At 38.2% G+C, this 72,089-nt stretch overlaps 1 long non-coding RNA gene across 1 annotated transcript; it reads left to right on the forward strand.

Annotated features, from left to right (window-relative positions):
* Positions 1-28,537: 28,537 nt before the first annotated feature.
* On the forward strand, positions 28,538-56,035 carry LOC109267451 (uncharacterized). Its single transcript, XR_002080105.2, has 2 exons — positions 28,538-28,956; positions 54,636-56,035. It is a non-coding gene; the product is annotated as an uncharacterized LOC109267451 (long non-coding RNA).
* The last annotated feature ends 16,054 nt before the right edge of the window (positions 56,036-72,089 follow it).

The raw sequence follows: 72,089 nt of genomic DNA on the forward strand, positions 1-72,089 counted from the left end.
GGAATTTGACAACCTCAACTTAAAATCATTTTAATAGCGTACATTATTTATCTCAATATTTAAATATGTGATAACTTCCACTTTTAAAGCCGTGCATTCTTTCTAGTCAAAACACTTCTAACAAAGAGGTTAGACCAGTCCTTGGAACTGAAATCTGCAAATGCCATGATCATTTATGCAGGTTTCAGATGGGCCATGTCACCTGAGAAAGACACTCATTCTAGATCTGAGCTTTAGATCAAATTGCTTTCTCCTAAAAGAGGACCTCATGGAGAATTTGTAAATCATAGATTTAGCGTTTTTGTGTTTTTAGGAGCCCATTCTAATGTTTCACAGACCATTAGCCAAATTCCAGGCTCCTGAGCCTACATACACGCACTGACAAACCAATTTGGGGAGGGAGAGCCATGGCTGAAAGGGCCACCAGGGTTACTGGTTTTGACTGCTGCCTTTCTAGCCACTGCAGTTATCAGAGGGAATGCACCACCTGAAGATTTAAAGCCAATAGCAGTCTTTGCCTCTCCTGATATTTTCCACCTTAGATTGGATCAAGCATTGCCTGACACTGGTGGTTGTTTTCCCTGACTTGCTTTGCTGTTATATGATGACCTTTTCTTTGTTTATTGTTTTATTTGAACTTGCTGGGAGTTTATATAATTGATGGGCTTGTATGCTGTAGTGTGTCTGGGAATCTGCTGCTGATATACTACAATGTCTGAATGTGTAATTTTTTCTTTCATTCTCCCCACCCCCACTCTTACCTCTGATGTCAGATAGTCAACATCCCAACTGGTTGAGCTGATATGGTAATAGAGATTCTTCCTTATCTTGTAAGCAAAAGGTTTCAGTTAATCAGAGTCACCTAAGGGTCAGTGTATATTGGAAATTTCAACATTTTGTTGACAATCTCTCAAGCTCTGGTATACTACCTGAGTTTTAGGTTTTGATGTATTTCTGAACCGAGATCAGTCTCTGCCTATATTACCTCAGCTTTACTGGGGTATTGAAATGTACAAATCATGCAGTTGTTCATTACTTATGAAAAATAAGTGGTATGTAGTTGTCAGTATATGTTTGCTAGCTAATCACTTAACATTTTAATCTGATTTTAAAAACTATAGGCATTAGAAAAATTGGGGCATCTGGATGGCTCAGTCAGTTAAGAATTTAACTCTTGATTTTGGCTCAGGTCATAATCTCTTGATTGTGGCATCAAGTCCCATTTCAGGCTCCATGCTAGGTGTGGATCCTACTTGAGATTCTCTCTCTCTTTCCCTCTGCCCCTCTCCCCCATTCATGCTCTCTTTCTAAAACAACAACAGCAACAACAATAACAACAACAACAAAAGTGTAGGCATTAAAGACAACAAAAATGAAAAAAAAATTAAAAACAGTACAGTATATAGGTTCCCATTTTTGAACTAAGGTATACATGATCTTGAATGAAAAAGATATGGAAGAAAAAATATCAGAGAGCAGTAGGCATAATCTGGGTCATGAGGACTTTCTGTGTCATTTCTCCCTGTGCTAGTACATGTGTAATTTTTCTTTTGTATTTAAAAAAGCTTAAAAGCCCAGGAATTATTTATAATACTGGCATAACTCAAAAGCTTATAATATGCAAGAGGATTGAGTGACTAGAAAATAATTCAAACATGTTGTATGTTTCAAAAAAAAAGTTAATTGTTGACATGTTAAGTGTTAAGTTTCTTTGTTGTCTTTTCAAATGTGCTTGGGTTTTGCAGCAATGATTGAGATTCTTACATCTTGGCACTAAGGAATCAGGCTTGGTAAGTCACTACTTTCATATTCTTAGAGTCTTATTCGAGTTAAACATTAAAAACACTTCCACTAGTTTTGGGAATTGATATGCAAACAGATATACTTGTGATACCTCTTGCTCACCTGTGATGTTAGCCTTAGTCTTATCTCAGTACCTTCTCTGTCAGTCAGTCGTGTCCAACATCTGTTGGAAGCCAGTGGTGTGCCAAAACTCGTGACAGGTGTTCAGGATAAAAAATGCATAGTTCCTCAAGAAGCTCACAGTTGCTTTGAAAAAGAATCCAGGGTAAATATTGAATTTCATTGCTTACATGTGTTTTCCTATAGAGAAGAAGGTAGTTTCTAAAATGGGTTATGCTTTGCCATCCCTTCTGAGAGGTGCTCTAAAACAAGGCATAACTGCCAGGTGAGGCTGTGATTGGATATTTTATCAAGAGCATCTAGTTAATCATTAGACATCTAGTTTGGTGCTAATTTAGCAACAATTCTCCATGAATATTCAGAGGTGAGATTTTCTTTTTGTTCTTTGAGAGTGAATCTGGATTCTGCAGGCAAGAGCTAATGTGTCTGATTTGGTTGAAGGGCTCTGTATGGAGGGACTTTTTGTTTTAGGAGTTTCTGTGGGATCCTGTAAAGTTGGTTCTTCATCCCTCTTCATGGAATAATACCCTAAATGAGGAGCTTGCAAGAGATAAAAACCAACATATAGGCAGTGAAATGGGCAAGAGAAATGTCAAACTCCGAGGGCATTTGTCAAAGGTTTATCAGTGTTTTAGTTCATTTGGGCTGTTTTAGCGAGGTAACAGAGATTGGGTAGCTTATAAACAACAGAAATTTATTTTTCAGAGTTCTGGATGCTGGGAAGTTCAGGATCAAGTCACCAGCATTGTCCTATTCCGGTGAGAGCCCTCTTCCTGGTTTATAGTCAGTGCCTTCTTGCTGTGTTATCATATGGTAGAAGGGGTCAGGGATCTCTCTGGAGCCTATTTTATAAGGCACTAATCCTATTCATGGGTTCTCCACCCTTCATGGTTTAAATACCTCCAAAATCCTGACCTCCTAATACCATCTTTGGGGGTTAAGACTTCAACATATGAATTTGGGGGCGGGGGGCACAAACATTTATACCATAGCCATCAGGTACTCACCGGTCCAGAGTGGTCCCGAGTTATCAGGAAGGGTTGGATCTTTGTGATCAGAAAACCCAGCAGGGGGTGGGTTGCATGTTGTCATAGTACTCAAGGTTGCTCCTTGAGTTCCATATCTCCTACAGCAAATATGTTTGTTGTGCTTATGTCTTGATATGCAAGATATCACAACACCAAACTTAAAAAAATAATAGAAAAACCTGTGCCAGAAACGTTTCAAAGGTAGAGAAGTATGCTAGCCTTTAATGCCACCGTTTTGAGAGAAAGTATTCAGATTTTTGAAGGAAGTTAACATTTTCCTATAATATCTGCATTCATATATAGATTTATCTTTCTATCATTGACCTCTCCATCTATCTGGATTTGATCTACATGCATATATGAATTTGATGCAGCTGTTTGGTTTTAGCATAGTTATTTGCTGCACTCTCATGTGTTGAAGAGTAAAAGGTAGGGGATGATTTTAATTTAGCATTTTAATTTGCAGGATACAATTAATAAGTATTAAATAATTTAGAAGGGGAATGAGTCTTTCTGGGCCAGACTTTCTTCTGAGAAATGACTGTATTCTAGATTTTACTTACATCTGCTCAGGGTCAGAACTGTGTCATACTGTGGTTTATTTACAATGTATGGTTTATGTTATGGGAATTTATTGGGCAGATGACACCAATAAATTTACTGGGGAGCTGACACTTTGACCTCTCTCATTCTTTCTTGTGTTCTCTGAGTCCAGGCTCCAGGAGAATATGTACATTGGATTCATATTTTGTATTTTTTGAAATCATATTACAAAATACAATAAAAAAGAAAGAGCCTTCACCATTTTCATCTTAATTTTCTTTTCTATTGTTTTTTATCTAAATTTTCTGAATTGAATTTCTTCTTTTATAAGATGGGGATGTTGATGTCCCTCTCTTCTGGTTTGAGGATGTGGCCTGGCACATTACAGGCACTCAGATCAGTTTGTGGAACTAAGTTTTAAGTGCTTAGCAAACAATAAGGTGTTCAACAAATGTTATGCACCTTCCACATCTTTTTGGGATCTGAAGGTGAATGAGACACAGTTTCTGCTTTCAAGGAGCTTGATACCTAGTGGGACAGAAAACCAGGTCAACGGAGCCAATAAAACCTCTTATTCAAAGTGCTTTTTGGGACTAAGGAGGCAGTGTACTAAGGATCTTTGTGTTCTCAGCCAGCCAGAATTGTCCAAGTCAGCCATATTATTTATAGTATACAACTGAGTGTTTGCCCAAAAGACCTAAAGTCATTGACAACCTATAAAAAAGGTTGTAGTGGTGAAAGCTGTTAATGTGTACACTGAGTGGAAAACAACTTTAACCATGGGTCCGTACTAGTTTACTAGGGTTGTTGTGACAAGGTACAACCAACTGGGCAGCTTAAATGACAAAAACTCATTATCTCACAGTTCTGGAGGCTAGAAGTTGGAGATCAAAGTGTCAGCAGGGTTGATTCCTCCAGAGGATTATGAGGAAGGCTCTGTTCCATGCCCTTCTCGTAGCTTCTGGTGGTTTGCTGGCAATCTTTGGTATTCCTTGGCTTCTGCTGCATCACTGAGATCACTGCTGCATCACTTCATCTTCACATGATGGTCTCCTTGGGGCCTTCCTGTCTCTTTAAATGATGTTCTCTTTCAGATGTATTGAGTAGGGGCCTACCATACTCTAGTATGACCTTATATTAACTAATTACATTGACAATGACTCTACTTCCAAGTAAGGTCACATCGTGAGGTACTGGAGTGGTGAATTTAACATACACATTTTATGGGGAACACAACTCAACCCATAACAGGGCCCTTTCTGATATTAAAAAAGTGCTTCTTTTTTGTATTTTCCAAGTGACAGCTGACTAGCATTTCTCCCAAATGCTACAGACACTGGAAAGGTATATATATTATCCTGATGAGAAAAATGGAAGAGCAGGTATTGGGAGAGAAGGGATGGAGCCATGCTTCATTGGACACTTTTTATAGCTTAGCCACTATTAGGTTCTTAGTCTATGTAATTTCACTTGACATAATTTAATTCTGATTAAAACATGTTTATAAGATCATCTTCATGTTGCAGGTACAGAAACTGAGGCTCAGAAACATGGGATAACAACTCAGAGTTGGGAGGCACAAAATGGGGTAGAACTGAGATTTAAAAGCTAATACATTGAATGCCAGGAAACATGTTCTTTCTCTTCTAGTCTGGTGTCCTCCCAAGAAAAGCTGTGATGATAATATAGGATTGTGGAAGCTAAAGATCCTAGAACACCTTTCACATAAAAAGTGTTTATCCCCAGGTGAAGTAACTTTACCAGTTACATTCTTGGTCATATTTTAAAACTATATAATGGGAGCAGATATCTCAATATTTTTTAATTCTTGCCAAGATTGTTTGATAGGCGGATATTAGAAGCTCTTCAATCTAAACTTCAATTAAAAAATTTACAATTGTCTACATTTTCCTATCCCACTCATCAGGTTGTTGACCATGATGGGAAAGAGCTGAATTCACAATGGAATCGCAAGGAGAGACTCTTGGGATAGTTCACATGGAAACTTTAGGCACTTAAAATTTGACTTTCTTCTGTTTGGCATTCAACATGTTCTATTTCTCCCCCATTCCCCTTTCTTCTCTATTCTTGTCCTACCACATCCGTGTCATGAAAATGGCTACTGAAATAAATTAGTTTAATTTGCGAAATTACATTATGGTTCTCTCTGCTCATGCCAGTTTACCCAGATTAGCCCGGGCAGATGGCTGCGGAGTTTCATTGCTGGTGAGAAAAGGGGCCCTTTCCAGAGATGAAGTACAAATGTGGGAGAAATGTCGTGGATGCCAAAAAGCTGTATGCTTGAGTTTTTGGGCGAGCAAAAGCAGTGCCGTGCATCAGGGCGACTCTGCCTTCTCAACAGAGGGCTTACTGAGAGCTAGAAGCAGCTGGTTCTGGAGAAAAGATGGCTTGAAAAGAATCAGAGGCATTATGAGTCTTAAATTATTTAAGTTCCTCCTGTGGCAGCGAACTGTAATTGCTTCCTATTTCTGTAAATATTAGCAGCTGTGAGCCTTTCAAGTAAGAAGCTAAAACAGCGCTCAGTGTATCATACTTAAACTCTGGAATATTGTTAAATATCTGACCTTGGGCTGTCAAAGCACACTCATTACCCACACTAGTCCTTCTGCTGGGGAGCTGTTGACACACTCTGAACTGGTACATTATTTTCAGCCTGGTCTGTAATAGCCTCAATAGATGCAGAATCGGCAAAGGGAATTTCGAGTTACCAAGTAGCAATGTCATGATCCATTTCCTCGGGGGAGGTCGCCTTTGTGCTTGCTGCCTTTTAGTTGTTTTTACACCTGTGATTCCACCTATGACTGTCATGGCGAATCCTTTATCAAACTGGCAAAAAGTTGAAACAGGACTAATTCGAATACCAGCTCTTACCTCTTTAGTCTCAGTTGATCCCTCTGCCTTATGTTCAGTGGTTTAGTCATACAGAATTTTTTTCCCCAGCCTTCAGATTCATCATATTCTCACTTGTCTCTTGCACTTGGCTTATGCTGAAAACTTCTATCTGGAACACACTCTGCTTGTCCCATAACATCTCCATACTAGCTTCTACTTATTCTGTTGATGACACCTGCTCTTGGAAGCCTTCCCTGACCATCCGTATGTGGGCTAGTTATGTCTTCATTATCCCATTTGTGTGGGCACTTTACCCATAAGAGCACACATCGTATTGGATTATAATAACATATTTAGTGGTCTTTATCTGCCTTTGTATAGTGGGCTCCCTGAGGGTAAGAAAAGTATCAGTTCTATCTGTTGTTTAAGTTGCAGGGTCTGTGGGGAGACTGGTAAATAGAAAGTGATTGACAAATGTTTGTTAAGTTGAATTCATACTCCTGTATCTAACATTTCTGGGATATAATACCTTTGGGCTTAGTCTTGAGTAGAGCTGCCAGAGCAATCTGTGTATGTGCCAGAATCTCATAGATGTCTTCAGATAGCCACTTAGTCTTCTTCCTTACGAATATATTTGTTTGGGATAGAATGTGCCCAGCTCGCATAGGTGAATCAGGATTGGCCTAAGCCAGTTACCACAATCTCATTTCTTTTTGTCAGTGGTTGGTGAAATATGCCAGAAATTGTTTCATTTCTGGTAGTGAAACATAAAGAGAAGTATGTTGAAGGTTTTGGGAATTATTTTTCTTTTTATTAATAGAGTGATGTGAGAAGGAAGCCATTTTTACTCTCATCCCTCCTTTTTTAAAAAAAGATTTTATTTTTAAGTAGTCTCTATACCCAATGTGGTGCTCAAACTCACGACTCTGAGATCCCGTGCTCTACCGACTGAGCCAGCCAGATGCCCCTTGTCCCTTTTATTTTACTTGGAAGCTTTCATAGAAGATAAAAAGAAATGCTACAACTATTTGGCAACCATGAAAAAATAGAACCCCAAATGAAAGCAACACATGAGCATGGGAAATTGGAAGGATGGACAGTTCTTAGGTTCTCAATGATGTTGACCCATCAAAATCAACCCTGAGACAATTCATTTCTGGATTTCTATAAAGTAAAATATTCTTCTAACTGAAGCTACTTTTGCTAGGTTTTCTGTTACCTATAGCTAAAATCATCCTAACTGATACAGACACCAGGAAAAGGAAAGTGTGTGCATGAAATTTGGGGCTCATTTAAAAAATGGAGACTATGCTATGTAGAAATGAGAGAAAGTAGTGTAGAAAATGTCTTGAGCTTGGGATTGACACATCTTAGCTCACCTGGGTATTTCTTGTGTAATTCATCTTGGATGAATCACTTATCTCTCTTAATTTCTAGTCAGGCAATCATTTATTCAACAACTACAAAAATTATATTTAATTGCCAACTGAGTATTATATACTATGTTGAGTGTTTAGGAAAATGGAGTTGAACTAGGTGATCTCTAAGCTCCTCTATTTGTAAAACTCTGATTCACCTTTTACTTTTACATCCTTCCTTTCTTTATTTTTTTTAAGTTTATTTATTTATTTTGAGGTGGGGGGAGTTGCAGAGAAAGAGAGAGGGAGAGAGAGACTCCCTAACAGGCTCCACACTGTCCACACAGAGCCCCATGTGAGGCTTGAACTCATGAACTGTGAGAACACGACCTGAGCTGAGCTCAGATGCTCAACCAACTGAGCCACGCAGGTGCCCGCATTTTTATGTCCTTGAACATAGTTTTAGGAACTGTGAGTCTGTAAAAATCCTGTATATCTTACCCCCCCAAATCTGCCTTGATTCAAATCATGTTTATCATTGGCCTTTCTCCTCACCCAAATTTCTTATGGATCCCTGTATGAGAGAATTTAAAAAACAAAAACCAAAAAACAACAAAACCCACAAGCATCTGTCTCTAGCAAGCATGCTCATGAGTCACATCTCCTCCTCTGCAAAGCAAAGTCTCATGAAACCAGCTGATTAAAAGGAGCCCTTAAAGAGGAGGCAATCTGTTAAATTTATTTTAGGTCTGGCCCCCTAATTTCCATTCCACATGCACTCATTTATTTAGCCACCAAGTCTTGGCAGATGCAATCTATTCAGGTGACCCTGCTCAGGCTCACCTCTAAAATTTCCCAGCTGGAGAAAAAAAGCTATTGAGCTGTCATCAGAGGTTTTAAAGCCACTGCTGACTAGATTCTGTGGATGATTTGCAACTGGTTCATCATGGCCTTGCCTTGATTAGGACAGGGCTCTGGATTCAAACTACCATGACCCTACAAGTCATCTGTATGTGGTAACCTCACACTCTTGGTAGTAATGATGGGGTGAGATTACCCTTATGTCAGGCTGTTAAGTGGAGGATCATCCATGCTTAACGGGAGCCTGGGTAATCTCCAGAGCAGAAATAATCATCACTCCAATGGGACTGAGGATTATGAAGAACCGACCAACAGCAATTGGTGGTTGTGAATTTTAGGATATTGGTTTTGGCTGCTGAGTGTAAGCCATCTAGGACTTATATAGTGGATCCATGATGTGGGGACCCAGCAGCCTCTGAACACCTTCTGCCGCTCTTCGTGCTTGGCATGTGCTTTCACTATGTCTGAATTCCAGCAAGTGGGAAGAAAGCCAGAAAGAATAATAGAATTTCACATGTCTTATTTTTTTATGGATGTGACCAGAAAGTTGCACAAGTAACTTCTACTCATATTTCCCATTGGCTAGTACCTGGTCACATGCCACATCTAATTTTAGGGAAAGCTGGGAAGTGTAGTCTTTAACCTGGCAGCCATGTACAGAGAAAAGACTTGTATTATTATAGAAAAATGGATATGGGGTGGGAGACTAGAAATCTCAGGCACAGTAGTCCTCAAAGGATGGCCACATGAGTAGCATCTTGGTGAGCCTCAGCATCTATGCAGCCATAAATTCTTTATGGAATGATTCTGGATGCAGTAACAGCTCTAGTTCCCCTCTTCTTCTTCTTCTTCTTCCTTGTTTGTGTTCTTGTCTCTTCTCCCAACTTGTTTCCACCTTGTAGGAGTGGAAAAAGCCTATTTTATCACTGGACCTTTCTATACCGGGCTTAGGTCAGTGGCGTTTTTCATGAGTTAAATAGTATTTGCACAATAGCTTATGTTTTTACAATTTGGAGAAGCAGACTGACACCTTAACAAATGCCTTGAAAATATAATTCTGCCCCATCCTTTCCCTAGATATGTAGCAGAGCCCTTTGCCTTTAAAGGAGAGAACAAAACCCTGGTCCCAGCTGGGAAGGCATGAAAAGACATTTAGAGGCAGTTTTTTTGCCTGGTGAGGATGTGTTCTCTGGAGATGCATGTGCCTTATTAAGAAAAACCAACCAAACTGTTTTTGGTCTCTGTTTAAGATTTGTAAAAGACAGCAGCAGGTAACCTGCTCATTGCATACTCTACAGACACTTCTACTCTCCCTGAGAGCTAAGGAGAAATGACATGTTATCTGTTTCCTGACAACATGATCCGGGAATATTTCTCCAAGAACAATTCTTGATTTGTACTTTATTCTGTCCTTTTAAGAGATTCATTACTAGAGAATTTAAAAGTTCACTACTAGTGAATTTAAAAGTTGTAATATTTCATACATGAGGGATGAAGATTTTTTCCCTGCCCATTATTTTGGTTGTGAATTAGTGACATTTGCTCATTCCCCAATGAATTGCCAATATTTCCTTACAGAGATTCATGAGCAGAGAGATCTATGCTCTGGTTTCTTTAGTGAGGGAAGAGAAATTCTGAGCAGTCCTCCTATAGTGTTCTATATATAATTAATAGTTTAAAAAGTGAAAAGTTTATTTGGTTGACTTATGGTTGTTTAGGAAAAGGCAGACATTGGTGGAATTTTATTTTCTTATTGTGTGGATTTTTCTTGTGGAGACATGAGGAGAATCAGGACTAAGTTGGTGTTATGTGGGGATTAAGCACTGGGAGAATACCTGGCTCCCATTCCCTTACAATGTTCTCTTGATTTTTGGTTCTGAGTTTGCCAGAAAATGCCATCTTGGTACCAAATGTCAGCATCCTCTTTTCTAGAGATGCACTAGGCTTTGGATTTCTACCATCCTCTTCCATGTGCACAAACCTTGTGTCGTATGTCTTATGTCTTCAGAGGCCAGTTCTCTGTGAGGTGAAGGGCTGATCAATGAAAGAAGATGCTCTAATGATGGGAACATTGGGTACTTAGGTAGTTGCGCTGAGGACATATTTTTGGGTAGATTTTTTTTTTTTTTTACACTCCTGTGAGGCTCAGTCCTGTGTGATTTCAGAGCCATGGACTCTCTTGGGATAAGACAACTCAAAGATTAAATATTTACATGTGAATGAGGAGCTGAAAGAAACTTGAGGGATGGGTTTTTGACAGTGAGACAGTTCCCTATCTCTCCTTTTTATCTAGCTTTATTTTATTTTAGAGAATATCTATCACTATATATGTATCTATCTACCTATCTAGAGGGAGGATTCTCTATGTAGGTATGCTGCCCCCAGACTTGCTTTTTACTATTTAAGTAAAGATTGAAGATTTACTATTTAAGTAAAGATTTGACTGCCAAAATGAGGTTGATATCAGTATAGATTTATTGATCCAGTTTGTCCTTGTGAGACTAATGATCTTTTGTAGAATCAAAGCATTTTTGCAATCTGCAGAAATCTGAAGACTATCTTGTCCAACTGCTTATTTTACACATGATGGAAACTTCGAGGTTCAGAGATAAGTGACTTGCCTAAGGCCACACAAATAAATTGCTCTGTTGCTTTACTTTTCGAAAATAAACTTTTTATTAAAGGATACATACATTAAGAAAAGTGCAAAGTTTTTCCCAAAGGGACTAGATTTTTGTAACTAGCTTGTAGATCAAGGATAGAAAGCTACTCCAAAATTCTCCCATCACTACCCTTTTCCCCTCTCCAAAAGGTAACTATTATTCTACTTAAAACATAGCTTAATGTTGCCTGTTTTTGAATTTTGTGTAAATTTAATCATACAGAATCTGCTATTTTTTTCGTTTCTTTCTTTCTTTTCTTTTTTTTTCTTGGTCTGGCTTTCTCATTCAACATGATGTCTACAAAATTATCCATTTTCTATGTTGCTATATAGTCTGTCCATTTGCATTGCAATACTTTATTCCAGTATGTGAATATAATGCAATTTATTTTTTCTTCCCCATTGCTTTGTGTTTAAATGACTAGAGATTCCTAGTGCCGATTTTCATGTCTATTTTAATTATTTTGCTTCTGGATAGTAGTATTTCCTCAAAATCACCCTATAAGGCTGATTAAGTATGAATCAATCTATACATCGAATCCTTAATTACAGCAACCAGGAAGCAAAAACATATCACTACTGATTATTTGCTACAGCAATTCCTGTTTTTCTTTGGCCCGTCTTTCTCTGACTACTGAAAAGTTAGTTGAACAAGAGTCAGATGACATTTTTCCCTTCTTTTTTATTCTTTATTATGGCCATTTGCTATTAAGAATTGATTTACACTTGGGGTTTTGAACAACTCATGTGAAAGTGGTTTGTTTAGAGGAGTGACTTTCCTTGTTCATTTTCTCCAGATCCTCTGGGAGAATCCAGATGGTTCTTGCATTTTTAGTGAATGAACACTTGCCATCTTGCATAATCTAATTGTTTAAAACTGCCCACATGCTTACCATCTGAAGGAGTGCTGTCTGCCAAAGGTGTCAGGTTATCTTTCATATGGCTTTAAGAAGGAAGGCATTGTAGCCTGAAAGCGTGGCCTCAAAAATCATCTCTCCTGGGTGGCCAAAATTGACAGTTCTTCAACTCCTTTATTAAAAATACAATTCACCAGTCTGAAAAAGAAAATCTAATTATTTAACTGCTAGCAGTTTTCCCTATGGTAAAATAAACCTTAAGTGTTTACAATCAAGTTAGCTAGATTTCAACCAATTTACTTATTTAACCAAGTATTAAAAAAAAATCCATACCATACCTTGTAAGTTCTCCTAAACCTTTTTTTTTCTCATTGATTTTGATTAAATAGGTAATTGGCAGTTGATCAATTGGCGCGATCCTGATGGGCTGTTTTGGTCCAACCTTCTGTGTGACAGAGCTCCAGGAAGAGGGAACCTAGAGGTTTGCTGACACTCCAATCTATCTTCAATGAATACAAGCTGGCTAATAAATATTTAATGGGCAGTTGTTTGCAGTTTAATAGAATTAGATAATTCTATTAGAATCCTGTTTGCAGGCCTACAGGTATCATATATCACATTTGAAGACATGGTTAATAATTTAAGCTAAGTGACTAGTAATTAGACAGTCAGATTAAGAAGGAACTTTTGGTTTTAAGCCATTTGGGAATTGTGTGTGTGTGTGTGTGTGTGTGTGTGTGTGTGTGTGTGTGTATGTGTGTGTGTGTGCGCGCGTGTGCGCATATGAGAGAGAGGAAGAGAGAGAGAAAGAAAGAAATTATGTAGGATTTTAGATTGTAAACCATTACAAGGATTAGCTAATGCAGCAAGTCTGGGCCAAGCCTTAAACGTGATAACAAAGTATGAGGCCCCTGGGGTTTATTTAATATCTCATCCTCTTAGTTAATGAGATGGAAAATAGTTCACTGTTTATCTACAGTAGATTGAGCAGATGTTGCCAATTCTGTTTTATGGAATGTAATCTTGGTAAGATTGTCTTCTGCCCATTACCTTTTCATGGCCTCGATCTCTCTTGTACTCTTCTTATTTGGGGGGATGCAGATCCCCTCCTGGCCATGGACTAGATGAAAAAAATCTCTGAGTTAGGACTTAGTGGCCTTTTCACATTCTGAACACTCAGTCACCTTTATTATGGCAAAGTTGGTTGGTTGACATAGAAAGGTTTGCTAACAACACAGGACTTATAAACTGTGCAAAAATTTACAAAACTTTATAAAATGTGAAGACTGTTAACTTTCCTAATTACTGTTTATGAAATTCCTCAGGTTTGTGACTTTATTTCATTTGCCTCTTTTGCATGTCCCTATTTTACAAATGTATAATATATTAATTGGACATTGAGTCTAAGAAGCCTAGTATGATCCTTTTTTTTTTTCCTGGTAAGCAATTTTAATTTTTCAGAACCATGGAGTAATTAGTATTTTCCTAAATTGTGATATCAAGATAAAGTGGCTAATATTGGAACATAAGGTAGTAGAGATTTAGTTAAAGGCATTAAAGTTACTTTAGGATGTGGCCTACAGATTTGTTAGGACTTGCCTTTGTCTGTAGCAGAAAGCTGAACTTGTAATAGGCATAAAACATATGAAGTTTTCTTCTTTCTCATATAAATATGTCTGGAGGTGTATGATGTCTGGTATTAGATGAATGGTGCAAGGATATGTGCTTCAAAGGCCCTGGGATTCTCTTACTTTTTTTCCTTATGTTCCAAGATGTCTGCTTCAACTCAAACCATTGTTTGCATTCCAGACAGGAACTAGCAGATAGGCGGTTCCAAGAAATTCCCAGGAGACATTCACTTATTTCTCATTGGTCATAAATGTGTCACATGCATGCCCTTAGTTGCAGGGACATCTGGAAAGGTGGGTTTGTATCTCTCTAGTTCTTATAGGAGCAGAAGGAAAGGAAAGGGAATTTGAATAAGTATTGCATGAGCCAACCTACAATATTTGCCAGATTCTTTAAGGAAATTTCCTTATTTTGTAGTAAATACTGACATAAATCTCTTCTACGAGAGAACAAAGCCTTCAGGATTTCTTTAGACCCAGTGTTCTAAATGCTATTTACGAAGTCTTGCATATGGTATATTGGAAATTCTTAATAAGTTATGCTATATTCTTGGGGGAAGGAAGTAGAAAAGGGAAGAATTAGGGTAAGAGGTGGAAGGGAGGGAACAAAGGTGATGTTCATTTATGTGTAACTAAAAACCAAAAAAATATTATACTGAATCATTAGAATGTTCCAATCCTTAACTATCCCAATAATTCTGGTTAGTTAAAATTTTAAGTTCAACTTTTTTTTTAAAAGTTTATTTATTTATTTTTGAGAGAGAAAAAGAGAGACAGACATAAAGCACAAACAGGTAGGGGAAGAGACAAGGTGAGAGACAGAATCCCAAGCAGGCTCCACACTGTCAGCGCAGAATGTGACTCGAGACTCAATTTTATGAATCATGAAATTGTGACCTGAGCTGAAATCAAGAGTCAGATGCCCAAATGACTGAGCCACTCAGGAGCCCCTAGGTTCTATTTTATTTATATTTACTAAGAAGTTGTTATTATTGAGATGTTATCAAGTAATATTTCCACTTGAGTTTTTATTAACCTTTTTTTGTCTTACTGTATTAAAAATATTGGGGCGCCTGGGTGGCTCAGTCGGTTAGGCGGCTGACTTCGGCCCAGGTCATGATCTCGCAGTCTGTGAGTTCGAGCCCCACTTCGGGCTCTGTGCTGACAGCTCAGAGCCTGGAGCCTGTTTCAGATTCTGTGTCTCCCTCTCTCTGACCCTCCCCCGTTCGTGCTTTGTCTCTCTCTGTCTCACAAATAAATAAACGCTCAAAAAAAAAATTTACTTTTACCTCAAAGTAATGTATAGCTGTTGCAAAATTTTTGAAAACATATAGATAAAAAGAGGAAATATTCAAAACCTCACTAACTGGAAATATTTTATTGTAGAATAAGACCTTCTATGGTGCAAACTGAAGCAAGTGGTGAAATGATATGGTGCAAATATCAATGATAAATTTCATGTATGGATTTGAAGTAAGAATTCTCAGGGTGCTTGGGTGGCTCAGTAGGTTAAGCGTCCGTCTTCGGCTCAGGTCATGATCTCACGGTTTGTGATTTGAGCCCCACGTCAGGCTCTGTGCTAACAGCTCATAGCCTGGATCCTGCTTCAGATTCTGTGTCTACTCCTCTCTCTGCCCCTCCCATGCTCATGTTCTGTCTCTCTCTGTATCTCAATAATAAACAAACGTTAAAAAAATTCAAAGTAAGAATTTCTCAAATTAAAAATTAGAGCATACAAGGGTATACTTTCAAAGCTAGGGTCCAATAGGAATTACAATGGGGTATTTAGGGCTGAGGGTTGAAGTCATTATGGTTGGTAATCCAAAATCTCCAGTCAGAATTAGGCTTTGGTGGCTCATTTGCACTGAAGTGACCACCCTAGATATCTTCTTTTGCGTGAGTTGTGTTTACCTAGATAAAAATATAAGATTGTGTTCTACGTGCTCTTTTTGCTCTTTTTTTTTTTTTTTTTTTGGAAATCTCTTATTTTAAATATTTGCCTAGGTTGTTATCTTATCTTGTCCTGAACAGATTTGCATAGGCCAGTGAAAGAAATGTTCAGAAATGCTTGTTATCATTAACAGTAATGATAAAGGACCTGCCATACAATTTATTCTCCTTAGTTTTTTTTTTTAAAGTAATACAAACAAGGTTTAGATTTAACTAATGTTTATTGATCTCCAGTTATGTTTCATGCATCATGCTAGGCAGAATTATAAGCATTCATTCAGGAAGTGCTCAGAAATAATCCTGTGTGGTCATGTTATCTACTTAGCATTATCCTCAACTTCATTTTCTTTTTCTTTCTTTCTTGCTTGCTTTCTTTCTTTCTTTCTTTCTTTCTTTCTTTCTTTCTTTCTTTCTTTCAGATTTTATTTTTAAGTAATCTCTCCATCTAGCATGGGACTCAAACTCACAACCCAGAGATCAAGAGTCACATGCTCCACTGACTGAGTTTTCCAGATATCCCTCCACTTCATTTTCTTATCTCTCATATCTAAGTGGCAAATCGTACTGGTTCTACTATCAAAATAAGTCTGACTCTGATCATGTACTATCTCTACCACTATTACCTTAGTCTAAATCACTGCCATCCTTTGCATAGGTGGCTTCAAGAGCCTCCAAGCTGCTCTTTCTGCTTCCACTCCGCACCTCTCCTCCCCTCCTCCTGGTCCGTAATCATTTTCCTGCAGGGAAGATGCAGTGGGAAAGTGTGCCCTGGTTAGTACAGGAACTACTGTACTGCTGCTAGCACCCAGTGTATGTGGGGAGAAAAGGAGAAGACAGATTTGAAAGAACTTTGTACATTTATTGTTATTTTTAGAAGAGTTTTGTACATTTAAATAATCAGAAATATAAAGTTATTGAGGTTAGAATGGGAGAGAGCCAAAGCATGAGAGACTCTTAAAATCTGAGAACAAACTGAGGGTTGATGGGGGGTGGGAGCAAGGGGGGGTGGGTGATGGGTATTGAGGAGGGCACCTTTTGGGATGAGCACTGGGTGTTGTATGGAAACCAGTTTGACAATAAATTTCATATATTGAAAAAAAAATAAAGTTATAGAGGGAGGATTCAGTTTTTACTGACGTCTAGTCAAAATGGAAGTGTGGAGGAATATGTTTGATTATGTAATTCAGGCAGCTTAAATGCATCATGTTTTTTCTTTTGTGAATCATGAAAACTGATTTGTCAGAGTTTCTGTCTTAAAAGAGGACAGATCTCAGTACTACAAACAGGGAGTACACCTGTGTGTGATGTTGCACGTCATCCCACCTTCCGTGATGAATTTTGATCACTATGCTAGAAGAAAGACTTGAACTACCTTATTATTCCCTTGAAAATTAGAGTAAAAACCTATTGTCATATGGACAGGTGATCAAAGAGCAAGCAGATAAAAGGAATAGAACAAAGTTATTACAGAAGCATTATCAGTCAGTTAATTAACAAGAACATTAGGATATTTTTCTGGGTTTTGTGGTATTTGTGACACTTGTCAACATTTAAAGATTTGTAGTTTGCTGTGATTTCTCTTTTTTGATACTCACTTTCATACTTAATTTTGCATTTGAAATTAAAGAGATACCCTCACTTTATTGTTTAAGCTTTGGGCCCTACAAAACCTGGATCTTGCTTTATTTTTGTGAGCTATCCAGAGGCTCCTCAGTTTGAAGTGAGTTTCTGTTTCCTACAACACAGAGCTTTGGCTAACATAAATACCTTTAAAGAATTAGTGGCAGAGTGGGACCCAGGAGAAAGAAGAGGACATGTGTGGCAGGTGGGCAAAGAAAAGTCCCAATTATAGGACAGTTCTCAGGGAGAACATGGCTATAGAGGGATGGGTGGTGATGGCGATAGGGTTGATGGTATTCCTAAAGATCCCAAAGCAACCTCGTAGTCACAGGACAAAGAAAATTCCCTAGCTCCCAGCCCCACAGAGAAAAAAAGCATGGAGGGAGACTGGAGCAGACTGGAGAATTCAGCCGGCAGCCAGTCTGCTCCTTTGCAAGTTGTACACACTCCTCAATACAGTGTGTTGACTTTGTACAAGGAGGCTGAGGTGCTGCTAGCCATTCAGACAACGCTGGTGCGTAATGAAAGCAGAACAGCAGGAGCTGTACATTGGAGAGGGCGCTTTTGATTTGTGGCTCCTTTTGTTGCTTTCCTTTTGAGTTTCCTTGGTTCTGTGGTTTGGACCTCCACAGACCTAGAGGAGTTCAGAAACTTGAAAGGGATAAAGCCCTTCCTCCCCAGGGCCGGCTCCTCCACTTTCATCCTGTGTCAGGTGTTCACGCCTCACAAAGATGGTGCTAAATGGAACTCTCTACAACCTCTGGGTAGCTGGGAGTCCCTTTGAGATGTTATGTTCCTGCAATAATGGAGTCTTGTTACTACAGGCTGTTAACATACACCCTTCCATTGTTGAAGAAAGACATCCAGGCAGCCACAAAGCACATGGCTCCCAGTAGCATCTCAGGCTCGAGGATCTCTCAGGGAGTTTGCTTCTTGAAAGGAACATAGAAATCTCAGGCCGTTACTTCTCACAGCTCTTTCCCTCTCTTTCTCTGAGTAAGCTGTTTAATTTTATTTCTACGTTTTTAAACACAAGGTGTTTATAGTAGATGGTTGTAGGAAACAACCAACAAGTATAAGCAATTTCGGGGAAGGTGCTTTGAAGTGTAGTTGTATTATCTTCCTTGAAAGATTCAGATTCTAAATATCTATATATTGATTCCTGTATCTATATATGTTACCTATATCTATATCTATATCTACACAGTAGGCTAGATACCTTGCTTTCTGGAAATTTTCTATGTATTCTTCTTCTTTAACTAAGAAGGACTATATTTTAATATGCCACCATACTCTGTCTTTGTAGACATTGCTATTTGATCATGGCATTTATTCCTATAAAGCTCTGATGTAGTTTCCCAACTATTTTCAAAGATGATTCTAGATAGTCACCTTCAATCGACAGAAATTTGCGCCTTATGAAAAAGCTTGTCTAGGGGATGAAATTCTCTTTATGTGATTCTAAGATCCTGTTACCAAAGGCATTTTTAAAGGCCAGACACTTATTTGCCTACTTCCAAGATAAAAAAGGAGAATGTGAAAGCTCATAGAAAGTTTAAAATAAACATGGGATAGTAAGGCTGGTGAAATGTGAAAGAGAGAGAGAGAGAGAGAGAGAGAGAGAGAGAGAGAGAGAGATGTGTTTAATTTATATTAGGTATTTTGTCTGCTAGGCTGTTTATAAAAAAAAAAAAGCTACCTTAGCAAATCAATTATAGTTAGAATGACAGGGTACAATAGTAATAGTTGAGACAAGCTTCATTAGGCATTTGTGAGTGTGTCTTTTTTTCTTCTCAAAGGTCTGCCTGGGTCACTGGAATAACTGTGAATTTGGGTCAAGGACCCGCGTAAGCAGGGGAAGGCTCATTTATCATCAAAGAAGGGTGAGACAACTGTCATCACTCCATTTGACTCCAGCTGTGAAGTGAACAGCTTATTTTTGTTTTAGTGATGATTTGAGAGACCCATCAATAAAATCACCAATACTCTTTGCAGTGCGGCCATCTATCTGCGTGTCAGTGTATGCACGCGTGTGTGGACGTGCACATGCGCTTGCTGAAAGCAGAAATGGAAAAAGCAGGGAAAAAAACTTTACCTTGGCACACGTATTTATGTAGGATTCCCTTCTTTGTGTTCACTCATGTTAGGGACTCATCTCAGAGTCTCCAGCTGGTTCATCATTGTCCCTGATGGTTAGCATATCAAGCTGGTTTCACAGCTTTATTTGCTCAGATGTGCTGTGGCTGCCTACTGTGTTGCTCCTAAAACCAAGCCCAGAGGATTCTTTGAGGAAGGAGTGATTAACTGAAAGAAATGGACTGACTAGACTGTCATCAATCACTTTCCTTTATTTTCAAGAGCTCATCTCTTGAAACTTAATCATTCTGAGGCCTCTAAAGTCCTTGTCATAATTTCCTGGGTACTTACTAAGCTAACACACACTCAGCACTTAAGATGTATGAGGCCCTGTGCTTTCTTTTTTCATGATTTCATTGACCCTCCACTACCACACAGTGGGGTAGGTACTATTATTTTCCCCAGCATTAACTAGTGTAGCCTAACTATTCTAACAAATAGGCCCAAAATGAATAATGGCTCAGACACTGTAGAAGTTCTTCCTTGCTCACAAAGGAGTACCGTGTAGGTGGAAAGTTAGAGAGGGTCACCTGCATATCCATACAGTCATTTGGGGACTGTATGAGAGAGAGAGGGAGAGAGAGAGATTGAGAGAGAGAGAGAGAGAGAGAGAGAGAGAGAGAGAGAAAGTAAGAGAGGAAGAGGGATAGAGTATCTTAAATAGGCTCCATGCCCAGTGCAGAACCCGACCCAGGGTTTGACCACACAACCATGAGATCATGGCTTGAGCCAAAATCATCAGTCAGATGCTTAACTGATTGAGCCACCCAAGCACCCCTAAACAAGTAGTTTTTAGGGTCACCCTGGGGGATCATGTCCATTCTAGCCAGCTGAAAAGTGACAATATGGATAGAGTACTGGGTGGGGGTCTTTATGTGTCAGGTCTGGAAGTCATGGTCATCAATTCTGTTTACATTTAATTGGCTAGAATGTAGTCACATGACTACCACTCAGGGTAAGAGGAACTAGGAAATGTAGTCCCTAGCTGACCAGCCACTTCTCTGAGACAACTCTACACTATGTGGGGCAGTGTAACACAGATTTTTGGTGATCTGTAGCCATCTTTACCCTACTTCGTTCCTCTGGCTTCTAAATATTTCAGAACACCTTTCTTCACATACTGTTCCCTAAGAAAGACAATCCAGAATCCCATTCACTTACCTCATCCAGGTCAAAGTCCAGGCTTTCAGGATAATGCACTGTCCTATGTCCAGTGTGGATGGATGTGATTCCTGGTGCCTTGAAATCTATGAATGAAAAGCTGAATTATCTTCCCAACCCCTACCATACACTCAATAAATAATGACAGTATAGCAACACACACATAAACTTCATCTTGGAGACTGAAAGCATGGGAAACTCACAGCCACTATGGATCTGCTGCAAAGATGAAATCATCTCTGGCCAAGTATATGATGGACTTTTGAAAAAAATGTTTTATAGGCATTTGAATGCAATGTGTCTTCTCTGTTTGGTACACACAGACACATGTATACATATATAAAATGTATATTATGGGGTGCCTGGGTGGCTCAGTTGGTTAAGTATCCGATTCTTGGTCATTATCTCATGGTTTGTGAAATCTCTCTCCCCTGCTCTCTCTTTCCCTCTCTCTCAAAATAAAGTTTAAAAAATGTATATTACATATTTAATTCATATGAATTTATAACTGTCTCTATGAATATATTATTCATACTTATATATGAAGAAAGAACATATATGTAATGGTGATGAACCTTGTTATTCAAATCCTCTGTATCTTTACTTCATTTTAAACCTTTTGGTTATGTGAAATAGAGCATGCATTAAAAGAAGTGCTTACACAAATGTACAATTTAACACAGTAATGACATGAGCATCAGTGTAATCATCATGTAGATCAAGAAATAACATTACCAGCATGCCAGAAGCCCCTCTCTTCCATCACTTCCTTATCACAGGGAAGTTCTATTTTATTATTGCCTAAGGTAATTACTCTCCTGACTTAATGAGACTCGCTTTCCTGTTTTCCTATGGCTTTACCACCTAAGCATGCATTCCGAATGTACACACTTTAAATCTGTTTGTTCTTGACTGTTATATGCATGGACTCATACTGTGCATTTTTGGTGTCTTATTCTTTTCACTAAACATTGTAATATTTGTTGAATATTGCTGTCATTGACTTATTTTTTATTCATGATTTAGTAGGCTTATCTCTGGGGTGCCTGGGTGGCTCAGGCAGTCAAGCATTGGACTCTTGATTTCAGCTCAGGTCATGATCCCAGGGTCATGGGATCTCACCCCTCCTTGGGCTTTGCACTGAATATGGAGTCTGTTTGGGATTATCCCTCTCTGTCAAACTCTCTCTTTTCTCTGCCCCTCTCCCCCGCCCATGAGTGCTCTCTCTCTCTCTAAAACAAAATAAAAAAAAATTCTCTAGAAACTGAATGCTTCAATTTATTTATTTTAAAATATTTTTGTGTTAGAAGTTGCTTTCTTACTAAGGAGCACATAGTCTTATCTCTTAAGCAAGTGAATAAGCTCTTATTCTAGCTGTTACCTTTTTCTTTTCTTTTTTTTTTTTTTGAGAAAGAGCACATGAGAGTGTGACATGAAGAGGGGAGGGGTAGAGGGAGAGGGAGGGAGATAATCTTAAGCATGAGATAGGGATCTGAGCCAAAATCAAGAGTAGGCTGCTTCACTGAATTAGCCACCCAGGTGCCCCTAGCCTGTTACATTTTTAAGTCCTACATTTTCAGGAAATATATTTAATCTGCTGCTTTGCACTGTTTCTTTGACAAAAATTAATCAACAGTAACTATCTTGTACATTGATTCTTTTTTGTTTGTTTACTTCAGCTTTTTTCTTTTTTTTTTTTTAATTCGTTTATAACATGTATACAATAAAGTACACAAACTTTAAGTGCCTAGCTTGCTGAATTTTTACAAATGTAGGTACATGTAACCACCACCAGGATCAGGTTCTAGAACTTTCTAGCACCCCGAAAGACTTCCTCATGCCCTTTCCAGTGAGTACACACCTTCCACAGACACTGACCATTCTGATTTCTATCCTCATAAACTAATTTTTCCTTTTATTGAACTTCATATACGTGAAATCATATAGTAAATTCTACTGGTATCTGTCCTGTGCTTATCAGCATATTTGGGGGTTTAATTTGTGTCATTAGGTGTAACAGTAATTTGTTCCTTTTTATTGCTGTGTAGCTTTTCACCGCATGAATATATCACAATTTGTTTATCCACTCTTGATTATAATGAATAAAACTGCTCTGAGCAGTCTTGAACATGTGTTTTGTGGATATATACTCACTTATCTTGGAAATATACATAGGTGTGAAATTGCTGTGTAACAAGACAGCTGTGGATTTAACTTTATTAACACTGTGTTCTAAACAGTATCGGAAAGTGCCTCTAATACTTTACACTCTCACTGGCAATGCTGCACATTCTGGTTGCTTCTTATCCTTACCAACACATATGTCGTCAATCTTTGAAATTTTAACCAGGAGTTGGAAAATTTTTTCTGCAACTGGACAGATAGTATTTTATTTTGTTTATTATTTATTATTATTTTTATTTTTAGTGTTTATTTATTTTTGAGAGAGAGTGCAAGCAGGGGAGGGGCAGAGAGAAAGGGAGAGACAGAATCCAAAGCAAGCTCTAGGCTCAGAGCCAACAGCATAGAGCCCCATGCAGGGCTTGAACCCATGAACCATGAGACCATGTCCTGAGCCAAAGTCAGACACTTAACTGACTGAGCCACCCAGGTCCCCTGATAGTATTTTAGACTTTATTGTCCATAAGGCCTCTATTACACCTATTCAACTCTACCATTGTACTGCAAAAGCAGCCTGTTGACAGTAAGTAAACAAATGGGCATGACTATTTTAGATGATCTTTGGTCTAAAATATCCATTTCCATTACATTTGCATTTCAATTAATAGGAAGAGGAGTGGGAAAGTGGAAGTCATTCTTTTCAGAAAATGAGTTACAATTGCACATATCACTTTCATCCACATTTTACTGGTGAGAATTTTGTCACAAGACCGGTTTGCAAGAGAGGATGACAGATCATTTGGCCTGGTCCTCTGTGATTAGCTAAAATTCTCAGGGTTCTATTAAAAGAAGTCAGGGAGAAAGGCTATTCGTGTGCAACTAGCTATTTTTTCCACAGTGGGCCATGTCCTGTGGAACATTTCCTTAGGTCAAGGAAAATTGATATTTATTTCTTTCATTATATTCTCTCTACATGTTTGTCATTCTTCTAGAATTCATGGTAGACAGATACTGGTTTTCTGAGATCTATCTTGAAAGATCTAAGTTCTTAGTTCTATCATGATTCTTGTTTTTAGTCTTATAATTTCTCTCTTTGATAGGTTTTCATGTGGTTAATTCAGTTTTAATTGATCTCCATTTTGGTATTTCACTGATATATTTAGTGTAAAAAAATCTTAGCAATTATGGTTTTAATTTGCAGACTGACGATTGATTTTCAAAGAGCCCTTTTATAGCTATAAATCCTATCAAATCTCTTGAAGATAATTATTACATATTTAAATTTCTATTCCATATTGTTTATAAGCTCTGTTTATAGGGATTGGTTATTTTTCTTTTCAGCTTTTATTACTTTGGCATCCTTGCTTATATATAGAATTTGGAGTTTGGAATGGGTTTCTCCAGCACAAGTGAAAATAGGCATTCTTTTGGTAGATTATTGAGTCGTGATTATGGGATGAGCGGCTCTATAGCTATGCAGGGCAGGAGAACAGAGGAACATTTGGCTGTGGAGCCTTTTCTTTAGTTGCATGAGTAACTTTAGTTTGGGATGGGTGGTTTCATGCAACACTACCATTATTACAATGACATTGTTCCAAAGCTCATCTGGGGGCATTTGGAGGCATATCCTCCACTTTATTTAGAGTAATAGATTTGAAGCTTGTCGTTCAAAATATAGTGAAGTCACCTTGAAAGCAGGGACCAATGCAGTTGTTTTCCAGCACTTTAATTTTTTCATGGGCAATCACAGTATATGTTGTCTCTGCCAGGGCTTGCCCACTATGCCCGATTCTCTTATTTGAGGATTATTCTGTAATTCTGTTCGTCTCCTCTTTTGTATGCATGGGATTGTAGATTTCTCATTTCTTTGGGAGTCTGCTGTCAATCTTATGATGTGTGTTTTTTCCTTGATGAAGTTCCTTGATGATCAGGTTGTCTTGTGCTCCATCAACTATCATGAAGTTAGACTGCCTCTATCGGTTGGATTTTGTTAGAGCTATTGGAGAATGAGCCAAAAATCTCAACAGGGTTCTTGGAATAGGCTAAACTTTGAAAGCAATGTCCTTTCTGTGTTTCAATAACTTGTTTAAAAACATTCCAATAGAATGTTTCATTTTGCTGGAATCTTTTGGAAGGACAGTTTTGTGGTAAGCCTGGGAGGTATATATCTGGAAAATAGCACAGAGTCTGGTATATGAAGCACCATGGGACTGTCAAGGGAGCTAGTTTCCATGCCAGTTAAGGCCTGGAGGAATGGAACCAAGTGACCAAGTGGGAGATGGGGGAGGCCTCATATTTTAGTTTACTACATTGGTGCTGTGGTTTTGTTTGCCTTTTTTTAAAATTAAGCCCATCAACTAATTTTCAAATTGATTTTTGGCATTTTTATAACATTTAGAGGAACAAAGTTAAAATCTAACTATTGTTTGCATTCATTAAAGAATTATTCTATGAAAACAATTATTTCACTTAAGCTCTCATTTCCTTAGTTAAGTTTATTATATTACATGTTTGCTTTCCTTATTACAAAAATAAAGTATGCTCAATTATAAATATTTTTAGAAAATGCAGATAAATTAAATAAAAGTAATTTAAAGCCTAATCCCTCCATCCAGAGGTGACTACTATTTACTTTAGAAGATCTATCTATCTATCTATCTCTCTATCTATCTATAACTCTTTTTCCTTCATGTGTGAATTAGGCTTAATAGAAATTAAGTTACTTACTGATGATCATATAGTAGGTAGTGAAGCCATGATATAGAACAAGGCAGACTTATTCCAAAGCCTTTGCTCTTAAACACTACAATTTATACTTTGCCTAATGGATTAAATCCTGGCCTTAGGAAGTCTTGGAAGATGTAGGATTATGGCAGTTTGTAGCCAGCAGCCAGGGGCTGAGGAGAGGAGGTTGAGGACTATGAAACATTCTGTTGGGTCCCAAAGGGAGTGTTGCTCTTTAAGGAGTATGCTTCTCTTAGTTTTCCAAGGGTCCTACTCTTTTTGATGACACCAATCTTGTTGGCTCTGAAATTCTACTCTCTTCCAAGCATCCTACAGAGTGGATTCATTACGTTTAGGCTTTTTTTTTTTTTTTTTTTTAAATAGAAACTATGCACTGTTGAACTCTATAGAAAAACAAAACTCACATGGATTCTAATCTTGTAATTATCGGCTTGGGTGCAGTCTTCTCCGTGAGGTTGAGCAAAGATAGAGGAGGCGCTGTGCATACCACAACCTTCTTCATTATCCTTCTATTTGCTCATCTTCTTGGCAGGCTCATAGATGTTCACAAGGACTCAGAGAACTGGGTTGCCATAACATCTCTCTAAGATCTGCTTCAGGCAGTGCATTTCAGCAAAGAGCAAGCCATGTAAGATCACAGGTATCAAAAATAGCAGGTGATGGTCCAAATTCTTGGCTCCAACTATAAAATACTGATTTCTAACTCCTATTCTCTGGGCTTTCTTGCTCTGAGGCCATGCTGGCACTGTTTGCATAAAGTGCTGTTCCATTTAAAAACAGCTGTGCCTAGAAGCAGATGAGAGTCGGCAAAGTAGGGATCATAAGTCAGCAGAACTGTGCTACAGAGGCATTTTCTGTTGCTGCTTTTGGTGGATGCTGACTAGAAAATCAGATTCTCTATAATCAACAGAACTTTACATCATGCATTTTAGAAGTTAAAAATCTAAGCCCAGAGATCCTTAATGATTTACTACCCTGGACAAAAGTTGCAGCTCATAGAGTCTGTGCTTTATGGCACAAATATTATGATCTCATTGAAACAAATGTTATCAGAATACCCCTTTTAAACAGGTTTTTTGAAGTTTGCTAAGTTATGATTACAAGGTCTGTCTTTTCCTGCTCTCCTGAATGTCTCGTGGTCTCATTTTCCCTACTTGAGTGACATAAGCTACTCCTACCGGCTGTCCATAAGACACATCTTTGTGGGGCTCTTAGCTCTACACAGGGACAAAAGAGACACTGCCATTACAATTTTATAAAGTGGGGATTGGTGGTTCTTATCACCTGGACTATGAACACTCTCCTGCTTCCTTCAGTGTAGCTCCTGTGAATGACAGTTTTTGGGGTTTGTTCTGTTTTTACATTGATCAGTCTGTTGTCTTTTTCCCACGAAGTCCAGCCATCCCTGGATGCTCCATCACTCGTAAAGGTGATGTACAAGATACAATTCAAATAAGAAATGTAAGCCAAGCTGGAGTTTGAGACTTCAACTGATATGCCGAGTAAGGCATTCTTTTTTTTTTAATTTTTTTTAAACATTTATTTATTTTTGAGACAGAGAGAGACAGAGCATGAATGGGGGAGGGTCAGAGAGAGGGGGAGACACAGAATCAGAAGCAGGCTCCAGGCTGTCAGCACAGAGCCCGACGCGGGGCACGAACCCACAGACTGTGAGATCATGACCTGAGCCGAAGTCAGCCACTTAACCAACTGAGCCACCCAGGTGCCCCGAGTAAGGCATTCTTAACACATCTCTTCCTTCTCTTGCATGCCATCTATCATCTTGGACCACAACCTCTAACCATCATCTATACTCCCCTCCCACAGTTAGCACAGCCATGAGTTGTAACCCTGATTTTGGCACGAGTGTCAAAATGAGCTTTGCCATGTTGATGGCAAAGCTAGTTTGGACTCACATCATGATCCAGGTTCCTGAAGCAAAGTTAGACATTATAACCAGGCTGTCACCATACTGGATGTGAAGCCTGGAATCAGAGTAGCCAAAAAAGTGAAGACAAATCAGTAGTTTCTCTTTCCTCACAAGAAAGGCAATGGTACCGTATTCTTGCTTCTATTATTACATCTGGACCTAATAGCGTACCTGTGGGTATCTTTATTGTCTGGTTGGATATCCTCCAATATCTTGAAAAAACAAATTCAGCACGATACTATATAAAATTACTAATGATGATGAGGTAGGAATATGTGATGTAACACTTCTAGTCAATGATAAGGTACAAGTTAAAATAATTGGGATCTAAAAACAGCTCCTAAGTAGAAATATTTATATAAGAGAGTATGTGATTGTAGAAGAGAATAGCTCTCCAAAAAAATTTAGTGCTGTGTTTTCCATGGTACAGGATCAACCTTGGGAGGAAATTGCCCACCTAGGGGACTACATTTCCTGGTCCTCCTTGCATGCAGATGTGGCCTTGTGACCATTTTGGCAAAGGAGCAGAAGTATTATTTCCTGGGCCAGTCTCTCTTACTCTCCTTTCCCCTGTCTCTCATCTGGATACAGGAGATTCCAGAGGCCTAGGAATTGACCGAGTCACAAGATGGAAGGACCCTTGTTCTCTAAATCTCCATGTGGAGGAGAGTGGCCTACTCACCAGGAACACTTTCATGGGATGTAACAGTTTTATTTTTAAAAGCAGCTGGCAGTACCCTAAGGAATACAGTTGGAGAGGCAAGTTGGGACAATGTCCTTGCCTATATTTGTGTTTGGCGTTTCCATAGTCCAGATGATGTTGTATCCAGATGCTAATGTCCAGATGCCCCAGCAATTGATATACTTATATAAGTTAAGCTACAGGATCCTATTCCTTTGCCACTTTATTTACTAGCAAACGTTTAAAATGGAATGCTCTTCTTTGTCTGAACACGTACTATCAAAGTTTTTCATCTACTGAGAGTGGTAGAAAACATAACTAACAAGTCTTATTTCTTTTAGAACTATTTTGGTGTGTCTCAAAATATGGGATATTTTGGTATATTCTCAATGTCATTGGTACTAGCCTCTCACACCTAAACTATCATCTGGCTTTCCCTAACATAGTTCTTTGATTTCATTGAGAACAGCCCTTTGTCAGATTTAGGTGGCATATATACTAATCATAGTTTAATTGGTCTCTCCTGGTCTGTGTTGGTACAGGTGTGATGCAAATAAAGCATATATGTGCAATGGAAGTGATTGGAATTATGGTCAACTGACAGGAGTCATCAACCCTTCAGTGCTGGAATAGCTGGTTTATTGGATAAGACAGGACAATTACCACAACTGGCCTGTCAAGATGGTTAGAGCTCCCTACAGGTATTGAGGCAGGTGTTTGTGCCTTCAGTTTAATCTCTTCCTTTCTGGTTCCAGGCTGGATGCAGCTCTTGGCGCCAGCAGAAGTGTTTATACAGAAATGAGGGTCACCTGGATGCCCAGCCCAGTGGATCTGTGTGCTCATTGCCAAACAAGGCATGAGCTCCCTGTAATGCAAGCTCGATTTCTCTGGGGTAAAGGTAATCTGACTTGCAATCTTTTTTGGATCATCTGTGTGTTTGATTTAGTAGAGTTGTAGAAATTGAGAATGCTTTTCATTAGCTCCAATGGACCTTCTAGAACCTATGCTGTTCAATCTCTCATTTTACAACTGAGGATTCAGGGTCTCAGAGAGGTTAAGTGGGTGCCCCAAGCATGGCCAATCAGCAGGGAGCCAGGACGAGGTTTTAGGGCTTCTCAGACGGTGCTGATTACGTGACCCACAGCTGCTGTTTTGAGCCTGTTTTCATTACCTGTCAGCTCTTGTTTATTGTTTATAGGAGTTGAAGCTTCAACAGCCTCTAGAGATTGGAGAAGCAAAACAGCTCCAGAAGAAGTTGTGAATAACTGTTTACTTCTTTAATGCCTCTTTGTCTTTCTGCAAGGATTTGTGTATCTCATCTCAAAGCATGTTATTCCATGTGTTTCTTGCTTAAAGTTGTTTGAGACCTTTGACAATTCTGCCATTCTAGTTCATATATTATGATTGATCATTACAGTTTTATTTCATGGACAACATGTTTGGTAGTATTATTATTCATATTTTTAGAGATACCAAAACTAGGTTTGAGGACTATCTTAATAACTTTCCTAAGGTCACTTAGGCATGGCAGAGCTGGGCTTTGAACATGAGACTGGCTTCCACCAAACCTGTGCTGTTGACCTCATCATACATGATCCAGCAGAGCACCAAGTATTTCTTTTTAAAAAAATTTTTTTAATGTTTTTATTTATTTTTGACAGGGAGAGAGAGAGAGAGAGAGAGAGAGAGAGAGAGAGAGAATGAGAATGAGTAGGGGAAGGGCAGAGAGAGAGGGAGCCAGAATCTGAAGCAGGCTCCAGGCTCTGAGCTGTCAGCACAGAGCCCGATGCGGGGCTAGAACTCATGAACCACGAGATCACAACCTGAGCTGAAGTCTGACGCTTTACCGACTAAACCACCTAGGCACGCCCTGAGTATTTCTATAATAGTTTAACTTACTCCCAGAAAAAAGGCTCAGCCTTGGGAGAATCTGTTTCTTAAGGATAAGAGATTTTTCTCAAAACTCCTCTTTCATGATGAAGATTCAGATGAAAATTTTCTTATTTGAATGTGTAGCCTGAGCATTGTTTCAGTGATCAATATAGGCTCAAACTTGGGGTTACAGAAATGGGTCAGAGTAGCAGAAAGATCTAGAAGTGTGGGTGATGGTACAGCCTTCTTGAGAATCTCTGTCAAGAAAATCACTCTTAGGTTGTGTTAGATGTCATTTCATCCTCATCTGGAAGTAACTTAGTTCCTCTGATTTTTTGGCAAAAATTGGTCCTGGCTATATTTTCCGTATTTGTCACTTTCCTTATAGAAATAAAGTCCTTGCTACTTGGGTCATTTCTGTCAAAACTAAACAATTTTTAGGCTAGTAAAAAAAATGGAGCATTACTGTTTTATGGACCAATTTGTAAAACTGTCAACTTTCTAGATGGTATTTTTTTATTTGTGGATTTTTCTCAGAAAACCCCATGACTTGAAACAATATTTATTAATTTATTTTTTTACAGTTCATTTCATACGTTTAACCCCCCCATGATCTCCTTGTGACTATATACAATTCATCCAGTTTCTCTTATTCTTATTTCAAAGAGCAAAGGGGATAAAGGTGGTAGAATGGCTTAAGAAGAGTCAAGTTCTGGGTAGCTCAGTTGGTTGAGCATCTGACTTTGGCTCAGGTCATGATCTCACGGTTCATGAGTTTGAGCCCTACATCAGACTTTGTACTGCCAGCGCAGAGCCTGCTTTGGATTCTCTGTCTCCTCTCTCTGCTCCTCCCCTGCTCTTGTTTTCTTCTCTCTCTTTCAAAATAAACAAATAAAAATTAAAAAAAAAAAAAAGAAAAGAAAAGTTAAGTTCTGGGAGAAATTGGAAATTGGAAGACACCACTCAATTATTGGTTTAGGAAAAATGCTTCCAAATCCTTGTTTGAATGGCAGGACTGAATGTGAAATTTGGGAGGTGTTCTAATCCAGATAGTATTCTTATTCCTTGCAAGTCTACGTTTTCTTCTTTTCTGGAGGATGGAGACAGAAAATGAGAGATAAAAACTTAGTCTTGAGTTAGCTTCATATTGTACAATTACTCTATTCCACCTATGTTTCACATATATCGCTTCTCATAATCACAAGGTAGCATATTTGAATATACAAATGAACATCACCATCTAGATAAAAACATTACAGTTTCAAAGCTTGGGGTACATATGCAAAAAACTGTTGCCCTGTATAGGGGTGCTCAAGATGAAGATAACCTTGACATTGTTGTCCTTTCTGCGAGGAACTTGTTCAATGCCTAGGTGCACACTTTCCATGTACCTATAAAGTCTGGACCATTTCTTTTTGCCTTTTTTTCCCCCTTTCTGTTTTCTTCTACAATATTATCCAACATGTGTTCTGTTCTCCTTTTCTTAATTTTTTTTCTTTTTTTTTTAAGTAGGCCCTACACCCAACATGGGGCTTAAACTCACAACCCTCAGATCAAGAGTCTCACGTTTTACTGGTTGAGCCAGCCAGGCAGCCTCATTTTCTTTGGTGTAATTCTCTGTTCCTTGGTTGGCAGATAATTTTATAAACTAAAAGGGTTTGTAATAAAACTTTTAATAGGATGAATGGAGGGTTTAGATACTTGCCTAGAATTTATCTTTACCTTTTGATATAAGAAAATTGGATTATTAGTTTGATTGAAGGAAGGAGTTTTGTTACAATAAAGCTTACATGAAGGAGGAGAGGCAAAAATGATGAGGGTCTTGTTTTGTCTTTCTGCTTCATACAATGAAATGGGTTTGAGTTCACTTATTAATGGGTCCCTGGTCAAAAGTTGCTATAATTTCTTTAAATGTTTGTTTATTTATGTTGAGAGAGAGAGAGATCACGAGCAGGGAAGGGGCAGAGAGAGAGGGAGAGAGAGAGAATCCCAAGCAGACTCTGTATTGTCAGTAGAGCCCAATAGGGAGCTCAAACTCATGAACTGTGCGATCATGATCTGAGCCAAAATCAAGACTTGGACTCTGAACCGACTGAGCCCCATTTTTTTTTTTTTTCTTATAAGAGGCTTCAGGGATTCTCTGCCCAAGCAGTGGTATTTCAGGCCTACATGTCAGAGTATGGCACAGAATAGAAGAGAGGGAAGTCTCTAAGCACTGTTTTGGCATCTTTGGAATTGACATCTTGGAAAATTCTCTGCTCTTCCGTGGATACTGCCACTCACAGGGTGGGTGTGGTCAGCAGTTGCTGACAAGAAGCCCAGAACACCTATGGAGGCAGTTGGCACAGAGAGGGAGAACATGACAATTTTGTGTAAGGGCTACAGTTGACATGTTGGTTCATGAGTACATGTGAGGCATTCCATTGGCAGTAACAGGGACTGGGGAATGTATTTAAAATTTTTTTTATGTTTATTTTTAAGAGAGAGTGGGGATGAGAGGGGTGGAAGGGCACAGAGAGAGAGACACACAGAATCTGAAGCAGGATCCAGGCTCTGAGCTGTCAGCACAGGGCCTGAGGCGGACCTCCAACTCACAAACCATGCGATCATGACCTGAGCCAAAGTAGGACGTTTAACCCACTGAGCCACCCAGGCACCCCATGACTGGGGAATATTTTAAGCACACCTGAGAACCATTAAAATTCAGGAGTCAAGTAATTTGTTATTTTTGTGAGGGAAGAGTTGGTCATACTCAAGTTACATGTTAATTCATAAAGTCTGGTGAGTGTCCAGAACTGCGATGGTCTGAAATTTTACCCTACTTGCAAACTAACAAGTCAGCCCATGACAGTTTCATAGATACTGGCTGAAGATATGAGACTCCTGGGTGGAGACAAAAGACTTTATCATTTATAGCTGAGCAGGCAGAGCTCCACAATCTCATTGGTTCCCCTAGACCCCATGTCCCATAGGATGATGCAGAGGAGGCCCTAGGGGAATATTATGCATGCATTGGGCTTATGTCACAGTTGAGGAATGTCATGCTTAGGAAACCCCAATTTTTAAAAAAGGGCTATTGGCAAACCTGACCAACCTTTGCCTTGGAGGGAGACGTTATCTTTCTTAAAGTGGTCAGAAAACAAATCTGTCCTCTGTTTCAGAGGAAAACTGACTCTATCTTCCAAGGCTATTTGCTATTCAAACATCCTTGACAAGATGGTCTAGGGAAAAAACTGTCAGTGCCTCTGTTCTGAAAACTTGCATGAAGGTAAGAGACCCATGAAGAATCCTCCCCAAATATGTTCCAAAGACCCACATTTTTATAATTTTTGGAGGTAGATGATGCCTGAAGTCAAAGGAATAAAGCCAATTATGATAAAGCAAGAGGAATGTTTTGGGGACATGCCAGTTTTTTGTTTACCAAGTCATACCCACTGAGGCTTTTCCTCCTGTGACCTGTAACTTGGATACATTTTCCAGGGGAGATACCTCTTTTATTGTTACCTAAACTCATCTGGCATGGATGCTTAGAATCTGTCCACAATGCTAATAGATTTCAGCATTAGGATGCAAAGGAAAGGCTTCAGATGAAATGTTCCAGTGTCCATTAAAGAGTAGTGACAGGGACCAGAAGATATCTTACCATATCCTGTCACTGTATAATATGCTAGATTGCTTCAGCCGATTAACTAGGGAGTAATGAAAAGTCTGTGTGTGAGTGAGTGACTGTTTGTGTGATGTGTGTGTGTGTGTGAGAAGGAGAAGGAAGAAGGGAGAGGGAAAGAGGGGAAGAGGGGAAAAGAGATGGAGAAGAAGAGGGAGAGGGTTACCATTCATAGCTTATATTGAGAAAGAGCATGTGCACTTATATGTTTTGACACTATTGGGCTAGTGTCGTTCACGTGAAAGGCATTTTTAAAACTTTAAACTTATTCTGTTATACTTTCAAGACCTGTGAATGATAACCCATGCTTTTTGTATGGTGATTTTATTTGGTAAACATGGAATTAGCCTTAGAAACAAACCCCCTTAATTCAGACATCGTTTAAGTCGAGGGCTCAGTAATACAGAGTCTGAAAGATTTTGTAGGTAGGTAGGAGAAAAGAAGTCAGTCTTTTAATTACATATTTGAAAACAAAGTGAAAGAGGGAAAATGATAAATAGTTTATAGGAAGAGGCTTTTAGGCTTTTTCAAAGCTAATTTGTTGGGAATTCTTTGGCTAAATTGGAATAAATGTATTATCAGAGAAGCTCTATCGAGCACAGTGTGATGGTAGCTTAATCTGACTGTGACTGTATCTCACAGATCACTGTACCCAGTCAATACTCTATTATTGCAAGTTAAGTGGTTTGCTACAGTATTCCACACACAGGGTATTAGGAGCTCTGTTCCCTAATTTCCTAAGCAATAATGGTATAAGCAGTATGCATTTTTTATTATAAAAACTAACAATTGCCTCCACAGAGTTAATGGTTTTTTATATACTGTTGGTACCCAGGAGATTCAGTCATAAATCAGAGCAAAATTAAATGTAAAATGTACTAAATTTTGGCAGAATTAGATTTTCTTTGCAGAGGCTGAAGTCTTCAGTTTTCCTTGGAATCAAACTTTGGTTTTCTTCCTGGTGCTTTTATTTTCATTTTATTTAAATGAGTGTGTTGTTTCCTGATTAAAATTGATTCTGAATAATTATACCAACAGTAATTCACAGCATGAGCCTGGGCAGCGTTCTTTATAGCTCCTGGAGGCTGTCTTCATCCAGCTTTTCTGAGCTTGCCAGTTTTTCAGTGTTAACTATATTCTCTGCGCAACAGGGTTATGAACCACCCAACAAAGACTGTAGAGTGCAGGATCATTCCTCCTTTCAAATGGCTGCTGTTTTTACAGGTTAGGGACTCTGCGCAGGTCAGAATTTACTTGGTGAATTGCTTATTTACTCATTTCACAGTAAATAGTAGGGAAGAAAGGACAGTGGTTTGGGGTGCCTGGGTAGCTCAGTCGGTTAAGCATCTGACTTCCGCTCAGGTCATGATCTCATGGTTTGTGAGTTCGAGTCCCACGTCGGGCTGTGTGCTGACAGCTCAGAGCCTGGACCCTGCTTCAGATTCTGTGTCTCCTTCTCTCTCTGCCCCTCCCCCACTTGTACTCTGTCTCTCTCTCTCTCTCTCTCAAAAATAAATAAATGTAAACAAAATTAAAAAATAAAAGGACAGTGGTTTCTCTTCATTAAGATACTTGGTTAGGATTGTTAGTTTCCATGTATCAGGAGCTGGTGGCCCAGGAAGGAGGGGGGGAGAAATGGGTTACTCAGAAGGCACGTGAGTGTTTGGTTCAGACTAGAGGTAGAATTAGAGCTGCTGGTGGGTGATAGGAACAGGACGTTAAAAGTCAACACAGTCAAGCTTACACTCTAATCTCTCTTAGAGGTCTCTCTTTTGCTCTTGCTTCGTTTTTCTCTATGCCATTGGACATTTTCCTGCCTCTTTCCACTTGTGCAGAATATGGTGGCATCACAGGGTCCCAGACTGCACATTCTCATTCTCAGTGACCATTCATTCCCACTCACTAGGCCAGAGTCAGGCCCAAAGGCCTTCAGGAGCTGGGCCACATTTCAGTTAATAGTGAGTGATGGGACAGTGGCAATATGCAGAATGCATTTCTTGCTTAAAAGCATTCAAATTAAACAATATTAATGGCAAAACTAAACATAGCCACAGTCTGCAGACAAAATGTAGTGTTGAGGCTACATTTAAGATCCCTTGACCAGTCTTTATTAGACCATTTCCCAAATTCATGGGACACCTAGCTTTGTCGGCAGAGATGAAACTAAGATGAGGCAGTAAGGTCTTGGGTGTAAAATTTAAGGTGATGCCCAAAAATATCAATAATACAGATAAATAATATTTCAATGTAATGTTTTTGTTTTTTATTTATTTTTGTTTTTTAGAGAGAGAACACGTGAGAGGAGGGAGGGGGCAGAGAGAGAGAGAGAGAGAGAGAGAGAGAAAGAGAGAGAATCCCAAGCAAGCTCCATGCTCAGCATGGAGCCTGACATGTGGCCTTATCCCACCACCCTGGGATCATGACCTGAGCCAAAATCAAGAGTCAGATGCTCAACTGACTGAGCCACCCAGGCACCCCTCAATGCAATGTTTAAAAAAATACAAATTAATACAAAAAACTGCATGATGAACAAAATACAAAATTATAAATATAGACAGGATCACTATTGCTGATTTTTCCTTTTGCCTCGAGCTCCAGTATGGCTCACAACAGCATGGTCACTAGGTCTCTACTCATAAGCCAGTCAGTTATGGACAGGAGAGGAGTCCCATCAATACCCTGTGGGTGGAGGAGTCAGTTGTCAGCAGTAGGGATATGCGCCAGGCAGCAGATCCCAAAAGATGTCTCTAAGGGATGTTAGAGCATGATACTTTGTTCTGGGATACAGACTTTATTAGTCAGCTGGCCATAACACAATACCATAGGCTGGGTGGGAATCTAAGATCAGGGTGCCAACGTGTTTGGCATGATTCTGGTGAGGACTCTCTGGCTTACAGATGACTGACTTCTCACTGTGTCCTCGCATGGCCTTTCTTCTGTGTAAGAATGTGGGGGCAGAGAGAGAAGCCTAGCTTTCCTTTCCCTATCTCTCCCTATAATCCTATCATAAGGGCCCCACCCTCATGACCTCATCCAACGCTGATTACCTCCCATCTTCACATACCATTACATTGGGATTGGGGGTTCAACATGTGAATTTTGAAGGACATGAACATTCAGTCCATAACAGCTCCACATATTAGGGATGTGCTCCAAATATTCTTAATTCCTCTTTGTAGTCTTCCTTGGACTTCCTATGTATTAATTACTCCTTACTTTTAAAAAATCTAGTTATCTTTTGACAATTGTGCCACAATATAAACCCAGTAAAGTAAGTTAAGATTTTGTCATTGACTTCTTATTCCAAGTTAGTTGCCACAGGAGTATCGTTTTACAAAGCTGAATTAATCATTAGAAGAATGACTCAGATTTAACTAGAAGATGAAGTTTGGGTGTTTAACCATTTCTGAAACTCCTGGGACCTGACCAATAATTACACTTCCCATCCGTAAGAAGACAGAAACATTTAGCATATGGTTTTTCTTTTCCATATAAAATCAATCAGAATATGTCACTTTATGGCTTAGTGTAGTTAGTCAAAATGTTGTGCCTAGTTCTTCTAAATGTAAATCTCCTAAAGACATTTTTCAGAAAGTTCTATCAAATTATTAAGTGACAAGAATGTTGGTAGAGAAAATAAATTCCTTTAGACGTCTTATAGGAACTAAAGAATTAAGAAATTCTTTTTTTCTTTTTATCTTCCCCTCCCATCTCCTTAGGGTTTTTTTTTTTTTTTCCTGGTTTTGATGTTCAAACACCATATTGGAAAACATTTAAACTGTGAATATAATTCTGCAAACACTTTGAGCCATGACAATATCTGTCCTGGGCAACCTCGTATCAAGCTGGCAAAACAGATCTTGGAAAAATGGGGAAGTATTTTTGTTTTCAGAATGCTTTATATGCAATTCCCCAGAAACAGTTCAAAAAGATAGATACTCTTTTCTAAAAGGTTGCTGTTTTAGCACTTCCCAACTTATAAAGGTTGGAATTTCCCACTGGCTCAGCGGAGAGATTTGTATCAGTTATTTTAGATTCACTTAATAGCACATTTGTGTTTGAGATGAAGTGTGAGTCCCATCAGACAAGTTAAGATTGTTCTTAAAAATTGGCCTCCTTCTCCCTCCCCCCATGTATACTCAGATCTAAAGTAGAGTCTTCCAAATGTTATTCCACAGCTAGGTATGACATCCTATCTTAAAACAGCAGCAATAGCTGCTGTTTCTTTTTGTAGAGAACATGGCTGGGTATATAGCAAGTGAATCTGTCAAGACAGGTGGTTTTTCAGTTCTTTAAGTGAAGCCTTGATTATTCCCCCCTCCCCTGCACCGTACTGGTATAGATGGAAGTGAGGAAGGTGGTAACACATAGAAAAGTACCTCCAATGTTTGTACAAAATGCAGTAACACTTGCCTAATCACCTGTGACTTCAGTATAGCTATTGCATTTTGTTTTTACTTCTGCATTCATCATGTTCTATCCTTTTATTTTCCCTCCTGCTTGTCACCTTATTATGTTTTTTTTTTATTTACTTTTTTAGAGCAGTTTAAGGTTCATTGTAAAATAGAGGGGAAGATAAAGAGTTTTCCCATATACTCTCTGCCCCCAAACCTGCATAGCCTTGCCATTAATTGATGAACCTACATTGACAGATCATAGCTACCCAAAGCCCATAGTTCACTCTTGTGTCACTCTATGGGTTTCGATAAATGTATAGAGACATGTTCATTATAGTATCATACAGAGTATTTTCACTGCCCTAAAAATCTGTGCTCTACCTATTCACCCCTCCCTGCCCACCTTAAACCTGGCAACTGCTGATCTTTTTACATGTATTATAGTATAGCTTTTTCCAGAATGTTATATAGTTAGAATCATAGCATATGTAGCATTTTCAGATTGGTTTCTTTCACTTAGTAATATGCATTTAAAGTTCCTCTATGTATTTTCATGGCTTGATAGTTCATTTTGTTTTGCCACTGCATAATATTCCATTGTCTCAGTATACCACATTTTATCCTTTTACCCAGTGAGGAACATCTTGGTTGCTTGCAAGTTTTGGCAATTATGAGTAAAGCTTCTATAAACTTCATGCGCAGGTGTTGTGTGGACGAAAGTTTCAAGTCCTTTGGATAAATACCAAGGTGAGCGATTGCTGGACTGTATGGTAAAAATATGTTTAGTTTTGTAAAAAACCACCAAACTATCTTCCAAACTGGCTGTACCACTTTACATTTGCACCAGCAATGAATGAGTGTTCCTATTCATCCACATCCTTATCAGCATTTGGTTTGGTTTTGGAATTTGACCTTTCTAAATAGGTGTGCTGTGGTATCAGGTTCTACCTTGTTTGGCTCTTAGGTTTTACCTTCTCTGCTAGTTTACATGTTTCTTAAAGGCAAGGGTTATGCACATCTTTTTATCTTCAATCACTCCTTGTGTAATCACTTGCATGTAAAGTTCACTCAGAAGTGTGCCAAAAGACTGAAGATGCTGAATGTGTTTGAATTGGTTAAAAGTTCAGTTACAAGGAAAGGAATCATTTATTGAATATATATGCCAAGCATTTGAAATACTTGCACTTTTCCTGTTAATCCTCACAATAGTCCTATGAGAAAGACAAAATTATTCCTACTTTGCTAAAAATGGACAAACTGAGGCTTAAAATAGTAAGTAAATTACCTACCATCAGTAGAGTCAGCTAGACCCATGGTTCTAAACCAGGTCCATTGGCCTAAAGCTTCATTAGGCCATTAGGATGGGCTGCGCCTGCAATTAGAGCCAAGATCCCCAATGTTAGATGCCCATGGGGCCAGGTAGACAGGGTAGGATGCTGGTCAGGGGGGAGGGGTTGGGGTAAAGAAGTGGGCAGTCTCTACTTAGCTCTAACCAACTATTAAACATTTTTAGAAACATGAATCCATAAATCTGGATTTTGCAAAATCTTCCAAGTTTTATATTTTGACACCTAATTTAATAATAATACTTGTAAAAGTTAATATAGGTCTGTGGGCCAGATTTAGGCCACAAAAGAAAAGTTTCTAGCTGTTGTATTAAAGAGTAGTTTTTAAAAATTTTTTAATGCTTATTTATTTTTGAGAGAGAGAGGGAGATAGAGAGATAGAAGAGAGATGGGGGGTGAGTGGGGGAGAGGCAGAGAGAGAGGGAGACACAGAATCTGAAGCTGGCTCCAGGCTCCAAGTTGTCAGCACAGAGCCGGAGGCAGGGCTCAAACTCCTGAACCTTGAGATCATGACTTGAGCCAAAGTCGGACACTTAACTTATTGAGCCACCTGGCACCCCTTGAAGAGTAGTTTTAAAGTGTTGCAACTCCTTTTCCCCAAGTATGTATTGTGATCCCAAATGATGTAAAGTATTGCCTGTCAAGAAAAATTTAGAGAGCTGTCATTAATAGTTTACTCTTTTGTTGGTAGGTAAAATGTTCACAGATAATACTTGTTAAGAAGTAGTTACCTATCTACTACTCAGTGTGGAGCCCAGAGTGTGAATGATGATGGTTACTATTTTACTTACTGTAGTTGATATGAAGTTCCGATCTAGAACTTCATGAAAATAATAAAAGCATTTATTGAGTTGTGAACTGATGCTGCATACTAAACTATACACAATTTTCTAAGTATTTTATGTAAATATATGCACTCTCCCACAAGAAATTACAAATGACATGCATATGTAACCATATGTAGCTTTGGTGTTAATTACTAGTTGCCCATTATGAGTATGTAGATGAATCCCTTTGTTAGAAGCAGCTAGAGTGATCTCTTGTTCTTCCTCTTGGAGTTTTCTATCTATTGTTTTCCTGATCCAGGTCACCAGCCTGTTTTATCTTTGTCACTGGCCCAGAGTATTTGAGTCTCTCTTTTGACATAGTGTTGATAGGATAATCACAGAAAAATTCTACCTTTCTGTTACATCTCTTGCAGTTTGCATCTGCACAGAGTTTAGTTGAATTTTTATGCTTTAACAATGTTTATTCCTAGCAGCTCTTTCAGGACATGCTGCAGGGAGGTGAAGTCCCCTCACTGTCAATGTTGGCCTCTAAATGTCCCCATTGGGCACTCCTTTAGAGAGAGAGATTTGATGAGACTCCATGATTTCTATGTAGAAAAATAGAATGCCTTCTGGAAGCTGCTAAGGCTCACATTTGTCAATATGTTCTTTAATGATCATGCCCCACCTTTCATTGTAAATATGTCTACTTTCCTATTGCAAGGATATTTCTTGTCCCTGTATATTTCAAGTTTTCCTGCTCTTTATTTTTTTTCATTTTTTCATTTCTTTAATGTTTATTTGTTTTTAAGAGAGAGAGAGATAGAGCATGAACAGGGGAGGGGCAGAGAGAGAGGGAGACACAGAACTCGAAGTGGGTTCCAGGCTTTGCATGGTCAGCACAGAGCCCAATGCAGGGCTCAAACTCACAACCTGTGAGATCATGACCTGAGCTGAAGTCGGACGCTCAATGACTGAGCCACCCAGGCGCCCCTCAAATCTTCCTGCTCTTTTAAAATGGTGCTGTGTTCTTTTACTTTAGTCCTGCTTCCCTCTCTTCTGCTCTTCTTGTTTTGCTCTTCCAGAGAAACCACTTTAGTTGTTTTAACTTATTTTGGAATTTAACATCATGCTTCTAAATAACATGCTTTTATTGCTATTTGTTGATTTAAAAATTTTAAGTGTTATCTATGCAGTTTCAAATAAGAAAGCTCAAGGAAGATTTAGCTCTATTTCCTGCTTGATCCCTACCACAAAATGAAATCATATTTTTCCAATAAATTTAGTTGAAATTTGTTAGATTGGTATTCCAATATGCAATGTATATGTTATTATGGCTTTATAGGCACTGTTCACAATCAAGCCATTTAGTATGCTCTGATGTATTTTTCCTAATGTTCTGAAATTTTCACATTGATGTGTTTTGATGTACATTTATTTTCATCCATTTTTCTGGTAACTTAATATACCTTTTTAAATTTGGAAGCTTATATCCTTCCATTATGGGAACTTTCTTGAATAATAATAATAATAGTTCTCATTTGGATGGTTCACTTATCTCCATTTCTTTTATTTTCTTATTCATTTAATGATGTTGGACCTCCTGGACTATATACCTCTAATGTTATTATCTTTTCTTCCTTATTTTCTTATTTTCAGTTTCTATATCTTTCTGTTATGATTTACTCTTTCCTCCTTTGTCTCCTCTTATGTTTTCATTGGGTTTAGTTTGCTCTCTCTCTCTCTCTCTCTCTCTTTTTTTTTTTTTTCTAGTTTCTTGAAGTGGAAAGTTAGGTTGCTGACTTAAAGTCTTTCTTCTGTTTTAATATAGATTTTTATAGTTATAAATTTCCTTTCTTGTATTACTTCAGCTACATCCCATACATTTTGGTATGTTGTATTTTGTTTTCATTCATTTTAATGTATTTTTCTAATTTTCCTTGTGATTTCTCTTGACCCATTGGTCATTTAGAACTGTATTGTGTGATTTCCACATATTAGTCAATTTCTCTAATGTCCTTCTGTTATTGATTTTTAATTTCATTTCATTGTGGTTGGAGAACACGTTTTGTAAGATATAAATCCTTATACATGTACTGAAAGCTGTTTTATGGTCTAGCATATGGTATATCCTGGGGAATGTTCCATGAGCCCTTAAATAATTATATTTTTCTCTTGTTGGGTGGAAAGTTCTATAGATCTCGGCGTGGTCTAGCTGGTTAATAGTGTTATTCATTTCTTCTGTTTTCTTGTTGGTATTTTGTCTAGTTATTCTATCCATTGCTGAAGGTGGGGTTTTGAATCCTCCAACTATCTTTGTTGAATTGTGTATTTCTTACTTCAATTATGTCAGTTTTGACTACATTTATTTTGGGGTTTTATTAGTTGAATATATTTATAATCATGTCTTCCTGATGGATCGACTTTTTTATCATTATAAATTGTCTTTGTGTTTAGTGACAATTTTATCTTAAGGTTTATTTTGCTTGATATGAGTATCACTCTAATTTTTTTTAATTTAAATTTCTATTTAAATTTTAGTTAACATACTGTGCAATATTGGTTTCAGGAGTAGAATTCAGTAATTCATCACTTACATACAACATCCAGTGCTCATCACAACAAATGCCAATTTAGGACCTGTCACCCATCTAGTCCGTCTCCCATTCACCTCCCTCCATTAACCCTCAGTTTATTCTTGATTGTTAAAAATGTCTTGTGGTTTATTTCCCTCTCTCATCTTTTACACCTTCCCGTATGTTCATCTGTTTTGTTTTTTAAATTCTATATATGAGTGAAATCATATGGTATTTGTCTTTCTCTAACTGACTTATTTCACTTAGCGTAATATACTCTTAGCTCTATTAGTGTCATTGCAAATGGAAAGATTTCATTCTTTTTGATGCCTGAGTAATATTACATTATATGTATATATGTGTGTGTGTGTGTGTGTGTGTGTGTGTGTGTGTGTGTGTGTGCATATATATATGCATGCCACATTTTCTTTATACATTCATCAGTCGATGGACATTTGAGCTGTCTCCATAGTTTGGCTATTGTTGATAATGCTGCTGTAACATCAGCGTGCATGTACCCTTTCAGATCTGTATTTTTGTAACCTTTGGGTAAATACCTAGTAATGCAGTTGCTGGATAGTAGGTAGGTGTATTTTTAGTTTTTTGAGGAACCTCCATACTGCAGACCTGCACTGTTGCTCTGGGGGAGGATCTTGCTGTGTTTTGTCATTTGCCGGCTCCTGTGAGGAAAGCAGTCACATGACCATGCAGTGGTTCAGAGTTTATGGCAAAACAGAGCAGAAAGCCAGCATCCAGCTTGCTGCCCTCCACCTGAATCTCTGCTGCTATGCCTGGGAAAAGTGCAGCACATTGTCACCACCCTTCCTTCTTGTGATGCAGGAGTCCTCAGACCATGTTGTCACTCCTGGGATTATGCCTGCTTTGCCACCTTTAGGCCAGGCATGTCCTCCATGGTAGAGGACTTCTAGAAATTCAGATTTTGTGCTCTGCTGCTTATAATACTTTGCAGTAGCTTCTGTGAGCAGACTCCCTCCTCACTGCCTTACCCATAGCTATATCGCTCCCGAGTCAGCTCTTTGCACCTCCTACCTTCCCAGAGGAAGTTGCTTTTCTGCTTGTAGACTTGCAATTTTTGTTCTCTCCAACATCCAGTTGCTTTCTTGGGTGTTTAGAATGATAACTATCTAGCTGTTTTAAGGATGTTTGAGGGATGTGTTTTGGGATGTTTTGAGGGATGAGACAAGCTTAGAGTCTTCCTACTCCTTTGCCATCTTAACTCCTTCTCATCACTCTAACTTCTTTTGGTTACTCTTTGCATTGTATATCTTTTACTGTCCTTTTACTTTCCACCTATTTGTGTCTTTGGCTCTAAATTATATTTCTTGTATCTCTTGATCTGTCAATCTCTGACTTTTGATTGGAGTGTTTACACCATTTACATTTAATGCGATCACTGGTAAGGTAAGATTTATATGTGCAAGTTTGGTATTTATATCTTTATGTCTTTTGTCTTTTTGTTTCTCTGTTTCTCCATTGCTGTTTTGCTTAGTGTTAATTAGGTTTCTGAGTATACCATTTGAACTCTCTAAGGCTGCTTGTTTCCACTGCTCCTGTTTTTGTTAGACTCTTATTTTCAGAGCTATTGCAGAATTAGGTAGAGGGTGATGGGAATAGGCTAAGTTAGAATACCACAAACCTCATTGTCCTTATTGAGACTCAGATGTTTTCATTGAATAAAGAATCCTTGAATTGTTTCATATCATTGGTTAATTTCTGAGTTCAGAATAAGTTTGTCAGTTTTTGCCAGTGTTCCATTGCTTTTATGGGTGAGAAAATTTTCAGATATCCTTTTCCCACCATTACAGAAGAGCTTTCAGAGATTCCTTGAAGTCTATTTTCAATTCTTTCTTTTGGCCATACTTATTCTCTATTATTATTATTATTTTTAAATGAATGTCTGCTCTTGTTTCTTGTACACAATGGCCAGGATATTTTATCTCTCTGAGGATATTCACATAAGTTAAAAAATTTTCCCCTACATTATCTCTATTTCTTCCAATTTGCTTTAGCTTCTTCATTTTGTCTTCTCTTCTATGTTACAACTCTCTTCAGACAACAATGGCAACTGTAGTAGCAGACATTTATTGAATACCTACTATGTGGTCATCACTCTTCTAGTGCATTATACATATTAACTTACTCAATACATGTTAACTTATTTCATTCTCACATTAAATATTAGAGGTGAGTATTATCAATTCCTCAATTTTACACATGAAGAAGCTGAACTATAAAGAAGGCAAATAACTTGCCTAAAGTTACACAGTAAGAATTGCAGAGTTGGAATTCAGGTCTAGTCTAACTTCTACATCCTCTTTCTCAGATGGCTCATCCTTAGGTTATCTGTTTATGTGTCCAGTGGAGCTATGAACATTCTGGTCATATGGGTGGGACTTATCGACTATGTAGGTGTCATCTGTGAAGTAAATTGGGTTTTTCTTGGCTTTTCTTATTTCTACTTTATATTGCTAGCTTTTTCTTGTCTCCTAGTTAATTATCACTAGTCCATAAGCTTTTTATCCTCTAAATTTTTTTTTCTGTTTTTGTTCTCATTTTTTTTCTTTCTACATGTATGAGTTTATGCCTTATGGAGGAAAAAGGTTTACTATCATTTTAGTAGGGCTTTGGGAAAAGCCAGAACTAAATGCATGCTTTCAATACACTGCCTTTTAATCATTTTAAGCATATTTTTTTGAAAAAAAATCTGTTATCTGAAGTTCTTGGAAGTCTAGTCCTTCTGTTTATCTGCTGACTTAACATGAATACTAGATTTTTCCTCTTCAGCTCTATAATTTTGTTTTGCATGTGCATCCTCAGTGGGAGCTTTATCTATGGGATTTCTGTGTGATTTAGGCTGAGTTTTTCTTCATCTAAATAAGTTTCTCATTTTCTCCTGCTGGGTGCTCCAGGATGTCTTTTTACGTTAATGTCATGCCTTAGGAATACAGGACTCTGCAAGGAGAGTGTAAAATAAAACCCAAACTCATGGGATTCTGGTTAAAAATTTTTAGGGGGGTTCCTCCCCTCCTCATGCCTGAAATGTAGAATTGCACCAACCTCCTCATTACATTTCTTTTCCAGTGAGAACACCATTTCACTGAAAATGCAGTCCTCTAAAGTTCCTGGATTAAGGACGAGGGTCTCATTTCCAGCTTTCTGCTTCTCATAGGTTCCAGGTCTTATGTAGTATGTGGTCAGCTATTAAAATCAAAGCCCCTAGGCTGAGACCAGACCCATCCCTTCCCCAATCACCAAACCAGGATAACATGATACTATCTCACTGAGTTTTATCTTCATTTTTTACCTCTGGGTATTTCCTGTACTTTTATTTGGGTTCAGACATGTATTTAAAAGGATATTTGTGATATTTTAACCAGAATAGCTATATGTTTTATAGCAGAAGATATCATGTTAGCTGATCTGATATTGTTGCCTGAAGTCCTAAAATTAACTTTTCTTGTTGAATTACTTCATGTATACCCCATGAATGTTATCCTCACTCTGAAAGTATGTGTCCATTATATCACTGCTAAGTCAAAGAATGTATTTTCCCCAGCTTCGTTGAGATATAATTGATATGTAACATTGTATAAATTTAAGGTATATAACATGCTGACTTAACACATTTATAAATGGCAAAATAATCACCAGCCACTATAGTGTTAGCTAACACACCCATTATATCACATCATTACCATGTCTTTTTGTGGTGAGAACATGTAAGAGCTACTCCCTTGGCAACTTTCAAGTATATAATACAGCATTATTAATTGTAATCACCATGCTGGACATTAGATCCCCAGAACTTATTCATCTTATAACTGGAAGTTTGTTCTCTTTGACCAATATCTCCCCATTGCCCCTATGACCTAGCCTCTGGTAACCACCATTATAGTTTCTGTTTCTGTAAGTTTGCCTCTTTTAGATTCCACATATAAGTAGTATATAACATTTACCTTTTTTCTGTGTGGGTTATTACACTTAGGATAATAAGGTCTGTCTGTATTGTTGCAAAAGGTGGGGTTTCCTTCTTTCTCATGGGTGAATAAAACTCCATAGTATATATACCACATCTTCTTTATCCATTCATCCATTGACAGACACTTAGGTTGTTTCCATATCTTGCCTATTGTGAATAATGCTACATTGAACATAGGAGGGCAGATATCTCTTCCATTCTTTTGGATAAATACTCAGAAGTGACATTACTGGATCATGTGGTAGCTACATTTTCAATTTGTTTGAGGAATCTTCACACTGTTTTCTACAGTGGCTGTGCCAATTTACATTTCCACCATCAGTGTTCAGAGGTTCCCTTATTTCCACAAACTTGCCAACACTTGTTCTGTCTTGTTTTGAGGATAGCCATTCTAACAGGTGTGAAATGATATTTCATTGTGATTTTGATTTGTATTTCTGTGCTTAGTACTATTGAGTGCCTTTTCATGTTAAAGACTATATTTTTAAAGTAGCCTAATGGAATTTATGACCAGGACAGTAGAGGTAATAGTTTATATTTTGTGCTGGCAAGACCTAACTAGAACATGACATTGTGTTCTGGATACTGCACTTTACAGAATATTAATAGACTTGTGATATGTCATGACAGGGACAGTTAGCATAGTGAAACATTGGGATACTATGTCATTTGAGGATGAGTTTATTATTTTATTTTATTTTATTTTGTTTTATTTTATTTTATTTTATTTTATTTTTAATGTTTATTTATTTCTGAGACAGAGAGAGACAGAGCATGAGTGGGGGAGGGGCAGAGTGAGAGAGGGAGACACAGAATCTGAAGCAGGCTCCAGGCTCAGAGCTGTCAGCACAGAGCCTGACGGGGCTTGAACTCCCAAACCGTGAGATCATGACCTGAGCTGAAGTTGGTCACTCAACCAACTGAGCCACCCAGGCGCCCCAAGGATGAATTTAAAACACAGGGAGATTTAGCTTGGAGAAGGGAAAATTTGAAGGGGTATGATGAGTTGTGTTGTGGAACACCAATTAGATTTATTCTTTGTATCTCCAGAGGGCTTTATAATAGGCAGAAGTTATAGAACGAGATAAATTTTTTTAACGTAATTTATTGTCAAATTGGCTAACATATAGTGTGTACAGTGTGCTCTTGGTTTTGGGGATATATTGCTGTGGTTTATTGCTTACATACAACAACCAGTGCTCACTCCAGCAAGTCCCCTCCTCAATGCCCATAACCCATTTCCCCCTCTCCCACCCCCACCCCCCAATCAACCCTCAGTTTATTCTCTGTATTTGTTCTCTGAGTCTCTTATGGTTTGCTTCCCTCCCTCTCTGTAACTATTTTTTCTCCCTTCTCTTCCCGCATGGACTTCTGTTAAGTTTCTCAAGTTCCACATATGAGTGAAAACATATGATATCTGTCTTTCTCTGGTAACTCATTTCACTTAGCATAATAATTTCCAGTTGCATCCACGTTGCTGCAAATGGCATGATTTCATTCTTTCTCATTGCCAAGTAGTATTCCATTGTATATACAAACAACATCTTCTTTATCCATTCATCAGTTGATGGACATTTAGGCTCTTTCCATAATTTGGCTATTGTTGAAAGTGCTGCTCTAAACGTTGGAGTACATGTGCCCCTATGAATCAGCACTTCTATATCTTTTGGATAAATTCATAGTAGTTCTATTGCTGGGTCATAGGGTAGATGTATTTTTAATTTTTGGAGGAACCTCCACACTGTTTTCCAGAGCGGCTGGACCAGTTTGCATTCCCACCAATAGTGCAAGAGGGTTCCCATTTAGAAGGAGATAAATTTGGGCTTGATATGAGGGAAACTTCATGCTGAATTGAAGCATCTGTGCAAGAAAAGATAGCCCACCTTCCAGATGGGTGATGACTTTCTCCTTTCTTCATCATTGAGAGGGATAAAACATAAGTAAGCATTATCTTATCTATAATAGTTAAGATCTCAGACTCTGAAATCAGATTATTTGAATTCAAATTCTGGCTTTATAATTTATTAGCTTTGTTGCCATGGCAAGCTATTTAACCTCCATGAGTTTCTCTTTGCCTATCTGCAAAATGCCATCATAATGGTAACTGTGTCATAAGGTCACTGAGAAATTTAAATGGGGTAATACATATAAAGTTGTTATGATGGTGCATGGCACAGAGTAAGCCCTAAAGAAATGTTTATCAATATCATTATCATCTGCCAATGATATAAAGGGGTGTCTAAAATAAAAAGAAATCACAGGACACTGGAGTTGTGAATGCTTTATTAGTTTCCCACGGCTGCTGTAACAAGTTACCACAAACTTGGTAGTTGAAAACAATAGAAATTTATTATTTCATATTTCCAGAGGCCAGAAGTCTGACATCAGTTATAGTGGGCCAAAATCAAGCTATCTGCAGGGCTGCATTGTCTTTGGAGGCTCTAGGAGAGAATCAGTTCCTTGCCTCTTTCAGCTTTTGGTGGCTGCTAGCATTTGCTGGCTTGTGGCCACATCATGCTTTTCTCCGCTTCCATGGTCACATTGCCTTCTCTTCTGTGTGTAGTCAAATCTCCCTCTGTCTCCCTCTTGGAAGGATACTTGTGATTGTATTTAGGGTCCACCTGGATAATCCAGGACAATCTCATTGTTTCAAGGTCCTTAATTTAATCATATCTGCAAAGTTCTTTTTTTGCCATATAAGACAATATTCACAGATTCCAGAGATTAGGACATGAATATCTTTGGGGGTCTATTATTCAGCTTACCACAACAATCTTTGTGGACGCCAAACTATCTTCTTTGCTCTGAGAACACTCTCTACTACATCCTGTGCAAATGTCCTCCAGTCTCCCCTTGAGTAATATCAGTGTTAGGGAACTAATATCATTGGCCGTTAGACTGTACTATAATAACTTTTAACCCCTTCCAATTCTCAAGAATCCATGCTTTTGGAGTCATTGTTTTTAAGTTCTTTTTGTGATCTGGTTTTATATTTGTTTATGGTCTCCTTGTACAATGTGTATAAAAAAAGAATGTGCTATATTGAGGTCAATTTACCCAATCCATGCCTGAACAGTTATTGAGGCTTCCTAGTGACCTGTAACATTTAAAATGAGGAAAGTATATCAATCAAAATTTTATGTTTGCAAATGTTCAAAACTAACTGAGTGAGGTGCCTGGGTGGCTCAGTTGGTTGAGCATCTGACTCTTGATTTTGGCTCTGGTCTTGATCCCAGGGTTGTAGGATCAAGCCCCACATTGGGCTCTGCACTGAATGTGGAGCCTGCTTGGGATTCTCTGTCTCTTCCTCCCTGCCCCTCTTTCCTGCGCGCGCGCTCTCTCTCTCTCTCTCAAATTAAAAAAAAAAAATAACTAAGTGACTAAAGCAGTGATAGGAATTTATTGGTTTATATACCAGAAAAACCCTGGAATACATATAGCTTCAGCTGGATCCAGGTACTGAAATGGTGACTTGGTTGCTCAGGAGTTGGTCTCTCCATCTCTTAGTTCTGTATGAATTTATTTAGCGAGCTAATGCTAAGATGACAAGATGATCACCAATGACCCAAGCAACTGCTATCTTCTTAGACATCAGTGGAAAAAGCTTCATTTAAAACAAATATTTCCAGGGGCACCTGGGTGGCTCAGTTGGTTAAGCATCCGACTTTGGCTCAGGTTATAATCTCATGTTCCGTGAGTTTGAACCCCATGTTGGGCTCTGTGCTGACAGCTCATAGCTTGGAGCCTGCTTCCAATTCTGTGTCTCCCTCTCTCTCTGCCCCTCCCCTGCTCACGCTCTGTCTCTCTCGCTCTTAAAAATAAATAAAGATAAACAAAATTTAAAAAAATATTTCTAGAATTTGCATTCATTGGGCTAGGCCAACCTTGAATTGAGCCAGCCTCAATAAACTCCAGGGACATTGAGTAAAGAATGATGGTCTCCCATAAAATATTAAAAAGGCACTATCAGCAAAAGGGAAATATTTGTTGGTCAGGCTACAAAAACAGATGTACTATGCAAAGCATCACATGTAATATGCAAAACATTACATATGCTATATGTAATCATAGTTTCAGTGGTATGTTTTGCTGGAGGCTTATGGAATCAATCCCAGCACTCTATAGTTGTATGTCAGGCTCTGTGTACATTTGTTTGTTTATATTTTAGATAAAATTTACCAGATGGGAGAAATCCATTGGTGATGCCTAGCTGGCTTGGTGGAAGTGATCAGAGGATGTGGGTAAATTCATCTTTGAACAAATGAATTAAATATGCACAGTAAATGGTTTAATGCACAGCAGGAAAGTGGCTCCTAAGTGTTGGGGAAGAAAGCAAAGCCAGCAGAGCAGCAAGCCTCGCGCAGTTACTCCTGTGGTCAGGTCTGAGAGGTGGCAATAGCCAGGAGGCTAGCAGAGTGCTTTGTAGCACAGAGCTTGTCTGAGTGTGCAATATGTTACCTACAGCTGGGTCTGGCATAATCATCCCTGACTAATGGGAGGTGAGAGGAGGGGGTTCAAGTGCTGAATAAATAAATTACTTAATTACATATTATCAGAGAGAAGAACAGATGGTCAGCTTAGCCCATCTCCTGATGCCTTTGGCTTCAGAATGGAGAGTAGATCTCATGAGACTGGAGCAGGTTGGGCTCTTGATTCTCTTTATCTGCTGGTCCTACCAGAGGTTCATGGTGTTCAGGAATAAACAGGCCTCATTTCCCCAAGGCTGGAGGGCACTGGGTGCTCCAGTGCCCATTCTGAACTAAAGCTGGGCAGGTCTAAACTACTTGGCATTTTCTACTTTGTTAATTTTGGCACCAGATGGAGGTAAAAATGCATTTCATTTCCTGTAAAATGGTTGAAAAGTGATTTTCAATTGAGAATCTAATAAAATGTGAAGGGGGTAGTTGAGCATTTATTTTATGTGCTCAGGAGTATCTCCTATCATGTCAGACCATACACTTGTTTTCCTTGGCTTTCGATGTCCCCGTGGAGAACCCACTTTTTCTATGTACTGGTTGCTCTGGTGTCAGAGGGAAGGGTGGCTGAGGTTGGATTCTGGAAGCACCATGTTTGTTTTCAGATGCCTCAGTTTGACATGGGAAGGTCTTCAGAGAGGGTGGCTGGTTCCCAAATGCTGGTGTGGGGATGGTTGCCAGATTGGCTGCGTTGGAATCACCTATGTTGTTTATTGAAGCTATTTGTTCTTTAGCTCCAAGCATAGAGATTCTGATTCATTAGGTCTTGGATAGGCTCTGGGAATCTGTGTTTCTAAAAAGCTCTACAAATGATTATGAATTAAGTTTGGAGATCACTGTATCAGTTGGGTGGCAGGAAATGGAAAGTCTCTTTGAGAGATTATTAAAGACACTTTAATAACCGCTTATTTACAAAGGTATGAGCAAGTTTAGGGGGAACTGTTAAGGGATGATGAGCCATCCTAGCAGTAGTAGGAAATAGGTGCAAGGGGAGGAAGTAGTTACCAGAACTTGGTGGGACTTATAGGTGTAAGAGAAGACCCCTGGACAGGCACCATGGACAGCCATTGTCACCCCATCCTCTGGCAGGGAGGAAAACTTCTCTCTCCTTTGGCCCTTTGATCTCTTTCTGGTGCTTTTCATTGGCCAGATCCATAGGGCCAGGAGTCCGGGCGATGCAGTCTATAAAAGCCAGACTTCTGAGACACCAGACAAGATGGAGAAGGCTGGAGAGTGGAACTGAAGGAGCAGATAAAGAATATCTAGCACATGTTGGTATAGATGATATTTTCTAGTTACACATTTGTATCAATATGGGAATGGCAAATATGTGGATGTGTTTTTGTTTACAGACACACTTTTTTTTGGGGGGGGTATGAAATTGCCTTCTCAACGATTTCATCATAGAGACTGGAAACTCTTAAGGAACAGGGCTGACATCTTTAGAATTATCTTCCTGTGCCCTGCCCATGGTTTAGCCAGTTAATATTCTTTCTCTGGAAAGGGCTGTAAGGAGAATATTTTGTAATATCACACATTTTAGAGAATGTTTTGGAAGTTGTGTACCTGGTTGGCAACTTTACATTTAGCAATATATTTTTGGGATGCTCTATTCTCTCTTATTAAGTTATTGTGGCTCTATCGTTCCATATTCTGTGAATTTATTTGTACTTTATAGGAAGCTGTTTATATTTGTAACCAATACGATCTTCATGCTGAATATGTCTCCTTAAAGAAACCACCTTTCTATACTTCCTAAAAGATTGAATTTAGTTGTATTGCTCTTTTTTTTTTTTTTTGGTTTTATGTCAGAAATTTATTTCACTGTATTCGAAGCTTGCATAAATGCTTATTTGTGAGTATAACGCCATATCAGAAGGATTGGATTAATTTTGATTATAGTGTGTTGCCTGTGAAGATTTGAGCACATCTTAATATAGCAGTAAAAAAAAAAACCAAACTTTATGGGAACTGTCCATGGAATCCCTGGAGATTTATCTACAGCTTCTGTTTTAAGACTCCAGCTCCTTCCCCCCCAGTGAAGAAGTGTTTGGCATGTAGAGTCTCCCTTCTTGATACAAACTAACAGCTCAAAGACAAAGTCTTCCACTACAGCTATTCATTAGGTCTCCTGTGTCTGGTAAAGAGGACAGTTCTGGTCTCACACCAAGGGAATAATATGCATACTGATTGCCAGCATCTTTTAGTACCTAATGTGTCCTGGGCACTTGACATACAATTTAGTTCTTCCAGTTCTTCCAGTTGCTCAGGAAGAAAGCTTTGGAGTAAACTTTGAATCCCTTTTTTTTTTCTTCACATACCTATATAAATCTACTCCAGATTGTCTACAAAACAACTCCAGAAGTCTCTACTTTCAAAATATATACAGAATCTGGTCACTTCTCACCATGTGCAATGCAGGGTGCTAGTTCAAGTCACCATCATCTCTCCCCTGGATTCGACTAGTGACCTCCTAAATGCATTGCCTGTGTCTCTCCCTTCTCCCTTCCATCTTTTTTTTTCTATAGAGCAAACAGAGAAAGGCCTGTTAAAGATCAGATCGTGTAGCTCTTCTATTTATAGCCCTCCAGTGGCACCCACCTCACAAAGTCATTACCATAGCTTCTAAGGTGGAACCCTATCTTTTCTTAACTCTCTCTCTGACCTCATCTCCTTTTGCTCTCCTCTCATTATATCTACCTACAGCATACTTCTGCCTTTGTATAGGCCATTCCTTCTGCCTAGAATCCTCTTCCTCCAGTTTTTTACTCTCTTATTTCATTCAGGTCTCTTGAAATATGACCCTCTGAGAGAAGCCTTCTCTGAATACTGTATATATAGCAGCCACCATTACTCTCCTTTCACCGCATTGTGTTCTTTTTCCTTATATTACATATCAGCACCTGACATATTTACCTGTTTGTTTCTTCTGCACGCAAATTAAAGCTTCTTAAAGGCTAACTTAAAGACCTTTGAGGTCCCTGGTCTATCTCTGGCACCTGCTTTAGTAAATGGCACATAGATGGTGTTCATCAAATATGGGTTAAGTAAATGAGTGGATTTAGGAGTAAATCAATTATTCTTAAGAAATATATTATCTAGCGTTTAGCAAAAATAACTCAGAAAATTTTCATTTTAAATAATATTGTATTGAGTACTTATCTGATACTTTGCTAAGCATTTTATCAGCCTTATTGCCAATGAAGAATGTTTTGGTTTATTGTGAAGGAGGGGAATATGCGTATCACACACACACACATGTGCACATGTACATGCAAATATAAACATACATATATGTTATGTATGAATGTGCATGTTCATGTATGTATGCATGTGTGTGAGTGTGTGGAAGAATGTGCATGCACTTTGCATGTGTGTGCATGATTATGAGTGTGTTTGTGTTTAAAACTTTTCTTGGCCCAGGAAGGAGATACCTTCCTACTCAATAGTTCATTGGAAAATCTCCATCTTCTGTCCTAGGAGCCAGTGCCAAAGGTGGACATGGAAGAAGGAGACAGTGGGGATCTGCACATGAATGAAGAGACCTGACTGTGGAGTATTAGAGGATTTATTAAAGGATTGGACAGTTTTCCTTTATGGTCTTTGTGAAGCCTCGGAGTTACTAACTGCCAGTGCAATATGGTATCACAAAGATAACAGCCTTTACTAGAAGTTCAGTTTTCTATTCCTACCTTGGAAAGCAGCAGCTTAACAAACCCAAGTGGTCAACGTTTATGGTACTCCTGTCTTTCTTCTAGGACCCTTTGAAATATATGTCTTTTGAATTTAGTTTTGCTGGAAAAATCTGCATCCAATTTGAATGAAATTGAATATGTTTCAGGGCTCAAGCAGCATGCCTTCCATCTGAAGCAAAATGGAGATGAATTTCAATTAGATGTTCCCATTATAATCTGTCTCCACCTGTAGTTTTCCATAAAAATTGCTAGGAAGTGTGGTATAATGTATGATCAGGATTTGCCCACTGGCATCAGTGTCCCATTATCTTAGTAAAAAAGCACAAAATAATTAGTCTGATGCATATAGATAGCAGCTTCTTACAGCGAGTGACTTTAATTGTGGTGAGTAATATATACGGAGTTTGAAGTATTATATATTTCCCTCCCAAGAAGATACCAATTACTAATTCAGTTGACAAAGTAACGATATTTCAGAAGATTTAATGCAAACTGAACATTGTAGTCAATAGCCACTGTAAAATGTCCATTTTATGGCCTTATTTTTGCTTGAGCTTAATTTATGGTAATTTGGTAGTTGCATATAGCCTGGAAGTATGCTGTTGGCTTGAATTAGTACTTGGGTATTGCATAAATCATACTGAATGTGTTGGCTTCATCTAATGCCCTTCTTTCTCCTACAGTTGGAATCCTTCTTATCTTGTCATTTCTCTCCCCTCAATCCTACCTGTAAATTCATGGGGCTCTAAGAGCTCAGTATTTAGGAGATCACTTCCTCATAGAGTAGCATCTTCCAAATACCAGATAGAGTTCTGTGCTTCACAGGGAGGGAATTTAGCAAAAAATTTTTTTGTGGGATAGAGTATTTGTATTATCCCACCTTAAGTGCTTTAAAGGAAAATACAATTCCCTCTCCCTGTCCTATTTGCCTCTAAAATCCATGCTAATATAAAAGGCAAGGTTTAAAAGTATTATATTATTTGAACTAATTTTTCCAGTGCTGGTTTATATTAGTTTTTTCAATTTTGTTTTTTAATCTGAAACATAGGACAAATATGCCAGCATGCTCTAAGCTCACAGGTAATCTACCTGGGGACCTAAATAATATGAATCATCCAACTGTATGGTAAGATTTAGTTTAGGTGACTGGTCTTCAAAGAAATACATTGGATGTTTCAGAACTAATGAGATAATTGCCTATGTTCTGCTGTTCTTTTATACTTGTTGATAAAGATTTTGAATTTTTAGTTGTGGTTAGTCATTTTTAAAAATGATTAAAAATTTTAAGTCAATAAATGTCACATAGACATCTAATTGTGAGCAACCTCATTTTAAATGTTGTAGGAAACCATGTTTTAAAATGTAGGTTCTTCTCTTGAACCCATAAAATCATAATACAATATTGACATCTCTTCCTAAGTTGGATAACGATATTCTTCTAATTTAGTTACACAACTCTCTTCCTTTACTTATAATCATAATAGTTAACATCTGTACATAAATTATACAGAACTTTTATAGGCATTACCAGTTTTAACCCACATATCACTCCCCCATGTTGTAAGCATTATTATCTACAATTTAAATGAAGAAACAAACAAATTTAAAATGGTATATTTTCTAATTATAAAATGACAAATGTTTATTGTAGGAAATCTCAAAAGTGTCAAAAGTACACAGGTGTTGTTGGTAAGACTGACCAAACAACAATATAGAAAGGACACAAATTACCAATAGCATGAATAAAATAAGTCGATATCACTACAGACGCTAAAGAAAAAAAGGACACTAAAGAAATGCTACAAACAACTCTATGCACATGAATTCAATATTCAGTAATAAGAAAAATGTACTAATTCCTTAAAAAATACTATTACCAAACTCACTGAAGATGAAATAGGTAACCTGAATACTCCTATCACTTTATTAAAAAGCTGAATACATAGTTTAAAACCTGTAAAAGAAATCTATGGCCCAGGTGGTCTGACTGGTGAATTCTAGTAAACATTTCAAGAAGAATGAACATAAATTTTATACAGTTTCTTTTTCCTTTGTCAAAAGTATAAATACACAGATCATTGGAGAATCCAGAAATAGATCAACACAAATATGACCATTTGATTTTATTTGCATTTGATTATCTTATTTATTTTAATGAAAAACTATCTTTAAACAATTTTATATTTACAGAAAAATTAAACAATTTTATATTTACAGAAAAACTGAGAAGATAATAGAGTTCCTATATACCCCCTACCCACAGTTTCTTCTATTATTAACATCTCACATTAATATGGTACATTGGTGCGGTGCCTGGGTGGCTCAGTCAGTTAAGCGTCCGACTTCAACTCAGGTCATGATCTCGCGGTCCGTGAGTTTGAGCCCCGTGTGGGGCTCTGGGCTGATGGCTTAGAGCCTGGAGCCTGCTTCCAATTCTGTGTCTCCTTCTCTCTCTGCCCCTCCCCCATTCATGCTCTGTCTCTCTCTGTCTCAAAAATAAATAAACATTAAAAAAAATATATGGTACATTGGTTATAATTAATGAACCAATATTGATACATTATTATTAATTAAGTTCGTACCTTTTTTATTTAAATATTTCTTTAGCTTTTACCTAAACTCTTTTTTCTGTTCCAGAGTTCGATGGAGGATGCACATTACATTTAGTTGTCATGTGTCCTTAGGTTCTCTCTTAGCTGTGGCAGTTTCTCAGACTTACCTTGTTTTTGTTCACCTCGATAGTCTTGAAGAGTATGGTTGGGTCTTTTGTAGATTGCCCCTCAATTGGGATTTTCCTGATTTTTTTTCTAAGTGTTTATTTATTTATTTTCTAGTTTTTGAGAGAGAGGGGGAGAGAGGGGGAGACCGTGAGTGTGAGCAGGGAAGGAGCAGAGAAAGAGGGGGACAGAGGATGTGATGTGGGCTCTGTGCTGATAGCACAAAGCTTGACATGGGGCTCAAACCCATGAACTGTGAGATCATGACCTGAGCTGAAGTTCACGACTGAGCCACCCAGGCGACCCCCTGAAGTTTTTTTATAGACTGTGGCTTTATTTTGGGGGGAGGAAGATCATAGAGGTAAAATACCTTTTTCATCACATTATATCAAGAGCACATACTACCAATGTGACTTACCACTGTTGATGTTGCCTTTGATCATCTGGCTGAAATAGTGTTTGTCATTTTTCAACTGAAAACTTTTCATTTCCCCTGTTTTCCATACTTAACTATTTGGAGGCAAGTTGCTATACCTAGCCCATACTTAAGGAGTGGGGGGTTATGTTCCCTCCTCCTTGAGGAAAGACTATGTAACTAAACTACCTGAAATTCTTCTGCATGGAAGATTTAGCTCTTTTCCCTATTTATATCTATCTATCTATCTATCTATCTATCTGGGAGTATGGGTCCATGAATATTTATTTTATGGGTTATAATCCAATATGACTTTGTTTTGTTGCTCAAATTGTTCCAAGTCAGAACATTGGGAACTCTTTCAATTGGCTCCTGTTTCACTTTCATATGCCCTGATGGTGTTTTTTGTTTTTTGTTTTTGAAAGTACTTCCTTAATTCCTGGCACTACAAGTTGCTCCTGGCACATCTTGTACATTTCCTACTAGGAACCTCTTCTATATTTTCTGTTTCAGCCCTAGAATCCCCCCATTCCTTCATTCTCCAAGAAGACCTGGTTCTTTTTCTTGGATAGTGGTATTAGAAACCAAGACCTGGACACTAGTTTGTCCACTGCTACTGAGATGTTACTGACTCTAGGCCCTTTGGTTGATGGATCAGGGAAATTTATATTTGTATACTGTGTCTATACATGTGTTTATAACTATTTCTGCATGTAATCATTTTAATTTATATTAAGCTAAACATGAGTTAATGATGTCTCCAACTCTAATATCATATGGATCTTTCTAGCTCCTTCTCTTGTTTATTCGTAGACCCCACTCCAACAATAAGAACTTGGGCTTCCATCATTCACCATTTATACTCTTAATTGTTTAATTCCAGTATACATGTATAGCTGAGTTAGATTTGTTAACCTTTTCTTGCATGGGAAAAATTTTATCAACTAAAGCATAGTGTTTACACTTGATCTTAGCCAAAACGATAAGAAGTGACTGAGCATAGCATTTAAATAGAGTTTCTTTTACCTTTAATTTTATAAATTCCATTAATTTCCAAAGTTACTTAGGTCAGCATCACCTCTTCCAGTGAGGTAGTTTTATACATTTGTAATACTGTTAGATTGCTTTGTCACATTCTATATTCCATTCTGGGATCATATGTCATCCTAAGTAATTTTTAAAATTTTGCATACATTAAGGTCCATTGTAAAGTTTTATAAGCTGAATGGCTTTGACAGGTGCATAATGTCATATGTCAGGAATCATACAGCATAGTTACGCCACTCTAAAAATTCCCCATGCTTCAATTCTCCCTTCTAAACCCCTGGCAATCCCTGATCTTTTTACTGTCTCTATAGTTTTGCTTTTTCTACAATGCCATATAATTGTCATCAGACAGTATATAGCCTTTTCAGACTGGCTTCTTTTACTTAAAGATATGCATTTATGATTCTTCCATGTATTCTCATGACTTGATAACTCATTTATTTTTGTTCATAAATAATATTCCATTGTATAATTGCCATTTGACTTTTTCAAAGGTGCCTAAGTGATTCAATGGAAAAAGTATAGTCCTTTTGACAATGTTGGAACTATTTGGGTCCATTTACAAACCATGGCACTCAATCTTGTATAAAATCCTTGTATAAAAATCAACTAAAAATGAATTGCAAATCTAATTTTAAAATTATAAAACTTTTAGAGGAAAATATTCAAGACCTGGAGTTGAGCAAAGTGTTCTTAGATGGAACTCCAAAAGCAAGATCCATAGAAGAAGTTGATAAATTGGAATTTATCAAATATAATACCTTTGCCCTGCAAAAGACACTATTTAGAGAATAAAAAGACAAACTACAGACTGGGAGAGAATATTTGCCAACCACATGTCCAACAAAGGACTTGCATCCAAAAAATATAAAAACTCTTAAAACTTGGCGCACTGGGGTGGCTTAGTAGGTTAAGTGTCTGACTCTTGATTTTGGCTCAGGTCATGAGCTCATGGTTTGTGAGACTGAGACCCAATCTGGGCTCTGTGTTGACCGCACAGAGCCTGCTTGGGATTCTCTCTCTCTCTCTCTCTCTCTCTCTGTCAAAATAAATAAATAAACATTTAAAAAATCCTCAAAACTCTATAGTAAAGAAACAAGCAAACTAATTTCAAACTTGGGAAATACTTGACTTTACCAAAGAATATATACAAATGGCACATGAAAAGATGTTCAACACCATTAACCAACAGGGAAGTGAAAATGTGTGGTCTGTCCTCTTGGTACGTCTCCGAATTCCTCTCCTGTGTTTTCCTACCTCACTTGCTCCACAATCAGCCACACGCATATCTTTGCTGTTCTTAGAACGTCCCAGATACAGTCTTGACTTCTACTTGAAATGTACTTCATCCAAATATTCCCAAAGCTAGCTCTCTCACCTTTTTCAAACTTTGCTAAATGTTACCACCCTAATGAGGCTTACTCTCTCCATCACGTTTAAATTGCAATCCCCTGTCCCTGTGCTCTCAGCTCCTCCCTGTTTTACTTTTTCATAGTGTTTATTACCTTCCAACAAATTGTATAAAGTACTGATGGTATTTATCGTTTGTTGATTACCTTTACCTACTAATATCTAAATTCATGGAGACAGAAATTTTGGGTTTTATTTACAGATGGACTCCCGTGGTTTGCTTACAGTAGATTAATAGTAAATATTTATTGCTTATATTAAAGAAATAAAGTTATTGCCCACCATTTTATAGAATGTTTATATTATGCTCTAAATATCAAACATCATTTTTATGTGCTTTAAATCTTTATTAATTTAGTGGTTAGTTATGGGGGTAGTTGTGTACCATTACATTTTTCTGTATATGCATTAGAGTGACATGATGATTTCACACAGAATCACTAATTCTAAGACTTATGACTGAGTATTCTGCTTTCTCAATGTTACTTTATCTTTCTATATCTTTCTGTCTTCCTTCTTTCTTGTTATTTTTCACAGGAATTTATAATTAGGATAGATTAGTGGTATTCTTTTTTAAAAATTTTTAATGTTTATTCATTTTTGAGAGAGAGAGAGAGAGAGAGAGAGATCAGGAGCAGGAGAGGGGCAGAGAGAGGGAGACACAGAATCCAAAGCAGGCTCCAGGCTCTGAGCTGTCATCACAGAGCCCAATGCAGGCCTGAACTTATGAACCCTGAGATCATGACTTGAGCCAAAGCCAGACGTTTAACCGACTGAGCCACCCAGGTGCCACCCAGGTGCCCCAATTAGTGGTATTCTTTTATTCTTTTTCCTCAAGTATGAAGTAATGCTTTTTTAAGAACTCAGGAGTTTACGGTAGTGTTATTAAATACTATTTATGAAAATAGTCTGTTTTTCACAGTAAGGGATGATGTTGCAACAGAACAAGGCTTTGCCTTTTTATTCACCTAAAATATGGAATTGGTACCAAAGCACCCAAGTAGAACCTATCAGAAATAAACAAGTAGATGTTCATTTTCCCTGAACAAATTAGGTAAGTTCATGGAAGCAGAAGTTTGGCTAGTTCCATTTTTATCTTAATGCTTATGTCCACAGTCAAGCTTTTTGGATATACCTTCAATGAGAAGAAAAGATCAAGATTTTTGGTTTTGCAAAGTGTTACTCAAAACACATATTATGGGTGTCTCAGCTCTTAGTTCAGTTCTTAGCTCAAGCTCATGCTTGAAAGTACTGATGTTGTTACGTCTGTATAAAATAAAGCAAATGGCATAGGTTTAAAAAACCTACACAGGCAATCTTTACATTGAGAGCTGTCTAGGTTTAAATGGCTATTTGTTCTTTGACAAATCTCTCCAGAAAGCAGTAGAATGAGGACTACCTTTGGAGCCAGAAAATGCTGGGATTCAAGAGGTGAGAAAAGCAAATTCCTTGGTTTCCCCGTGAGTACAGCCTAGTGGCGGGAGATGGGTATTTAATAAAATAATCACAATGACATGTAACCACAAACTAGAAGAGCTTCCCAAGTAGAGTAAAGGGAGCTATAGAGGGGATTAGAGAGTGGTAGATCTGTCTGGGAAGCACAAGGCAGGTATCCTTGGGTGTTTTAGTTGTATGTAAAAAGTGAGAAAGTGTAGAAGGTGATGTGAGATGAATGGGAAGAGTTTCCAGCCTGAGGCAACAGTATTAAAAAATCCTGAAGGCAGAAAGGACCATGGCATGTTGGCAGAGCAGGATAAAGGCCAATAGAACTAAAGTATAGAGAAGGGGACAGGGCAGGGCATGTTCTTAGATAAGAAGTAGGTAAAGGCTAGATCAGGCATTGCCTTACGGGTGCCAGTTGGAATCTTGATCTATATTAAATAATTCCTAACAGTTTTGGGAATTCATAAAAAGGTTTTATACAAAACTCAGATGTTTAGAACTTGGTTTCAAAATATCACTTGACATTACCAAATGTGGAAAATCAACTTAAGGGAGCTGGACTGGAAATAGGCTAGTTAGGAGGCTATGTAGTGTTAGTAATAATCAGGCAAGTGATGGTTTGGACTAGAGTGGTTTGGACGAGATCAGTCAGGAGGCTTCTATATTTAAAAAAAAGTTTTTTTTAATGTGTATTTATTTTTGACAGAGAGAGAGAGAGAGACAGAGCATGAGCAGGGGAGGGGCAGATAGAGAGGGAGACACAGAATCCGAAGCAGGCTCCAGGCTCCAAGCTGTCAGCACAGAGCCTGACACGGGGCTCGAACTCACGGACCATGAGATCATGACCTGAATTGAAGTCGGACGCTCAACCGACTGAGCCACCCAGGCGCCACAGGAGGCTTCTATATTAATCTAGGCAGAAGATGAGGGTGATTTGGACTAGAATGGTTGTATAGGAGTTGGAGAGGGACAAATGTGTTCTCCATAGCTTTCTTGTTTCTTCAGAGTTGTATGGACCAGTATAGGCCGTCCATGTAATTAACTGATGCAATGAATTAACTGCCTAATGTCAGTTGATAGGAAATTTTCAGGTGTGGCTATGGTTTAATTGATCCATTTTGGAGATCAAATAGTGCAGTTTTTTAAAGGACTGAGATTTCTATCAAGATTTTCCTACAGTTTTAAGAAGATGGCATGATGTTGTTAGGAATAACAGTGCAGATAATCTGTCAAAGCTCTAAGAAAACACCAGAAGAGGAGGGCCCTTGATTCAGGAATTGATGCAATGGCTGGCAGCTAACACAGCAGCAGAAGGTAGGGAGGTGACAGACACGCAAGGCAGATGTTCTACTGAGCTCCTCCATCTGGATGGGGCCTTTTGGTTCTACTGCTCTTTCCCAGCCATGCAGGAAGCAAGTGCCAATGATGCATCTTCATTAGGATGAACAGGACTTTGGATAGATGAAAAGCAATTGCCACTTACCGAAAGCCCAGGGTCAATGAGCACCCAAATATGGTATTGATAGCACTGGGGGAAAGTGACAGGACCATAATCTATTCAGCAAGTGTCTTCTTTTGAAAGAGGACTTATCGGCATCGAATCCCAACCTGCATCAAAAATACAGGAATGAAATGTGTTAACAATAGCTATATTTTGATCACTCATTCTGCCAGACTCTCTATGATCTGCTCCATTCCTTTCCCCTTATTTCTCATTTCCCCCTACTCCCCCCACTGACCACTGTACACAAGCCACCACAACTTCCTCATTATTCCTTGAAGATCCCAAGCATGTTGCCATCTCATGGAATTTGCACTTGCTATTTTCTGTTTAGAATTCTCTTCTTCCATGTCTGTGCATGACTTGTTCTATCACTTTAATAGGTCTCCACTCAAATTCATCTCCAAAGAGAGGCCTTGCTTGATCATCCTATCCCCAATTAGTACCTTTAGTTACACTCTAGCCTTTCGCACTGCTTTTGTTTCTCTACATAGTTCTCTGCACTGCCCAACTGTAAAATGCACATATTTGTTTATCACACTGATTAGAATGGAGGTTCAGTAATGTGGAGATTTTGACAGTTGTCTTCATCGTGTGATCCTGAGTATGTAGAACAGTATTTACACAGAGTAGGCACCCAAGAAGTACTGGGGTGAATCACCAAATGGATCTTATTTAATATCCACAGTGCAATCTGAGAAATAGGTGTTATTGTTATCCAATATAACAGAAGAGGGAACAAGATTAAGTATTTTATACAAAATCAAAAAGATACTGATTTTAGAATCTGCTCTTTTTACTTAAACCATTTTGTTCCATTTTAATCTTTGATTTTCTCTGCATCATATAAAGTGAAGAGGAACATCAGATAATACTACTTACTTTTGTTATCAAAACTGTCCTTTTGCTAGGCCAGAGGGTATAATACAGAGGATGATGGTATGGCTAGTGTTTAGGTATAAGAAAACCCTTTTGGTACTGGAAGTAGAAACAGAAAATTGTTATGGACTAAATATTTGTGCTCATCAAAAGTCCTATGTCAAACCCTAACCCTAATATGACAGTAGTAGGAGGTAGAGTCTTTGGGAGTTTTAGATGAGGTCAGGAGGCGAGTCCTTATATGACATTAAGAGCTCTTTTAAGAAGAGATAAGAGAGAGTGACATTTCTGTCTCCTTTTCTCCCTCTCTCTCTGTTTCTCTACCATGTGAAGACACAGCAAAAAGGTAGCAGTCTGCAAGGGGGCTTTCACCGGCAACCAAATCTGCCTGTACCTTGATCTTGGACTTTCCAGTCTCCAGAACTGTGAGAAATAATGTTTGTTGTTGAAGCCACCTAGTCTATGATATTCTGTTGTAGCAACCCAACCTAAAACAAGAATATTCTCTGAGCATTTATGCTCAAGGTTGTCTCTTTTGCAAGTTATACAAGAGACTTTATATGTATATGTCTCAAAGAAGAGGCTTGGCATGATGCTTCTGAAGAGCAGGCAATGACCTTTCTGGACAAAGGACAAATGAAAGAAACTGAAAATAAATGTCCAGGAGATTCTCAGCCTCTAGCTAGAGTTCCCCAGGAAAGAAAATTGTAACCTCTCAGTCTCCTGAAGATGAAGCTCAGAAACACCATTTTTTAATTTAACAGTCTGTGTGGCCAGAGGCAGAGAGTGGCATCATTGATGAGGATTTAATGATGTGAGGCTCTATTTGTGTAAATAACTGTAGGAAATCCCAGAGTTTACAAGTGGTAATGACCATAGACTCCAGCTTCCTAAAACCAGGTGTGCAGTGTAATCTTTTCATGCATGTCCTGATCTACTTCAGGTTGAATGCTTTTGGTGAGAGCCATTATATTAATTTTCCTTCCCTATTTCTCAATTCCAGGTTAGCTTGTATGGAAAACCAGACACTCTCCTCACAGAAAGATCTAAGCTGCTGAACTTCTTTGTGAACTATTATGAGTATGTCCTTGAGTGGCTATTTTTTGTGTCACCAGGTGTAGAAATATGTCTTTGTTAACAAGCACATTACTGTAGTTTGTGCATTTTAAATGCATTTTAAAAACTTGAATGCTGGGTTATTCTGGATAATTATTATTTTTTAAAAAAATTTTTTGATTAGCTGAGAGTTAGGCACCATCTTCTTCTTTTTTCCCTGACACTGGAAATCAGGAATAATGCTCGAGTTCACTCCTGTCATTAAAAACAGTATATTAAACCTAATGAGAGCCCCTTTTAATTAAAAATCTAGGAGTGTACCAGGTAAATCCTTTCAATTTATCAATTTTCAGTGATTATTGTAGATATAAGATTGGCCTAAGTGTTGGTTGGTTATAAACCATATCTAGAATTAAAGAAAATAATCACCCTTTACAAATACCCTGTTTCATTCAAATGGGAAAACTCTAGTGAGTAGAATGTTATGGTAGTTTGTATTTCAAAGCTCCATTATATTTTTAGATTTTCTCTATGAAATATTGATGTTTCTGTTTCCTTCTTTTCTTTTTAAATATCAGTTTAATATCTCCACAATCTTATAATACCTTCATTTCAATGCTATTCCTAAACTTCTAAAAATGTACTGAAATCTTAACTTTAATTGTAGTTGTTACATGGACTCATTTGATTTAAGCAATTTTAAAATGCAATTGAGATTTCTTCCACCATTTTTTGAATGTGAGAAAGAAAATAAAAATGATTGGTTTAGTAAGAACAAAAATAAATGAAATATCAAAATAAGACAAAATACACAATTTACACAATTTATTATTACAATTGTAATATATATTCCCATTTTAGTTTTATTTAACAATTCTTTATGTAGACCTCACCATATTCCAGGCATGGTTCTAAGGCCTGGGTGGATATTAAGTCTCTTTGTTAATCCTTAATATTACCCCTATGAAGTTTTTACTGTGATTCCCATTTTACACATCAGAAAATGAGACACAGAGAAGTTATATAACTTTCCCAAGGTCGCGGTACTATTAAATAAAAGAGTTGTGATTTGAAACACCCAGATTATGTGCTTTCAACTATTATACTATGCTGTCAGTCTTGGCTGCTTAAAAGACAGAAATGCTCAAAATGTCAACTTCCAGTACCCATCACTGTTTAGGGCTATTAATATCTGGAAATAAATGAATTTTATGACCTATCTCTCATACCTCAGGAATATATAATGAATATTTTATAAGTATGCATTTATGCATGTCACACACACACACACGCACACTACAATAAAAATACAGTCTTAACTACATTATAGTTCTGGCATTTCCTTACGATTTGTCCTCTCCAAAGATTCAGGCATTTCCAGATAATCCCAGAAGAAGCTAATGGAGATGGCCCTGTCCTCATCATTCTGTAGTTATTATTTTTTGTCCTGCTTCACCTTTGGGTGCTGATTATCTCTGTGTTCTATGCTTTTCCACATTCTATGCGAATCCATGATACACTCATGCATAACTTATAGCATGGTTGATTTATGACAGTCAAAAATACCGAGTAGCCTGCAGTTACTCAACTTTCCCTCTGAAATAAAATCAGAAAAGCCAAAATTCTCATTATGACTCAGATGTGAATAAATATATAGCTTTTTTCCCCCCAAACTGATTTCCTGTTGCTCTCATGTTTTTCTTTTAGTTATTCCCTCTAACAGAAGAAAGAAGAATAGAAGAATAGAAGTTATTCTCTTCTAATAGAAGAAAAAAACCCCCATAAACTTGCCAGTCATATTAACTGGGACGCCTCTAGTTTGAAACCATCTCTTATAGATACAAAGTAGTCAGTTTAGGGTTGGTACTAAAGGCTATTTGTCCTGGGCTAATTCCTATGGTATTGAATTGTTTGGGTCCCCCAAATGCTGGCATCTGCCCTGGATCACCATGAGCCCTATTCTTGTCTCTGGTTGTGAGGTCCCTACTCTGTGACACCCTGTCCTGAGTACTGCTCTTCTCCTGTTCCCTAGACCTATTAATACCCATAACAGAATGCTGCAGTAGGATTTTTCAAAGGCACAAGGATGTTATAGATGCTCCTTAACTAAGTAAGTGCCAGATTAGAACAGCCTATTTAAGGGAGAAGAAAAAAAAAAAAAAAAAAAAAAGGAGAGAGTAATCTTTCAGTCAAATTGAAATTATAGAAAGGAGTCAAAATGCTGACAGGAGAGGATTTGGTGAAAAGATTTCCTTTACAGAATGTTATGCTAAACCCTGTATTAGTCAGGTTTTTCCAGGGAAACAGAACCAGTAGGATGTGTGTGTGTGTGTGTGTGTGTGTGTGTGTGTAGATATGTGTGTATATGTATGTAGGCATATATAAGGAGAGAGAGATTTATTTTAAGAAATTGGATAATGCAATTGGGAGATGGCTGGTAGGAGAGCCTACAGCTGGGACCTCTGTGGACTTTTGGACTTCACTCAGGTCAGAAAGAGCTAGAGGAGCCTGAGTAAAGGCAGAGAGAGCCCCTGAGAGACTACATTTAGGAAATAACTACATGTCCACTAATGGACAAACAGATAATGCATCTTTCCCATGGAGCAAATGAGGGCCACATCAAGATCAGACCTATCTCTGAACTGCTTTAGGTTCTGCCCTGAAGGAGAGCAAACAGCTTCCAACTGTGAAAGTCTGTGTATTAGAGTGGCCACCGGGGAACCACACTGAAGGAGAAATCTCATCTCTGTCATTGGAAGCACCTAAAAGGGTAGGAGGCTTTGCAATGCCCACAAAAGTACCCAGTTTAAATATCTGCCAGACTGAGAGGGCATGATGTTGCTCTATTACCTTCATGCCATGTGGTATGTAGTGCCTGATGAATACTTAGTTGGGCTTCTCTGAGTTGCTTCTGGCTTCCTCAGCTATACCCATGGAATGGGGCACCCACTCCCAGTATTCTTAAATTCCAACAACATTGTGTGGGTATTTCTGTGCCTTTTCCATCCTGAAGGTTGTAGATTTCTGGGATGTTCTCATCTTTCTCTTTTTTTCTTCCTCCCTCCCTCCCTCCTTCCTTCCTCTCCCCTCCTCCTTTCTTTCCTTCTTTCTTCCTTCTTTCCTTCCTCCCTCCTCTTTCTTTTCTTTTTTTCTTGCTTTCTTGCTTTCTCTCTCCCTTCCTCCCCCCTCTTTCTCTCTTTCTTTCTCTCTCTCTCCCTCCTCTTTCTTTCTTTCTTTCTTTCTTTCTTTCTTTCTTTCTAGCATTGTAAAAGGTTCCCTTGTTCATCCTCCTTTCAGGCAGGAAGTTTTGCCTTATGTTATAGTATATTCTTTTTCTACTCCTTATTAGTGACATAATATAATGCAAGAAAAGAATGCAAGGAACCAAGTGTATTTTAGCAAAACCAAAAAGTATTTAGGGAGATGATCTCATGGCTGTTTCATTAGAATAGCTTCTCTCCTTTGTTCTGCTGCTGTCAGTGGAATTTCATGGACTTGCCTTGCTTGTGGATGTTTGAGTACAGCCCTTAATGCACTAAGAACCTTAACTCATGGTTGCCTCTTACACTACACAATAAATTTCTCTTTATCTAGATACAGATCCCTTTTATTCTTCTTTTCCTTTTTTTGTATTTAAAAATCATAAGGTTAATTTTCCAGCCTGGATTAGAGAAGAATTATAATAACCCTATTTCAGTATTTTACTCTTTTTCTTCTATGTTGCTTTACAATCCAGGGTCAGTCCAGGGTCCTTTGGAGTCAAAGGAATGGATACATTGGAAAATAACTATAGTAAAATCTGTTTAAAGGTGCATGAGGAAAATAAAATCTTGATTTTCTTTAGACAAAAAAGATACATGAATATTCAATCATGGTGATTTCTAATAATTTTACCATTTTGTCTCAATAGATGGTGGAGTGACTTTCTTTTTTCTAGTGGGGGGGTTGGAAGCATATTTTCAGTAAAGATTTTAATTGTGTAATTTGACTTCTTAAACATAGGATGCTAGATGTAATATCTGTATATGCATTTTCATTAAACATTCTTTTCAATCAGATATATTTAAAGATTCTTGTTTGGGCTAAGTCAGATTTGTCAGCTCTTCAATCAGTTTGTAGTACATTGTAAAAGAATATACTCAAAACAGAGCTAAGCTGTCAAGCTGTGACAACTTTGAATGAGGAAGATTTTCAAAAATTATGAGTGAGATATTTTAAATGTCTCCTTGACATCCATAGCACTATTCAAAATACTTCATCAGAGGCATGTGCTTTACAAATGTACTTGAAAATTAATGTGAGGAGTGCAATTTGTCAGTCTTTGTCTTAGCAAGCGCATCACTGACAGTCACAGAACATCTACAGTAATACAGCACTGAATCTCTCCACCTAGGTGCTGCTGGGATGGGGAAGAGATGGAGTGACCTATTCAAGGGGCAGTTAGAAGGGCCTCTAGCAAAGCAGAAACATAAGAGGCTTGATTCCAAGTCCTGTTGATACCTGTTTGAGCCGGTGGCGAATGGCAAACTCCATTTGTCCTTTGCCAGGAGGACTGTGTGATTTAGTGATTCCTCAAAGGAGCCATTTCATCCTTAGCTGTGAGTCAGGGACATGAGCTATTTGTCCTGACCTCAGCTCATAATAGGGAAGGCTATGGCAAAGAGACAAAGCCTTGGCTATTTATTTTAAATAAGTCTCTTAAGGGGTAAAGAAAAATCACAGGCCTGGGGCTGTCCTACCCTAGCTTCTTCTAAATTTAAGGAAACCTTTCCAACACCTGACCTGGAAGAACCCTCCAGGGACACCACTTAATTGGTGAAGGGGCTTAAGAATGGATCACATTGAGCCATAGACTTTCATGTTTCTTTTCACTGCTTCTCAGTACCTGTCAAATGCATGTGTTGTATGCTTATCTGTTGCTAAAGAAATCAAGGTGGGGAAGGCACACAGTGCTGGATATTGAAGAGAAAAACTTAAAATAGATTAAAGGTCATCCTGTCTTCCATTTGCATAGTGTCTCTGGTCTTTTAAGGTGCCCCAAAGGGAAATTCACAGCAAAGATTCATGGCAGTGTCACAGAACCCAAACTTAGGAAGGTCGGGTTCCAAGACCCAAAAGAAATATAGGTGGCCACTGCCTCTTGGACCTTGGTGCCTTCTCTTCTGTGTGTCCGCCTTTCTCTCTGTCTCTCTAGAGAGAAGAGGAGGTGCCTCAAGAATGGAGAATGGTCAACAGTATTAGATACTTCTGAGGCATCATAGTAGAATAATAGGGGCTGTACAAATAGCCTTTGGGCTTAGTGACGAGGGTGACCTTAAAGAGAGCTGTTTCAGTGGTGTGGGGAGGCAATACGTCATAATGGAGTGGGTTGAGAAGTGTGTGAGAGGTAAGAATATGGTAGTAAGATAACTACTTGATACTTTACCTATTCTCATTGTTCCATAGCTAACCAACTACGTAAAAGGGGACTCAGAAAGATTCAGTACTTTACATGGGATTATACATTTAGTGAATGGCAGACACAGGATTCAAACATTTAAATGTCTGCCTTGCAGGGTTGAGCTCTTACCTGCAGTTAATTTTTCTACCACTTTCATCAGGGCCATGGGTATGTGGCTGCTTATGGTCCCAGGGCATGCTGAATATATTTGTGACCACTGATACTATACAAAAGTGATAGCTGCCATGTTTTGCTTAGGCTCACAAAAATATGACATAGCACAAGGAAGTAGTTTTAGTTTGTATTGTTAATCCACTTATTAAGGTAGGCTTACTATCACATAATTGTCTAGTTTGTTCCAACCTTCCAATATCACTTGCAGGAACGATACCATTTTGGTGGCCTACTGTCCCTTATCAGGGCACCTATAATGATACAGTATTTTGCTATTTGACTTGTACATTCTATGTGTGGGTTTTAGAATAAAAGAATAATAGAGACAATTAGCTCTGCTAAATGCATCTTGGAGCCATGTGCTAGCTTATCTATGGATTTTCTCCTTAGATGTTTAAATATTCCCCCTGCAATTTAGGTTTCATGAAACAAAGGAGATCTGATTTAAGATAATTCTCTTGGTAAGAAAGCAATTGCTGTTGCAATCTGCCATTCACCCAGAGCCATTGATCCCAGGATAAACATTCATTTATCAGAGAATTCAAAATAAAACACAACATATGCTGTCGTTTATAACAAATTGATGGGTAGAATTCTGCATTCTTCTTAGGTTCTCCTATCTAAGCATTGTTTCATTCATTTGGTGAAAATTACCGTAATATATCAGTTTTGTCTCCCCTTGCCATTATTTTAAACTCAAACTATATGCTGGTTATTATTATTATTTTTTTTTATAAAGTCAGCCCATTATCTTAATTAACCTCATTGTACTATTAATAAGTTTATTTAAAACTGTCTTTTCAAAGCATTATTAGGATATTTAAATATGGTCTCTTTTATAAGCCACTCCACCGTTTGGAGTTGTTGAGTCCACAGTGTGCTGGTAGGTGCTTGGGAGGAGTTCAGGCATCTGGATTGTTACTTTGGTCTTGTGTGGTGACATTCTTACAGCAACCATATAATCATCTTCTAAAAGCTGTGGTCCAGGTGTAAAGAGGTTGTGGCCATGAAGACATGCTTTTCATTAGAATTGTTATTGAGTTTTGCAATCTGCACATAGCAGGCAAAATGACCATGAGATGGTAATTAACTGGTCTGTTTATTATTTCAGAAAGGAAGAAAAGTTCACAATTCTGGTCATTGCAAAGCCTCCAAAT

This window comes from Panthera pardus, unplaced genomic scaffold (assembly GCF_024362965.1).
Source record: "Panthera pardus isolate Hobbes unplaced genomic scaffold, ASM2436296v1 HiC_scaffold_2, whole genome shotgun sequence".
In the NCBI taxonomy this organism is placed as follows: domain Eukaryota; kingdom Metazoa; phylum Chordata; class Mammalia; order Carnivora; family Felidae; genus Panthera; species Panthera pardus.